We start from the raw sequence: 72,089 nt of genomic DNA on the forward strand, positions 1-72,089 counted from the left end.
CTGGTATGGGATGCCAGTGTTGTAAGCAGTGGCATAACCCTCTTTTCCCCAACACTGACCCCTGGGTAAGGATTTATAAAATTCTACATTTACAATGGGAAGGCTGACATGCAAATATTTTGTTTGGAAAAGACCTGATGACACTTGTCTTTTATGTTATGACTTTTCCATAGTCATCTATTTTTTAAAACAATCACTGTGTGAAACGAGTAGTTTTATCTTGGGAATAATTTGACATCACAAAATGGCAGTACAATTACAGTTTTAGGTTTTTAAATATTTAATCAAGTACATAGATTTTTGGAATTCTGTGTATGAAGCCAGTGCATCGTAAGACAAAGATATGAGACAAGCCATCAATTTTAATTACCTAGTGCTTTCCAACTACCTATGCTTTGACCTAATTTTTTATTAAAAAATCTTATATAAAAACTTCCAGACTCAAGTTAAACAACCTATATATACCATTTTCTTAAACAAAATCACATCCCTTTGCCATATTTTAATAAAATCTTTATTCACATAGCCTTGTTTTTTGCATTGAGAATATAAGATATATTATTAATGAAATCAGAAGTTTCAAGGTGTTCTCACATGATGAAATAGTCAAAGAATACTGTTGATTTCTTTTTAATAGAAGGTATACTTTCTCATGGGAAAATACTTCTACCTGGGAGGTAAATCTCATTTTGTGCACTCTACCTTCTAAATGTTACTTTTCATGCTGCAATGACTTTGAGAGGAAACTCTACCCTTTCCTCTAAATGACTCATGAGGTAATGCCTTTACAGATTAAAAGCACAATTTGACTAATGGGTATCTTTCTCACTGGTGAGGTTTAATGCATTTCATCACATTCACCCTATTGGATAGACCACACTTTATATAACTTGTTCTAAAAATAGAATGTATGAAAAGAGTTGATTCAAAAAGTCTGAGGTCTCATTTTAATCAAGTTCCTAGCTTGGGGTTTACCCATTAATAATACTAAATTAGAATGTCATGTAGAAATTAATATGATGAGTAGAAAATAAAAAATGTAAGTAATTGATATTATTATATGGAATTGTTGAGGTAAACATTGTCTCTATGAACTGTTTAGTAGCTTCCATAAAGTTGTTTGGAAACATTCTAATTATCTGGTATATTACTTTGAATTTTAAATGAAAAGTTTTATTTGTTTTTGATAATAAAGAAATATGTTTAGACAACTGATAGTATCTTTTGAATTAATTGATCCTTTTATGTCTTAAATAATTAAGTAAATAAAAAAGAATAAAAGATAAGCAAATAATGAGGGGAAGTGACAAGAAGACATGATGAAGTTTTATAGGAAAATGATACAATAGGGGCATAATGTGGCTGTAATAAAGATATTTAATGTCGCCGGCACCGTGGCTCAATAGGCTAATCCTCCCCCTGCGGCGCCAGCACACCAGGTTCTAGTCCCGCTCAGGGTGCAGGATTCTGTCCCGGTTGCCCCTCTTCCAGGACAGCTCTCTGCTATGGCCGGGGAGTGCAGTGGAGGATGGCCCAAGGGCTTGGGCCCTGCACCCCATGAGGACAGCTCTCTGCTATGGCCTGGGAGTGCAGTGGAGGATGGCCCAAGTGCTTGCGCCCTGCACTCCATGGGAGACCAGGATAAGTACCTGGCTCCTGCCATCCGATCAGCGCAGTGCGCCGGCCGCAGTGCGCCGGCCGCGGATGCCATTGGAGGGTGAACTAATGGCAAAAGGAAGACCTTTCTCTCTGGCTCTCTCTCTCACTGTCCACTCTGCCTGTCAAAAATTAAAAAAAAATAAAAAAAAAGATATTTAATGTCATTAATGCTTAATCTTAAAGCTACCCATATCTTTAGGAAAAAAAACAAAGATCCAAGCGACCATGTGAAAGATAGTAATTAAAATATTTATATATTTTTTTTAACTTTCATTTAATGAATATAAATTTCCAAAGTACAGAATATAGATTACAATGGCTTCCCCCCCATAACATCCCTCCAACCCGCAACCCTCCCCTTTCCCACTCCCTCTCCCCTTCCATTCACATCAAGATTCATTTTCGATGCTCTTTATATACAGAAGATCAGTTTAGCATACATTAAGTAAGGATTTCAACAGTTTGCTCCCACACAGAAACATAAAGTGAAAAATACTGTTTGAGTACTACTTATAGCATTAAATCACAATGTACAGCACACTAAGGACAAAGATCCTACATGAGGAGTAAGTGCACAGTGACTCCTGTTGTTGACTTAACAAATTGACACTCTTGTTTATGGCCTCAGTAATCACCCTAGGCTCTTGTCATGAGCTGCCAAGGCTATGGAAGCCTTTTGAGTTCACCGACTCTGATCATATTTAGACAAGGCCATGGTCAAAGTGGAAGTTCTCTCCTCCCTTCAGAGAAAGGTACCTCCTTCTTTGATGACCCATTCTTTCCACTGGGATCTCACTTGTGGAGATCTTTCATTTAGGTTTTTTTTTTTTTCCCCCAGATTGTCTTGGATTTCCATGCCTGAAATTGTCTCATGGGCATTTCAGCCAGATCCTCATGCCTTAAGGGCTGATTCTGAGGCCAGAGTGCTGCCATTCTATGGCAGCATCTGCCATTCTATGGGTCTGCTGTGTATCTCAGTTCCCATGTTGGATCATTCTCTCCCTTTTTGATTCTATCAGCTAGTATTTGCAGACACTATTCTTGTTTATGTGATCCCTTTGGTTCTGAGTCCTATCATTATGATCAATTGTGAACAGAAATTGATCACTGGGACTAGTGAGATGGCATTGGTACATGCCACCTTGATGGGAATGAATTGGAATCCCCTGGTATGTTTCTAACTCTACTGTTTGAGGTAAGTCAGCTTGAGCATGTCCCGAATTGCACATCTCTTCCCTCTCTTATTCCCACTCTTATATTTAACAGCGATCACTTTTCAGTTAAGTTTCAGCACTTAAGAAGAATTGTGTATTGATTACAGTATTCAACCAAAAGTATTAAGTAGAACAAACAAAAAAAATACTAAGAGGGATAACATATTAAGCTGCTCATCAACAGTCTAAAATATTTATTTCTATCTCCATCATCATGTGGTTCATTTAGTTTTTCTAAGTGTCCTACTCTATTTTTGCATTTACTTGTGAAACACATTTTTGGTCAGGTATAACATATCACGTATCAGGAATTTCTGGTGCTTGTTCAGTTTGACTTATTTATCAAATAACTGCTTCAGTTTGGGCATATAAGATCTGCATACTTTTGAAACATGTGTGTAAGGATGTTAACTGAAGTTCTGTATGTGACGGAGCCAAGGAAGATGCCTTGGACACAGGTAGTGGAGAAATAAGATAAGCTTGCCCAAACAGTCACAGACACAGTCCTCTAACATCTCCAAGAGCTTTGATAGAAATAGCAATCAGGATTGTGTTAACAGAATTGTAGGATGAAAACTATGGATTTAAGGTTTTGTTTCTCCTGTTTTACCAACCCACAAGAGCTTAGGAGAAACTAAATTTATAACTGTAATGATTTTACTTCTGTACTGACACAGACAATAATGACATGTTTTCTGTTGTCTAAATTCTCTGCCCCTCCTTTCTCTCTCCTCTCTTCTCTACCCCAGCTTACTGAGTATTTTATTTGGTAAATTTGTTTTCTAATTCTTGCTTTTGGCAAAATTCACTAAACTTAAGTTTAACAGTGAAAGAATGAGCATAATATCCAGCTAATAAAATAGGGCACTAATTGTATTTTGTCTCAGAATTTTTTTAGTCCTAGCTAATATTAAGCAGTTGCCATTTATATTGGATGGAAATTTTTGTATCAGAATCACAGGAGATGATGACCTAAATATTCCTGAATTAGAAGAGAACTCAGTAGGGATGTTCTGCTTCCCTATAATACATTTGGAAAATATTTCTATTTACCAGAAAGCACTGGGAAATTTCTGTGAAAAGATCACTTCATATATTAATTGTCAATTAGTAGATTATTTCCCTTTGAAATAATAGTAAACTCCAGGAAATATGATTTATGAAAAGGGGAAAACCCCACCTGTCCCCTCCCTTTTTATAGATCCTTGGGAAGGGTGAGGACAGGAAGAAGAATGACAGGTATTTGCTTGTAGTCATTAGAGTGGAATATAAAATTCAACCCATGTTCACATTTGGGCATGAGTGCCAATGATTCCATTACATGCTGACGCTTAGGGGAAGAGGTGAGATGGCTTCCCAATCAGTACCGGGCTCTAAAGTTCCCACTGAGACTTTTCTGTGCATGCTGAGGCTTATCCCAGGGAAGCAGAGTAGAACAAAATAATACAGAATGCAAAGAAGGCCAAACCAGGAATCTGGCAAGAGAAAGTGGTGCTGAGTAAAAGAAAAAGAATTGTTTTGAAGCCAACAACAACATTCTGAAAATCTCACAATGATCTAACTTCCACCTGTGCCACTTTTGATATTGCTCTGTAAAATATCAATCAACAGCAAATGAACCAACATTGACAAGTGCTCCCCTGATTTGATTAACTTATAATCTAAGGCATTCGTAAAACTAATTCTGTCAACTAAAGAAAATTTGGAATACTTAACTGCCAGGTTGCAGTGTACACCATGCTGAGAATCAAGATTAGTATGTTAGTCAAAGGGCTATCATTTATTAACTTTGGGAAAACTACTTCATCTTTCTTGTCTGATTCTCAAAATCAAAGTGGAGATGATTATTGAAATAATTATTGAGATGATCCCTGAAATAATTAGGAAGGAAGCACTTTGTCAACTCAAAAGTATTAAGTGCTTTTACCAATCTTGGAGACAAAAAAAAAAAAAAAAAAAAGTGGCCCTGGAATCCAGTCTGCTTATTCAGTGAAGGGAAATTGTTATTAAACAGTTACCACAGTTATAAAAGTTCACTTTGTAGCAAATATGTAACTTTCAAAATAGCTTCTCTATACCCAAGATTCACTATGCTAGCATCCTTCCAGCTAAGGAAAATTTTATCTTCCAATTTAAGTTAACTAATCTTCTTGAATTTATATATTTTATATATAAATATAAAACTTAGTATTTAAACTTTGTCAGTTAAAAATTCTGTTTCTCATTTTCCTCCCTGCCTCTTGTGAGTAATTTTGGTCCCAAGTTGAGTTTATGTGTGATGTTGGCTTTCAAGGTATCTGCTTCTGCCATAGATTTAGCAAATCTCTCTAGTGTTTCCAATAGCTTCATTGTTCCAGATGGTACCTATCTATCTAGGACTGCAAAAAAGAAATCTCTTACTGCTATTGATTAGGGGACATTATGGTAAATGAAAAGCCACAATGAAAATAATAATTTTACTTTTTATAGGTCTGCCAGATTTATGAGCCAAGGTCATAGTGAAGCTTGACACTGAGGCCCCAGCAGTTAGTTCTCTCAGGTGGACCTGACTTGCGGAGTGGAGTTCACAGGAGAGGTTCACGGACGGAAAAGAATGATTCTAGCAGTTGCTTTGTTATGCTAGAGTTGGTGGGATGGAGCAGTATGTATGTATGTTATGGTGGCAGAGACAGTAAGGGCTGTAAGAGTACAGGTAGGGGCCGGCGCCGTGGCTCACTAGGCTAATCCTCTGCCTGTGGCACCGGCACACCGGGTTCTAGTCCCAGCTGGGGCGTTGGTTCTGTCCTAGTTGCTCTTCTTCCAGTCCAGCTCTCTGCTGTGGCCCAGGAAGGCAGTGGAGGATGGCCCAAGTGCTTGGGCCCTGCACCCACATGGGAGACCAGGAGGAAGTGCCTGGCTCCTGGCTTTGGATCGGCGCAGCGCGCCGGTCCTAGTGGCCATTAGGGGTGAACCAACGGAAGGAAGACCTTTCTCTCTGTCTCTCTCTCACTGTCTAACTCTGCCTATCAAAAAGAAAAAAAAAGAAAAAAAAAGTACAAGTAGAACTGGATGCCACCAATTGACAGAACCAGTAAAAAGAACTCATTGTTATGGAGAACTAACTAAATCCTATTGACACTGGAACAGTTCCTTAGGGTCCTTTTTTCAATAATCTGAGGGAGCCACTTACAGGAAATCTTAGCAGGTAAGAAATATTTAATGCAATTCAATTGTTATGATGTGGCTCTTCTTTTCAAACAGAGACCATTCTCAACTGAAGCTGATTTTGTCCCTCAAGGAGACATTTGGTAATGATGGGAGATATTTTAGTTGTCGCAGCCAAAGTGAAGTGATATGCTATGAGTATTACCATCCAGTGGGAGGAGGACAGGATACTGTCACAAATCCTACCATGCTCAGGACAGACTGAATAATATAGAATTATCTGACCTGAAATATCAGTAGTGCCAAGGGAGAGAAATCTTGAGTCAGAGGAAGGTATTTTCAAGGGTTACGTTTCTATTGAGCTATCGGTGGGGTGAAAAGGAATTGAAATATGAAGTAGCATTTGTGACCATGGCAGATAGGGAAATACCTATTAAAAAATTCAACACAACTAAAATAATACTGTGTCTACTTAGTGTTTCAGAAACAAGCAAGGAAAAGTAGTAGTCCATGATTACAATGCTCTGTATGTCTTCCAAAACAATCGTAATCACACAGTTCTGAATTTTTTTTTCACATTTTGGCTGCTTGTTAAAATTTTCTGTGTAGACTTAAGAATATGCCTAGAAATTCTGATTCAGTTTTGATTCAGCAGTTTAGGTGTGCACTCCAAATATCTATGTTTCTTAAAAGACCTAGAAAAGATTGCAATGTAAAGTTAGAGTTGAAAATAATTGTTTCTGAAAATATGCTCAGGAACACTAGCCTACAGGGAAATGCAAATAAAAACCCCAATAAGATTTCACCTCACTCCAGTTAGAATGGCTCTCTTACAGAAACCAACAAACAAAATTCTGGCAAGGATGTGGGGAAAAACGTGTCCTAATCCACTGTTGATGGGAATGTAAACTAGTACAGACATTGTAGAAGACAATACAGAGCTACCTCAGAAATCTGAAAATAAATCTACTACATAACCCAGTCATCCCACTCCTGGAAATTTAACCCAAATGAAATGAAATCAGCATAAGAAAGAGTTATATGTACCCCCATGTTTATTGCAGCTCATTTCATAATAGCTACGATATGGTATCAACCCATATGTCCATCAACTGATGACTTGATAAGGAGCATATTGGATACAACTCAGCCTTAAAAAAGGATGAAATCCTGTCTTTTGCAACAAAATGGATATTTACTGTGAAATAAGCAGCCCCCAAAAGGCAAGTACCATGTTATCTCTGATCTGTGGTAACTGATAGAGTCCCTAAAATGTAATGTATTTTGAGATTTGATGATTGTTTACAACTCTTGTCTTTGCTATTGAAGAACAATTTTTTTCTTATTTCTATTCATTGAACTCCTACTTAGTGTAGAGTTAAACTTATGAGTATAAAGGGAATTGAAAATAGATCATTGCAAAAACTAAGAGAGGGAATCAGAGAGGAAGGAGGAGGAAGTGTGTGGGCGCATGGGTGGGAGAGAGGTGGGGTGGGATGTATCACTATGTTCCTAAATTGATTTATATGAAATACATGAAATTTGTTTATCTTAAAAAATTAAAAACAATAAACATTAAAAGAAAAATCATTGTTTCATGGTCACATTAAGAAAACTAACATGGTTTGAATTAGATTCCAACTCCTGCTCCCCTTCTTTGAGGCTCATTGCTTCATGGTTTCAGTAGATGAGAATCTCATGGATATGTGCAACACATGCCATTCATCCTGAATTCTATATCTTCTTTGGAGCCTAAGTTTAAAGAAGAATTACAATGGTTTTGGAGTATATAGATTTATGCACCTGCAAAATCTTTTTTCTTACTTTTGAGGATGACTTCTCTCAGCAAAGCTGTGTGGCCCATTCAGGCTTGATGAGATATTCAGACCATCTCATTAATATTCTTTTTTTAAAAAAGGATCCCTTGTATTTCCCTCTTTGTGCTTTGACCTCCTATTGACCGCTTACCCCATCCCACCCCCAAACACATTTGAATAAAGTTACTGATGAGGAAACAGGGTACAGAGATTAAGTTTTCAAGATTACACAGGAAATCAAGGGCAGATTGCAATCACATTTCCAGCAAACAATCCAGAAATCCCACCTAAGTAGTTTATCCTGAGTTCTATAAGGGCAATCTCGTGCCAAGGCAGGTTTCAGATGAAAGACATTACAAGCTGGTTTGTCCATTCAAAGAAAACACATGCAAGGACATATCCACACACACACACACACATGGAAGGATTTAACTTCCAATTTTAATTTTCTCCACTGCTTATTACCTATTGATTTCAGTAAAATGTTCATGAAATATCCACTAGATTAAAATCAGTAGATGATAAACTATTAAATATAAATTTCTTTTCCTAAATCTGTTCAAAGATGATACTCCTCTTCCCAGCCCCCACTTCTTTTCCTTTTTTTTTTCTGCTTTGAACATAAGATGACTTTTATTCCTCTGTCCCTCTTCAGAAATGGCTGATCCCCTAGTATGCAGAAATTATTGAAGGACCCCCTCAATTCTTTGAAAAACTGCAATATTATTTTCAATTTTGCCATTTACTCCACCACAGCTCAATCATTTCAAGGTCTCCTTATTTGCATGGAAGGAATGGCTGAAAGTAATTAATAAGGACTCTTTGAAAACTTTTGATGACAAGTTTGTTGAGAAATATAAATATGGAAGCTGCTATCATTTATTTTTCTAAAAATCATTGCCATGAAAAGAGTGAAAAACCTCATTTACCCCCAGAAACTTTGCTTTTAGATTGAAAAATGAAAATTGATTACAAGGTAAGTCAACATGAACACAGTGTGTACCAGATGAGGTTTCCACATGACAACAGAAGAGGCAGATTAGGGAGAAATAAGGGACAGACATCAAAGTTTAAACTGCAAAGCCTTTTGGGGTTATCTGAAAACAAGGTCAAATTTTATTTTGTGACTCTGGAAAAATGGTAGCTGATAAATATAATTTACTGTCACTACTTAAGGCAGTTGTGATGATCAAGATGTTTCCTTATTCTTTATTCTGGGACTTATGGGCAAGCAAGATCATCTGCAGGGTAAAGAACTGCACCACGAGTGTTAGGAGACCAGGTTCTACTCCTGTGTATGCCACACTGACGATGTAACTGCAGGAGGACTCCAAACCTCTGAATCTCACCAGCCTTAGAGTAGAAAGGTGTAGGAAGACCACAGCACTAGGAAAACACATGGGTTACTGAAAAAAAAAGTCACCATCTTCTATTGCTTTCCCAGGCCATCAGCAGAGAGCTGGATTGGAAGTGGAGCAACTGGAACTGAAACCAGCACCAGTATGGAATGCCAGCACTGCAGACAGTGGCTTTACCCACTACACCACAGCACCAACCCCTGTATGTATTTCCTTATTACAACTGAGAACTCTAGAAAATGTTAAAAGTGCCATATTTAAATGTACATTAGCACTTTAAGCTTCTTTTATATTCTACCTTCAGGAATAAAAAAAAAAACCCTTCTAACTCAGTTACAAAAACATTCTCTAGAAGGCTGACAACAAGAGTGACAGGTAACCTAACATAGAGATGCCCATAGCTTTGGGGAAACTGAGCTCCCATCCCCATGGCATTGCTCCTGTGGAGACTGTGGTCCTCTCCAGGAACTGCAGTGTCTCAGCTGTAGCTTACCTATGAGGATTGTGCAGCCCAAGAGAGAACTTCGTTAGGCATATGGCATTGTGTACTCAGTCTTCATGGATTAGAAGGAAGGGGAGACACGTACCTTGAAGGTGTCATTTCCTGTGCTTAAGGATGATATGTGTACCCCTCAAATATTGCCACCAAAATGCTGTGTCGGTGATGGCCCTCAAAGTTAGGGGTTTTCCAAAACTCATTGATTTTAAGGATATATGGCTTATCTTGTGGGGTGGCTGATTCAGGCTGTTTGATGGGATAGTACAGCTGGACTTTACTGGGGCAGTCTGTTGCATGCCTTTTTGTGCTAGAGTCCTGGCTAAAGGAGTGGAACCTTACTGTGGTCAGCTCTTCTCACAGTAATGACAGTGGTGCAAGACAGCAAGACCAATTACACAGAAAACTTGGTCACATTCTAGATGCTTCCTTCACTAACATCTTCTTGGTCAAGGCTCACATAGCCAAATCCTTCATCAAGGGACAGAGATAAGAGTCTTCTCATGGAGGTGGGGGATGGAAGAGGACAAGCTTTGAGTTCTATTCCACCCCAACCTAAGTGGCATCAGTTCCTTATTCCTGTTGTGACAAATCACTGCCAATTTAGTGACTTAACATGAATTTATCATCTTATGGTTCAAGAGGTCAAAAGTGCAAAGTCACTCTCACTGGGTTCAAGTTGAGATGCTGGATGGCTGGTTCTTTCTGGAAGTTGTATAGGATGATCTATTTCCTTATTTTTAAGCTTCAGAGACACACACATTTGTTGGCTCATGCATTTTCTCCGTGTTCAGAATCAACACTGTAACATCTTCAGAACTCTGCCCCTTTCTCAATTCTGTTTTCTCATCACATCTGCTAATAATCTGGCCTCCTTTTTGTAAGGATATTTGTGATTGCATGGGATCTACCTGGGTTATATCACTCTACGTTTTAAGATCTTTAATTTAATCACATATGCAAGGAATATTTTGTCTTTTAAAGTAATATAGACACAGCTTCCAGGGATATGGACATCTTTGAGGCAACCATGATTTAGCCTACTTTACTAACATATAGTGATCCATTGGAGACCATTACCCAGTTGAAAACTGAGTCTGGCTTGAACTCAACCAATACTTCTTACAAATAAAGCTCCATTGGTTGGAAATTTGCTGAGTGAGTAGGAAATGGAAGAATGCTTTGCATAGGCCGCCTTCCTTTGATTTTCTCAAAAAAGTTCATAGAAAAATGGAATTTAAAAGATCAGTTTATTTTGTTGTAAACAAAATTGAAATTCATGCATATGAGTATGTATGCCAGAATACATACTCAAGAGACACATAATGACATTTCAGTATATGAAAAATTACATATTTTATAGATTATATTGCCTAGTGATGTTGTAGTCACCTGTTTGTGTAAGCACATTTGTGGTTTGCAAAACACCAAAAGTATCTAACAGTGCATTTTTCAGAACATGTCTCAGTGTTAAAGGATGCACCACTCCATGTAATCATTAAAAAATTGTGTCTTACATGTCTGAAGCCAAGTATCAGATTTTAATCCATAATATTGATAGTCCCACTATTTACATGATGCTATGATCTTCATTACTTATTTAGCAGTAACTGACATATTTTATTAAATAGCTTCCATAAATACCATCTTTGGTTTATATTCACAAGAAAATTGAGATATAAATATTAATTCAAAGGCAAGCTAAAATAGAAGTAAATGACACAGAAATAACACAATTAAAATATATTATACACATGATACAATCCCAATAGTTAATTTTGGCTTTGACTGCCTGTGCCTCTAGGGTCTTTTCCACGAAGTCTTTGCCGGTGCCGATATCTTGCAGGGTTTCTCGAATGTTCTCTAATAATTTGATGGTGTCGGGTCGTAGATTTAGGTCTTTAATCCATGCTGAGTGGATTTTTGTGTAAGGTGTAAGGTAGAGGTCTTGCTTCATACTTCTGCAAATGGAAATCCAGTTTTCCCAGCACCATTTATTGAATAGACTGTCCTTGCTCCAGGAATTGGTTTTAGATCCTTGATCAAATATAAGTTGGCTGTAGATGTTTGGGTTGATTTCTGGTGTTTCTATTCTGTTCCATTGGTCTATCCATCTGTTTCTGTACCAATACCATGCTGTTTTGATTACAACTGCCCTGTACTATGTCCTGGTATTGTGATGCCTCTGGCTTTGTTTTTGTTGTACAAAATTGCTTTAGCTATTTGAGGTCTCCTGCGTCTCCATATGAATTTCAGCATCATTTTTTCTAGATCAGAGAAGAATGTCTTTGGTATCTTGATTGGTATCGCACTGAATCTATAAATTGCTTTTGGGAGAATGGACATTTTGATGATGTTGATTCTTCCAATCCATGAGCATGGAAGATTTTTCCATTTTTGGTATCCTCTTCTATTTCTTTCTTTAAGATTTTGTAATTCTCATCATAGAGATCTTTAACGTCCTTGGAATTGAGAAGTTTCTGTACTGCAAAAGAAACAGTCAGGCAAGTGAAGAGGCAACCGATAGAATTGGAAAAAAATATTTGCAAGCTATGCTACAGATAAAGGATTAATAACAAGAATCTACAAAGAGATCAGGAAACTCCACAACAACAAACAAACAACCCACTTGAGCCATGGGCCAAGGACCTCAATAGACATTTTTCAAAAGAGAAAATCCAAATGGCCAACAGGCACAAATACCATATGTTCTCCCTGATTGGTGACAACTAACCGAGCACCAAAAAGGAAACCTGTTAAAGTGAAATGAACACTATGAGAAACGGTGACTTGATCAGCCCTTGCCCTGACTGTTGATGAACAACTTAATACGTTATCCCTCTTAGTATTTTTTTTTGTTTGTTCTACTTAATACTTTTGGTTGAATACTATAATCAATACACAGCTATTCTCAAGTGTTGAAATAAGAAGGGAATAAGAGAGGGAAGAGATGTACCATTCGGGACATGCTCAAGCTGACTTACCTCAAACAGTAGAGTTAGAAACATACCAGGGGATTCCAATTCAATCCCATCAAGGTGGCATGTACCAATGTCATCTCACTAGTCCCAGTGATCAATTTCTGTTCACAATTGATCATAATGATAGGACTAAGAACCAAAGGGATCACATAAATAAGACTAGTGTCTGCAAATACTAGCTGATAGAATCAAAAAGGGAGAGAATGATCCAACATGGGAAGTGAGATACACAGCAGACCCATAGAATGGCAGATGTCCTAAACAGCACTCTGGCCTCAGAATCAGCCCTTAAGGCACGCGGATCTGGCTGAAAAGCCCATGAGAGTATTACAGGCATGGAAATCCAAAAAACAAACAAACAAACAAACAAACAAAAAACCTAAATGAAAGATCTCTGTGAGTGAGATCCCAGTGGAAAGAATGGGTCATCAAAGAAGGAGGTACCTTTCTCTGAAAGGAGGAGAGAACTTCCACTTTGACTATGACCTTGTCTAAATATGATCGGATTTGGTGAACTCAAAAGGCTTCCATAGAGCCTCGGATGATTACTGATGCCATAAACAAGAGTGTCAATTTGTTAAGTCAACAACAGGAGTCACTGTGCACTTACTCCTCATGTAGGATCTCTGTCAGTAATGTGCTGTACATTGTGATTTAATGCTATAACTATTGAATGATTTAATTAGTACTCAAATAGTATTTTTCACTTTGTGTTTCTATGTGGATGCAAACTGTTGAAATCTTTACTTAATATATACTAAACTGATCTTCTGTATATAAAGAGAATTGAAAATGAATCTTGATGTGAATGGAAGAGGAGAGGGAGCAGGAAAGGAGAGTGTTGCGGGTGGGAGGGAAGTTATGGGGGGGGGGAACCATTATAATCCATAAGCTGTACTTTGGAAATTTATATTCATTAAATGAAAGTTAAAAAACTGTATTGTACACATGAATTTATAAATTCAAAGGCTTGTTAGAATAATCTAAAAAACAAACAAAAGTTAAACCAATATAAATGTTAATTTCTGGTTGAAATATATTTTATGGAAAAAGAAGTGTGCGTAGTATATTTGTGAATATTTTTCCTAAATAAAACCAATGAACTCATAAAATATGACGTCTGTGAACTATTAGAGAAACCATCTCATAGGTTTTTCTGTCTCTTTTTTTTTAGTAAACTGTAAATTTTATTCTTATTTAATAAATAATCTAGTAAGACTACACTATGTTAAGTGACAGACTCGAGATAAATCTTCTATATTTCTCTCTGTCTTGCTTCATAAAAGACCTGGCCCATTCATTAACCAGGGTGTCCCCAACGGATTAACCTTCATGTGCTCTGTGAAATGAATTCTCCAAAATTCATGATAGTTGCTGCACCTACAACTTACACTTTCCCATTTTAAGTATTTCCTTGAGGTCTGTTTTAGGTCTGTAGACTTTGATTAATAGGTTCAGTTTTTGACTTAGACATAGATATAGACCATAAGTAAGAATAAAATAACTTGACTAATAAAACTCAAGATGCCAATATGGCATGGTTTAGAGAATATCATGGTTTTTGTGATTCTTTTCAACTTTAAGTCTTTATGATACTAAAAACAAAAGCTTATTTGTGATTCTTTTTTTCCTGTAGCCCTCTGGAGAAGGAGATATTGGACAAGATGAATAATGACCTGTAAAGCCATCAGAAGAGCCACATCTGATCTCATCCCCAAGACTATGTACTCTGCAATTCATGTATCAGATAGAATTCATAGCCTAGGATTTTGCCAAGAGAGAAAAAGTCAAAGGTAACAAAAATCCTAATAGGATGATTTACCCATTGCAGAATTAAGTCTATAGCTATTTATTTCAAAACTTTTATTATGACTGTAAAGGAAAAGCACATATTCACCATTGTTAAAATATTCATGATATCTGAGGTGTCTGTAGGTATTCAGAATTAGTGATTTAATCTGTAAAGCAATATGGATGTGGGGCCGAGTTTGCATGCTAATCTATAGAGGGATTTGTTTGATACATATTTCTTTTTTGGCATAGAGAATTAGTACAGGTCATTATCAAAGGTTGTTTGAATTAGTTATAACTTAAGAAATTATAGGCCCTTGAAGTCTATTCATAGGGAATAATTTATATAAATGTTTCTATGTACTATGGGAGCTTATGTAGAGTGAAATTTGGTGTGTTATGAAAACTAACACTTAGCTGTGCCTATTGACACGATGATGAAACTGGTACTAGTTATATATATGAACACACATGCACACACACACACAAAAGTAATACAAACTGATTACATGATGGTACTAGGTAGCTCACTGAAGGGAAATCTGGAGAATATGTTTAAAAAACTGGCACTATACAGGAAATGCACAAACAACTGCTTAATTAGTAATTTCATCAGGACACTGTAGCTGAAATAATTGTGCTACTTTCTGAGCTTGCATAGCTCTATAAATTCAAAATCCCAGGAGATATTGATTAAGCCTAATTTATGTATCTATTATTTACCTAGAGAGGGCATCACCATGATTGTTCCTAGAAGTTAGTTCGAGACTGGGCTGTATATGGTTGTGGTGGTGGTTTAGGGGTGCTGGAAGGAAATCACAGCCTATTGATCAAAGTAGGAATAGGCTGTGGTGTGTGATGTCACTAAGATTTATTTATTCTGTAAGTCTATAAGAGGACATAACTTAAATTTTTATTACTTTCCCAGGTAGATTTGAAAATGCAAGAAATGTAGATTACCTAGATCTAGAGGCACTATTTACTTGTTTAATATTATAAAAGTGCTTTAACACTACAGAACTAAGAAAGGCCAACATCACAAGCTGCCCTTAGAGGTATTAGGTAGGGGTATCTCTGAATTATTAACCTAGAGTGGAGAACTCTTGAACCTGGAGATGTTCCTGGAGATAATGTGGCCAAGCAATTAGAAATTTCTCAGAAGAGAGGACGTTTGTAATATCCAGATAGCTGGGGCATATTTCAGAGCTCTGGACAGGATGTTCTACTTTCGAATGTCTTATTATGCAAGGCCTCTGTTCTGACTCATCTTAGCTGTTATATTTGCCAACGCCTGTGCTGAGAGCGCTGCGGCAGCTTTCTGCACATTTGCTCCTCAGTGGGAAGGGAAGAGGTTATCCTGCAGGACAGAGCACCGTAATTCATCTCCAGATAGAGCCTTGGCATTAGAACTCCAGAAACGCAGAGCAGCAGAACCTCGGGCCAGCTACGGAGACTCTGAAGTGCAACTTCAGCTTGGTTAAATTCTTGGTGGAGAATATGGCATAAGAAAAAGGGTTATGGTTGTATAACAATGATTATCTTTGGTTTCAAAACATTTACTTACAAAATGATCTTCAGGGGCATGTAATCACTGTGAAATTACAGAGTGCAACTTTCCAATCAAGCTGTGTATGATCATCAAAGCAAAGGCAGAAGTAAAGTCAGTTCAGTTTATAGCTGGGACCCACACTTGTAGGAAAAGACCAGATTCCAGTAGTAGCTTATCTTCCGATAACTCCAAGTTGACAGTAAAATCACGAAACTTCCATGTGCCCCAGTTTCATTAGCTACAAAACCCACACAACTGTCTGTGATCTAGTTAAGAAAATCTTTGCAGGGAAGTTTTCTTAGTCTTTTTCCTCTGAATAAGTTACCATGAAAAGACTTAATAGTAGTTAGTAGGTGCTCTTGGCCCACAAATTAAGGTATATTATTTTCTTTGATGCTGTGGCATACTTTTTTTTTAATTTGAAAAGGAAGGAAGGAAAGAGGATGAGAGGTAGAGATAGAGAGAGAGAGATCTCCCAAATGCTAGTTCACTCTGCAAAGGCCCACACAAGTCAGGCCTGGCCTAAGCCAAAGCCAGTGGTGTGGAGCTCAATTCAGATTTGTCACATGGGTGGCAGGAACCCACATACTTGAATGGTCACCACTGCTTCTAAGGGTGCATTAGCAGGAACCTGTACTTGGGACCAGAGTGATGACATGATCCTGGGCCTTCCCTTAGGAGATGCAGAACCAATAGGTCAAATCCCCATCCCTGTAATGTAACTTACAGTAAGCACTTTGTAATTGGCTTCTCTCTTTTAATTTTTTTTTAAAGATTTACTTAATTATTTGAAAGACAGAGTTACAGAGAGGCAGAGGCAGAGGCAGAGAGGGAGGGGGAGAGAGAGAGAGAGAGATATTCCATCCACTGGTTTACTTCCCAAATGGTTGCAACTGCCGGAGCTGGAGCTGTGCCGATCCAAAGCCAGGAGCCAGGACCTTCTTCTGAGTTTCCCAGGTGGATGCAGAGGCCCAAAGACTTGGACCATGTTCTAGTACTTTCCCAGGCCATAGCAGAGAGTTGGATCAGAATTAGAGCAGCCGGGACTCAAAATGGTGCCCATATGGAATGCCAAGGCAACGGCTTTATCCACTATGCAACCACTATGCCACAGCACTGGCCTCTGTGTATTTGTTGCTAAATATTTGTTGCCTGTGATGCCTGGTGCATAGAATATTTCTTATTAGTATATTTTAATAATAAAATAATAACAGCAGCCATCATCACTTGTGAGTTTTACTATATTATGTCAGATAATATGATATTTGTGTGAATTATTTTATTTACTCCTGAAAACAATTGCACAACCATTTGCTGAGATGTTATGATCTTCAATCTTAGAGACGGGAAAATTGAGCCTTGGAGATGTATGCAGGTTTCAAACCCACTTCTGTTTGATTCCAGAGTCTTTGCTTTTGGCCACTGTTATGGTCAAGAATCATAAAGCCTGTATTTCTTATGTTGAAATCTCAACCTTCAAGACTTCTGAATGTATCCATATTTGGAGACAAGGCCTTTCAAGGGGAAATTGAGTTAAAATGAAGTCATTAGGGTGGGTCCTAATCCAATGCAACTGTTGGACTTGGGTACAGAGGAAAGACCAAAGTGGCCACCTGCAAACCAAAAGGAAAGTTCTCAGAAGAAACAGCCCTGCCCACCTTTTGATCTTGGCCTGCAGCCTCCAGAATTGTGAGAAAATTAATTTCTGCTATTTAAATCAACCAGCCTGTGGTATCTGTTGTGGTAGTCCTAGGAGACTAATCACCACTGTTATATATTGTCAACTCATCAGAGAACTCTGTGGGCTGGAAATCCTTAGCTGACCTGAGGCAATCATCAGACTAAAGATAAATAATTCCAGTTCTTTTCCCCACCATTAACCATAGAAGCTTCTTATCTTTCCTGTGGTAAATTTCCTCCGTGCTCAGCAAATATTCACTCCCCTCGTCTCCATGGTAGGAATATATCTCCCTGTCCCACTGAAGGGTATTCAGTCATGTGACATATCTTAGCTACCGAAGTATTGGCAGATGGAAGCCAAAGAGAAACATATCTGTACACTAACCTTGCTTTTCTTGCCCTTGAACTTTGGAACTCAGAAGAAACACAGGTAGAACTAAACCAACCACATATTCCTGCCTGAAGCGGGCGTCCATTCTGGCTCAGCAAAGTTTCACTTGACTCCCAGACCTTTGGAATAATGGCTTTTATTTCTAAGTTCCTACTATTTTTGAAGATTTATTTATTTATCTGAAATGTGGAGTTACAAAGAAGGAGAGGGGTGAGGAGGGGAAGGAGGGAGGGAGGTATGGAGGGAGGGAGACACACAGAGAGAGAGAGAGAGAGAGAGAGAAAGAGAGAGAGAGAGATCATACATCCACTGGTTTACTCCCCAGATGGCTGCAGTGGCCAGGACTGGGCCAGGATGAAACTCGGCTTCTGCAGTTCCATCTGGATTTCCCGCATGAGGAGCAGGGGCCAAAGCACTTAAGCCATCTCTTGCTGCATTCCCAGGTGGACTCTCAGGGAGCTGGATCAGAAGTGGAGCAGCCAGAACTTCAACTGGCACTCATAACAGATGCTGATATCTCAAGTGGTGGCTTAACCTGGAATACCATAACACTAGCCCCTATGTTTCTGATATTCAAGGTGGGTATTACTTTGTGGGGGGGGGCATGCTTGTTGTGGCAATCACAGATGCAAATCTATGACCATTTTATTCTGTGATATCTTTTAGCATGTTATGTCTATGTCAGATCAGGTTATGAAAGTCATCATCACTTTACTTTGTTTGACTTGTGAAAACCTCATAACACACCAAGCTTCCTCCAAATATTTGTTGCATATATTGATATTCATTTCACTGAGCTTGAAGGTTTACTGATCTAGAATCTCTTTCTAAAGGGAAGTATGGACAGAGGCAGCATCTAAAGATCAAATCAGAGAATGACTTCTTAATAGCTGATAATCAGTGAACATAGGATCCAGCCTGCTGGAAAAAGACATTGAAGAGGGAGGAAAATATAGAGTCAGGGGACCCAGAACAACACCAAAGACAAACTCTATGTTGTTTTTGTCTGATAGCGACCATGATCTATTTGTAGCATGGCCTTAACCTGAGAACAACTAAATATGCAAAGACAACATCATGAATTGTTAAATTTTATGATTTACATATGTGTGTGTGTGTGTGTGTGTATTTTATAGCACATTCTATGGTTTGAATTGTTTTCCATACCACGTGCAATGAAACTTTAAGTTTTGAACCACATAATGTGATCTTATTTGGATATATGTCACTGGAGATATGATTAGTTAAATTAAAATGAAGTAATATTGGAGTGAAATGGTCCTCTAGTCCAGTATGACTAAAAACCATGCCATTCAAAAAAGAGAGATGTACACAGGGAGAATACCATTTTCTAAATTGCCTGCAATTTAGAAATTACCAGCAACCCTCCAGAAGCTGAAAGGCATGAAACGATTTCTCCTCCATGGCCTTCAGAAGGAATCAAACCCACCAGCACTTTGATCTCAGACTTCTAGATCCTAGAAGTGTCATGAAATAAATTTCTGTTGAGTAAACCCCCCATTACTGGTATTTTGTAACAGCAGCCCTATAAAACTAGAACAGGAAAGAAATGAACTGACTTCTGCTGCATGTAATAACGTGGATTATTTTATTATTCATATTTTTGAGTGGGTGAAGGTAGACACTAAGAACACACTATAAAACATCATTTTCATAAATTTCACGTTGAAATATAATCAGTTTACTGTGCTTTCTTTTAGGGTAGTGGGAGAGTATATGGAATAAGCTATAGGGAGCTTTTTTGGGTACTCTTATATTCTATTTCTGACTGTGCAGTTTTGGTTTTTTTTTTTTTTTTTTTTTTTTTTTTTTTTTTTTTTTTTTTTTTTAACAGGCAGAGTGGACAGTGAGAGAGAGACAGAATGAAAGGTCTTCCTTTGCCATTGGTTAACCCTCCAATGGCTGCCGCGGCCGGCGCGCTGTGGCCGGCACACCGCGCTGATCTGATGGCAGGAGCCAGGTGCTTCTCCTGGTCTCCCATGGGGTGCAGGGCCCAAGCACTTGGGCCATCCTCCACTGCACTCCCTGGCCACAGCAGAGAGCTGTCCTGGAAGAGGGGCAACTGGGACGGAATCCGGCACCCCGACCGGGTCTAGAACCTGGTGTGCCGGTGCCGCTAGGCAGAGGATTAGCCTATTGAGCCGCGGCTCTGGCCCTGACTGTGCAGTTTTTACCTAGGTGTGCTTAGCTTAAGTATTTTATTGAGCTGTGTTTTTTTATCTGTATGTTTATGTATACTCATAGTGATTTTCCAATACTGATGGGGAGATATAATGGGGGAACAGCTTGAAAATAGAGGATTGAAAAACAGCATAGCTGAGAAGTAGAGACAGCTAAGTAGAGGTAAGCATCTCTGAGCATAGGGAAGTATTTGGCTTAGGTAGGAAGAGAGGCACTTCTATATTGCTGGAAAGACACTAGATACAATATATTGGAGTAGAAGTCGCAAAAATCATTCAGCTACCACTTCATTGAAATTCTTTTCTTTCCTTTATCTCAAGTAAAAATGAAGTTGAGTATCTCAAAAGTATTGCTTCTGGCAAGCCTTTTCACGTTTTTAAAAATTTATTTAAAACGTCATCTATTTCTCTGGCAAAGTCAGGGAGCCCTTGTGTCCATATGACATGACTCCTGTTGCTGTGGTAACTGAATATTTACGAGAGAAATATTACCAGTTAATAATAGCCTGGATGGAAAGGATAGCCACTGCTAGGTCCTCAGAGTTACACACCATCAATTTCCAATTTGCTGAAATAGGTGCAATTTGCTTTTTGAGCTTGAATGCATGACTTTTTCCAGGACTCCATGATTCTTCCCCCACACCAGGCACCACAGACCCACACCCACATGCACATATGCTTCTAAAGAATGTTCTACTTTTCCAAAAAAATGATGATAGAGGGAAACTGTTATGTCGGAGCCTCGTCATAATTTCAACAGTAGGAATAATGAATAAATTAATAGGTTGCTATTTATTGGCTTTGGTTAATAGTGAAATCACAGAGAGAATAATCACAGAAAGAAGGTATAATTCATGCCATTTCTTATATTCAGCCTTTTCCAGAATCTCATTCCCAAAGAGCAAACCAACAAGCAGATGTGTTGAATTATCCTGTCAAAAATCAGGCCCCTGCATAACAAAAATGCCTTTCAACGTACTCAGCTCACTCGCTCCCCAAGTCTGAACTATTTATGCATTTACTCATTTACTGATTGATTGCTTCTTCAAGTTATGCATTCATCTGGCAAATATTTATTGAGCCAGTTACTAGTGCAGCTTTGGGGGATACAGACCCTGCCCCTGTAATTTGGTAAAATGGCCCCTCCTCCTAGAATCAGCCTTCTCACTGAATGCCAACAAAAAGTGCCAGTGAAGAGGACCTGCTCATGACTCAGAGTCCATGTCCTCCCAGAGTCATCCACCTTCCCCCACACATTGGAGCCTGTGAGCACAGACTGATGCCTGGGCTTGTGGGAGGGAAAATTCCTCCGCAGACAAAAACAAACAGCACCCCTGGGAGTTCCAGCTTATGCTTCCAAAGAAAACCTGAAGAAACACTCAACTACCATGACAACCAGTTCTATCTCATTTTCTCCAGATCTATGCATGCAGTAAAATCAGTGAGTAGACCAGTTTGACCCTGTTAATGTGGACTAAGGAGTAGAAATGGAGGTTGGATCTTTTCCTCTATGCCCATGGCTCCCAAAGCTTACTATACAAGGGAATTACTGGGGGAGAGTGAGAAAGGTTAAACTCTCATAGGCAGAGAGGTTAATATGCCACTTGAGACATCTGCATCCCATATCACAGGGCTTGGGTTAGAGTCCTGGTTCCACTCCCAATTTTTGCTTCCTGCTAATACACATCTCAGGAGGTAGCAAGTGATTGTTCAAGTGGTTGGGTCCCTGTCCCCCACGTGCAGACCTGAATTGAGTTCTCAGCTCCTGCCTTCAGCTCACATAGACCCAGCCACTCTGGGCATTTGGAGAGTGAACCAGCAGATGGGAGCTCTCTTCTGTCTATCTTTTGGCCTCTGTCTGTTTTTCCGCCTCTTAAGTAGATTTAAAACTTTTTTAAATGAAATGCAGAATTCTAGGTCCCACCCCTAGAAATTGTGATCCAATATTTTCATGAGTATAGCTCATCTGTGTTTTTAAAGATTTATTCATTTATTTGAAAGGCAGAGTGACAGAGAGAAAGAGACAGTGAGAAAGAGAGATCCTGCTTCCGTTGGTTAACTCCTCAAATGCTTGCAACAGCCAGGTTTAGGCCAGGTCAAAGCCAGGAGCCAGGACCTCCATCTGGGTCTCCCACATGGATGGCAGCCACCCAAATACTTGAGCCAGTGTCGGCAACCACCAGATGGCTTCAGCAGAAAGCTGGATAGGAAGTGAAGAAAAGCCAGGACATGAAACAGACAATCCCATAAGGGATGTGGGTGTCCCAAGCTACATCTTAAATTGTTGCACAACAACACCTGCCCAAGAATTTGTTTTCAACCAGCCCCCAGTCTGTCTTGATAATGGTAGTCCCTAGGCCACACACTTGCCAAAGAAGAAATGGCCAGGCATTTTGGATAAAATGTGTTTAAGTGGATGTTAAAGCAGGGGAAACTGGAAGGCAAGAGATTGATTAACAGAACAATGGTCCAAACAACAGACAGATGATGCACTTGGGAGGCATCAGTAAATTTGGGGATGGGAGAATGAACTCTGGAGGGATTTAGGACATAGAATCAATGAATGATTCTACATTTCAAATCAACAAATGATACCATGTTTACTTTTAGCTTAAAAGTAGATGGATACATTGGCTCTGTCATTTTGCAATGAATGTATATCCCTATTTTGGCACTCCTTTCTTTAGAACAGGAATCATTCTGTGGGCCAAGTCTATCCAGACCTACTCCTTTGCACATTGTCTGTGGCTACTTTCTCTTTACAACTACAGAGTTTCATAGTTGATAGAAACTAACCTACAAATCCAAAATGATTTACTATCTGACTTTTTCCAGAAAAAATTTCCCCACATGTACTTTTAAAAAAATATTCTGGAAAGATGACTTCATCAGAAGGTATTTCCTTAATTATTGACATCATTTTGATAATGAGGGTGATTAATGTTTGTAAAATGCTCTCATGTAGGTCACAGATTTGTGATATCCTTAGAAGAGCTTCCGTTTATCTACTCTGAATCTCATTTTTCAGATGAACAAATGGAGGATCGGAAGTAAAGTGATTTGCTAAGCTATCACTTGGGGAAATAGCATGAGCTCCTTACTCTTCTTAGTCTAAAGTCATGTGAGTTCCACCATTCTGGCTCCATCCTAAAGCTGAGAATATCTGCTTAAGGAGAAAGCTCATCTAGTGGGATTTCCAAAGTTCTGAGATGGCCTTTGAGCCCCCAGACATGTCAGCCAAAATCTCAGTGTTAGCCATTCTTTCCTATGGATCAGCAAGTTCTTCTAAGATTAAAATGTCTTGGAGAGGGTGAGCAGATGAACTGCGGCTCTAACTTGTATTTTCAGATAAAGTCTCTTAAGGGACTACCTTTCAGCTATACACTGAAAGATATATGTTGCTCTGTGAGGTGGGAGCTGCAAAGGATGGGCAAAGCTGTGTGTATGAAGGGTAATGTTTCCACAGTTGGTGAGGACATGGGGGTTCAGATCTGGAGCAGGCATCAGGCAATCAGAAGAAATGAAAAGGGCAAGGATTCAGAAGTTACCAAATGTACTCTTCGCTTCCATTATACTAAGAAATTGTTACTACAATTTTACTTTAATTGATGCTATAAGGTGAGAATGGCACTTAGGCAATTAGGTCATGAGTCTGATTTATTTTAGTGATTCTTACATTCTTATCATCTTTTCCTAGCTGCCCTCTGACCAATCTTATGTTTCATCTCACAGCTGCCTTGATACTTGCAGCCTGGGTGATGACAAGGCTTCATGATGATGGAACGTTTGGTTTTGTGAGGACTGAGGAATTATATCCCCAAGGAGGTTTCCCACAACCAGAGAGTGTCACTGAAGCAAATTTGTAGACTCTAAATATGTTCCAGCAGATTGTAAATTTTGGACATGGCACTAGTAAAGATAAGACAGCAGCAAATGTCAGGACCACGTGGTTCCCAGTTGCAATGCATTCAATGTGATATTTTATATGATACACTATGTTCTCTGCTCAAAGTTGTTCTTGAGGGAGAGAAAAAAAAACCTATTTCTTTAATGCCAAGTGATAAATTATTAAGGGAGGGGAGAATGGATTGGAAAATTTGTTTTGGATTTGTGTCTTGTTAGAAAGACACTAGAATTGAGATGCGTTATGTTGAAGGCACTGTTTTAGCAAAGTGGAAGTGACTTGCTTTTTTCTCTTTCACTCTCCCAGAATGACAGGAAATGATGTTCAAATCCAAAACTTACTTGACAATGGAAATTTTCAGTTTTTAAAAAGAAGCTCCTATAAATAATAGTATTGAAATCCATGACCTGAAATTATGGAATGAATTTATCCAGTAACCATTAGATGTCTTTAATGTTGCCTGCAGAATTTCATCCTTTCATGTGAATTTTCCTTCAAATGGTAGAGAATGAATTGAACTGGGGTTGGGGTTGGGGTTGGTGTTCTCTGGGTTTTGTCTCTACTCTTACTCAGGGATGGGTGGCTTTATAATGATCACTGCATTGTTTTTGCTCAATTCCTTATCTTTAAATGCAGAGAATGGAATAAACAATTTCCTTTTTTGGAAAGTTTATTTAATAAATATAAATGTCATAGGTACAGCTTTAAGAATATAGCAGTTCTTCCCCCCATACCTGCCCTCCCACCCCCAATACTTCCCACCTCCTACTCCCTCCCCATCTCATCCTTCATTAAGATACATTTTTAATTATCTTTATATAAAGAAGACCAACTCTATACTAAGTAAAGATTTCAACAGTTTGCACCCACACAGACACACAAAGCGTTTGAAGACAAGTTTTACCATTAATTCTCATATTACAACTCATTCAGGGCAGAAGTCCTACATGGGGAGCAATGTCGCTCCCCGTCTTCATGGAGGAACGAAACAGGACCCTGCGCTGTTCTTTTGTCTGCTCGGCCCTCCCCGGGTTTGCTGCTGGTTCTTCCCAGGTTGGCTGCCGTCCCTTCCACCTCCGTGGAAGGGCGATTCCCCCTGCCACTTTCCCCACTTCCACGGGGGAGCGGCACACCGCCGGCCAGCTCTCTCGGGGGCTGCACAGGTGTTCCTTCAGATAGATGTTCCCTGGTGCATGTTGTCTCTCTCCTCCTTTATAGTCCTCTTCCACCAATCCCAACTCTGCTACCCACACGCCGAGTACGCTGCTCTCCTCCAATCAGGAGTAGGTCCTACAGTTTATTGGTTGAACTGGAGGCAGCTGTGTAGAAGCTGTTTCTCCCTTCTCAGCGCCATATTGTGGGAGAGCAGATGCATAGAATAAGTCTTAATTCCAGTAACTTAGTCTAGTCCGAGTTGCTCCCAGTTGCTCCCCACAGAGCAAGTGCACAGTGACTCCTATTGTTGATTTAACAATCGACAGTCTTATTTTATAACCTCAGTGATCACTCAAGGCTCTTGTCATGAGCTGCCAAGGTTATGGAAGCCATTTGAGTCCACAAACACTGTCAATATTTAGACAGGGACATAAACAAAGTGGAAGTTCTCTCCTCCCTTCAGAGAAATGTACCTCCTTCTTTGATGGCCCTTTTTTCCACTGGAATCTCACTCACAGAGATTCTTCATGTAGGTCTTTTTTGCCACAGTGTCTTGGCTTTGCTCTCATGGACTTTTTAGCAGATCTGAATGACTTAAGAGCTGATTCCAAGGCCAGAGTGATGTTTAGGGCATTTGTCATTCTATGAGTCTGCTGTGTGGCCTGCTTCCCATGTTGGATCATTCTCTCCTTTTTAATTCTATCTATTGTTATTAGCAGACAGTTGGTCTTATTTATGTGATCCCTTTGACACTTGGAATTAGAAAATTTCTAAGTTTTATTTTTTATCTCTTTTTTCTATTTTATCTTCTTTTTTCCCCTTTTTTATAAGTCTGTACTTCATTTTGATCTGGACTCTGATAATTTTTTTATTTCCATCAGATTATATGAGATGCCATTTTTTGTTGACCTGACTCTTTAAATTATTTTACTTTAGTATCTTTGTTCTTTTTTTTAACTTTTATTTAATGAATATAAATTTCCAAAGTACGGCTTATGGATTACATTGCCCCCCCACATAACTTCCCTCCCACCCGCTACCCTCCCCTTTCCCGTTCCCTCTCCCCTTCCATTCACATCAAGATTCATTTTCAGTTCTCTCTATATACAGATCAGTTTAGCATATATTAAGTAAAGGTTTCAACAGTTTGCACTCACATAGAAACACAGAATGAAAAATACTGTTTGAGTACTAGTTATAGCATTAAATCACAATGTACAGCACATTAAGGACAGAGATCCTACATGAAAAGTAAGTGCACAGTGACTCCTGTTGTTGAATTAACAAATTGACACTCTTGTTTTTTGGCATAAACAAGAGTATCTTTGTTCTTATGTCTTTCTTTCCAATCAGTTTGGCATCCTTGTTAGAATCTTGACTCCATGGAATTTGAAGATGCCTAGGTTGGAGTCACCTCTTACTCAGAACACCCTTGAAAGATTGTCATTCAGTTCTACCTTGTTCACCCCAAGGAAGAGAGTGAGAGAGAGAGATCCTGCTAGTGCCAAAGCTCCATATATGTATGCTGGCTTACTTCTCGTTGTGTCAAATATACTAAAATCTTATATGACTCTCTGACACATTAGATTTAGTGAATGGTGTAAGTATTCTATTATTGTTAAACCCACCTATTTGGGTAATGTAATCGGCATATTGCCTCTACAAGAGTGTACTGCACAGCCATTCCAACCAAAGCTTATGAATCATTATGATTTCATCAAGTTTGGAGAGCAGGAATGACTGACTGGTGGTATGAAGCAATGCCAGAGAAATCACAAAACACATAGCTCTGTTTTTAACATTTATGAAAGTGTTACAAGTACAATTTTACATTGGGGGAGAGAAGGAGGAAGGGAAGAGAGGAGAGAGAGAGGTAGGAGGGGAGAGAGAAAAAGAGAGATTGGTTATCAATAGTAGTGCACTTCATGCTCTAAGAAGGAGGATGATATTCCAGGTTACTCTGAAGTGTCTGCTGGAGTGAGAAATTAATTGAAATCCATACCACATGAAGCAAGTACATAAAATAATTTTTCCCTGCTTAATTCCAATTATCTGGAGAGCATAGAAAAAGATGATTTTAAGTCATGTACCCACATTCAGATAGGAATATTTAACCAATGGAGGACTGGCAGCTTGCCAGCTTGCTTCATGATGCATATTAGGTTGAAATCTGCCTTTTTGAGAAGGTTTCTTCAACACTGTGAGTGATTCTGGGTTTCTCTGGGGAGTGAAAACTGTATGGTGGAGAATACACATGAGCAGTGATCAAACTCTTGATAACGAAAGCTTTGAAAAAAAACCAGTGACCATCCTGATGTTGCTTCAGTCCCAGGAGTTGTTAGGAATGGAATTCTTTCATGCATAGGCAGATACCTCTCAAGGTTGGCTGCATGGAGATGGGATGTGGCTAATGCTGATAAACCTTATTGGCAGCAGTCTTTCAGCTTAAAATACATTATTTGATCTTCAACTCTTTCATGTTGTATGATTCTTATTGAAAATACTAACATAAGTGTACAACTGGTTGTCTGTGTTTAATGTCCAATGCCTGGAGGTCTTTATGGTCTTTTCCTTAAAACATAAATGTATGCGCATTAAATGTATGTCAATTAAAGGAAACAATGTTTGGTTCTGAAATTTAAAAATTAAAACAGAGAGAGAAGAGGTCATGGAAGGCTACAAGTTTTTGACTGGGTCTTGAAAAGTGAACAAGCAGAGGGGAAGAAACAGGACATGGATATCTGTAACCTTAACTTCTGATTTATTTCAAATTTGGCTGACTTGGTAGCATGATCCAATTCTTCCTACTCCACATTTGTCCCACAAATGTTTCCTGCGTTAACAAAATAGGAAGCGTCTTGGCTGTATATGTATGGGGGAGGGTTGTGGAAGATGGCATTTCCAGAGGGCTTTCATTTGCTTTCAGTATTTCATAGCCCAGGTCATAGTTATTCAGTGTTGATATACCAATCTCATTTACTCCAGCAGTGGAGTGATTTAGAATGCTCATCTTAACAAGTGAACAGATATTTTCTGGCCACTTCAATTTATTATTACAAAAATAATAATCTCAAATAAACTCATATGCAATCATTATAGACAACCATTTTCAGCAATCACTCTAATCTACAAAACAGATATAGTTTTTTCTGTTACAAATTTTCCACTGGAGTATATTTTAGAATTTCTTATCTGAAGTGAATATTTTAATTGCTATAAAATTGAAAAGCCAAGAATTAAAAATGGATTGATAATTTGACTTTTTCATAGTTTAATAAAGTCTTGCCTATGACTCATTGTCTGGTTCTATTGTTTAAAAGATTTAAAATTAAGAATTTGGAGAGAAAGTTGGAGACTTGGATTATGACCAGAAAGAGTTTTGCTTTTTGTTTTTGTTTTTAGAAAATGTATTGTATTGGTTTTTTGAGTGTGATATCCATAAATGAGAAAACAAGAGAATAAAGAATCTATAGCCCTCAACTTGAACCTGGATGAACAATTTACTATGCTAATTGGCATTTTGTCACAGGGTGGGAGCAGATTTGCTTAGAAGAAAGCAGCTATTAAGGTCCACTGACTCCACCCCTTTTCCCAATGTGCTTTTGGTTCCGGGTATTTAGTCTTTTTCACAGCTCTCTGTGCACTGGGTCTGAGATTCAGACATATTCTCTGTACCTCTTGCCATTTGGAACAGACTATTTACATTTTCACCCTTCATTCCAAATCTCAGCTGGGACCAGTCATTTCTCCCTTATTTCATGGCATTCACCTTCCTGTGTTTGTTGGGAACGTGCCCACAGCTCAGCAAATGATTGGTCTAGTTTGAGTCAACACTTCACAGAGACATCATGCAGCCTGAGCCGTGACCCGGGGCAACTGAGGGAGAGCAATTCATGGTTACGGGCTTTCCCTTGGTAACTGCTTCTAATTCAATGCTTCTGGGAAAAAACTAATTAATCGGACAAATGCTATTACCAGGAATTAATGAATGGGCTTTGATAATCAAGGGCTCTACTCTGTTTCCAACCATCTCCTGAGTCTTCACCCTTCTCCCCCTGGGTCTGCACACAGTACTTTGGCTCCTGACCTCTGGCCAGCACTCACTGCTTGGATTTCCTCCAGTTTTATAATCATTTATGTCCTTCCTTGCAGGCTGTCCTAGGCCCACTATTACAAGGCATCTTAATCTGGGTGATTTAAACCAACAGAAATGTACTGTCTTGTAGATTTAGAGGCTACAAATAAAAAAAAATCAAGGTGTCTAGAGGACCTTGAACCCTGGGAGGTAATCCTTCTGTGCCTTTTCTGAGCTCCTGATGGTTTCCCAGCAGCTTTTTTTTTTTTTTTTTTTTTTGACAGGTAGAGTTATAGACAGTGAGAGAGAGATACAGAGAGAAAGGTCTTCTTTCCGTTGGTTCACTCCCCAAATGGCTGCTACGGCTTGCGCTGTGCTGATCCGAAACCAGCAGCCAGGTGCCGCCTCCTGGTTTCCCATGTAGGTGCAGGCACCCAAGCACCTGGGTCATCCTCCACTGCCCTCCTGGGCCACAGCAGAGAGCTGGACTGGAAGAGGAGCAACCGGGACTAGAATCTGGTGCCTATATGGGATGCCAGCGCCACAGGCAGAGGATTAGCCAAGTTAGCCACGGTGCTGGCCCCTCCCAGCAGTTTTTGATATCCCTTGGCTTGTTGCTGCATCACTCCAGTCACACGGCTATGTGGCTTCACATTGCTTTTCCTCTATGCCTATCCCTTTGTCCAAGTTTTCCTCTTCCACAAGGAAACCAGTGATACTGGATTAGAGCCCATCTTTAGGATCTCACTTATCTCTGCAAGACTTATTTCAAATGAGGTCGCATTCCAAGGTATGGGGGTTAGGATGTCAACATATCTTTTTGGGGGGCTACTATTCAACCTCACAGAAGCATCCTTTCTTTTCTTTCTAGAAAAAAATAAGACTTCCTTTTTTCCTTCTCTGTTTTTTTTTTTGGAATAGTTTTTGCTTTTTTTAATCCCTATTTGAAACAGGAGAAGCTAACGATATTAATTTATAAGGGTAGGAAATATGCAACCATCTGGAATTACCAAGAAAGCTGCAGTAAAATAGGATAATTTTTAAAAAAGAAAGAAAAATATCTTGTTGTTCTGGAGCATAGCAGGAGAAAAAACATTGAATTTTTAGTAAATCTTTCTAAAATTTGACTCAATTTGTCACTTATGAGTTCTGTCATATTGGGAGCAACCTACTTGCCACTGATCAATTTTTTGTTTCCTCATAAGAAAAATGAATATATAATGATAACTAGTAAATAAAAGATAGTTCGAAGGATCAATAATGTTTCCAAATCACCTGACATATCACAGACATTAAGTAGATGTGACCATTATCTTGGTAATGTAAATGCCTTCTGACTATCTAAGCAGAACCATCAGCAGAATCTAGCAGGTTCACTCAGGGGTTTTCCAGGATAGCTGGGTCAGCTTGCAAGCAGCAAGTCTCTGGTTTTCTGCTCCTCCCCTAAACCACAACAATATTAATAAGAATAAAAAGGACAAAGGGACTGCATTTGAATGTGTGATTTACCATCTTGGATCTAAAAGAACGTGTCTTTATTTTAACAGATGTCATTCTGTTCCTTATTGTGTCTGCAGCTGTAAAATAAAATAACCTCTCCTAAGTGATGCCATACAGAAATATTCCCATTTTTGGCTGTTGTTTATATATAAAATGCTTAGTTAGGGGCTAGTGCTACGTTGTGATGCTGGCACCCCATATGGGCTCTGGTTCGAGACCTGGCTGCTCCTCTTCAAATTCACCTCCCTGCCAATGTGCCTGGGACAGCAGCAGAGGATGGCCCAAGTTCTTGGGACCCTGAACATTCGTGTGAGACCTGCCATTACAGCTATTTGGGGAGTGAACGAATAAATGGAAGATCTCCCTCTCTCTGTCTTCATCTCTCTGTAAATCTGTCTTTTAAATCAATAAAAAATAAAAATCTTAAAAAAATCTCCCATATTTGAAATACGCATGTTTCTTTAAAAAAAAAAGATTTATTTATTTATTTGACATTTAGAGTTACACAGAGAAAGAAGAAGAGGCAGAGAGAGAGAAAGAGAGAGGTCTTCCATCCGCTGGTTCACTCCCCAGTTGGCCGCAATGGCTAGAGTTGTGCCAACCTGAAGCCAGGAGCCTTCAGCTTCTTCCAGGTCTCACACGCAGGTGCAGGGACCCAAGGTCTTGGGTCATCTTCTACTGCTTTCCCAGGCCACAGCAGAGAACTGAATCAGAAGTGGAGCAGCTGGGTCTCGAACCGGCTCCCATATGGGATGCTGGCACTGCAGGCAGTGGCTTTACCCTCTATGCCACAGTGCCAGCCCCAAATATACATGTTTCTAAAATGAGTCTAAAAGGCCTTTCCGTAATAGGGGCTGCTCACCTTGTTGTTTGGGTGGAAAATATTTTGTCATGAAGCCAGGATTTGGCCACTCAGTTCTAGCCCATTTATGTTAGAGATGGATCTTCCAAAGAACAGCTTAAATGGAAACGGGGAACAGAAAAGGAGTATATGCCACAGTTGCAAATCCATTTGTTTCCTAGCTCTGTGTGAACTTCAGGCTGCAGAAGTTAAAAAGACACTAATGCTTATGTTTCATTGCAATTCCAAGTTGAATTTGGAACAAGTATTATTTGCTTGTCATGTGCCAACCACACTGGAAGCTTACATACTCAAGTAGTAATGTATGTGATAGTGGAAAATTTGATCTTCACATTTTTGTTAACATTAAGACAGACATCATTCCCAAACTGGTCTATTTTTATAGGCCCATATAAACTGCAGTAGAGTAAGAGCATAATGTAATGTGAGTTGTGTATGCAAACAATACACATGCATACTATATGCCTACTCATATATTTTTGTATTTTGTCAAAGAAAAGGAAGAAGCAAATATGTCATTTATAAGATGATTCACTTTTCCTGCAAAACACCTAGCAAAAGCTAGAGAAATCTGAACTCTTATTCAGAGAAAACAAGCAATCCTAGATGAGGGTTTACTTGAAGTCACATGAAATTCAGTTATTTGACAAGTGAAGGGGGCTGAAAAGAACCAGCAGGGCATTCTGAATGCTTCCATCTGGTTTGATTCAAATGGTTTCACATTCATAGAGTTTCAAATGAAAAGAGAGCCCAGAGCAAAACCAAATTGCTGTTTAAAGCATGTGAATTGGAGCCAGTGACAAAAATGCACTGTCATAACCACAATGTGTGAAGGTCTGCTTGGTCAGTGGTTTTTCATGGATGGCATGCAAAAGTGAACCAGATACACCTGCATGCTTGGGCTAGTTCTTGGGGTTAAATTGGGACAGCCTTTCTCTAGTTTCTCAGTGTACAATTTGCGTACCTTTTCCCTCATCTCCTTCTTGAGTGTCGACAGTCTGAGGTGCTACTGATGCAGTGGTGATGGTACACATGTTGTTTCATGTCCTCAGTGGTGAAGATAAAATGCATACTTTTATGTGGTAGCTTAATTCATTGAGTATTATTGAGACTGAAAAACAAGGGGAAGGAAACATAATTGCTTATATGTTACCTCAGACAAGAGAGCTAGGGACAGATGGTTCTTTCCAGTGAAGAACAGGAATTATCATGGTGAGATTTATTTGTTTGAAAGAATTGGTTCACATGATTGTGGAAGATTGTTAAGTCCAAAATGTGCAGGGTAGACCAGCAGTCTTGAGATCTGGAGAAGAGCTGCAGTGTAGGACCCAGGGCAGTCTGTAGGTAAAATTGGCTCTGCTCTGCTGAGGGCAAGAATTGTTTTATTCAGGCCTTCCACTGATTGGGTGAGAACTGCCCACATTTTGGGTCATAATCTTAGTTTCTCAAAACCCACTGGTGTAAATATTAATCAGTAATCTTTTTCTCAGAAATACCCAGTATAATGTTTGACCACATATCCAGGCAACATTGCCTAGCTGGGTTGCTGTATAAAATTAAAAACCACAGGGGCTAACGTTGTGGCTCAGTAGGCTAATCCTAAACCTGCAATGCTAGCATCCCCTATGAGTACCGGTTCTAATCTCGGCTGCTCCTCTTCCAACACAGCTCTCTGTTGTGGCCTGGGAAAGCAGTAGGAGATGGCCCAAGTCCTTGGGCCCCTTCACCCACATGGGAGACTAGGAAGAAGCTCCTAGCTGCTGGCTTCAGATTGGTACAGCTCTGGCCATTTTGGCCATTTGGAGAGTGAACCAATGGATGGAAAACCTTTCTCTATGTCTCTCCCTCTCACTGTCTGTAACTCTACCTGTCAAATAAATAAATAATAAAATTTAAAAAAAATTAGCAAAGCTTCTTCCAGGTCTCCCATGGAGGTACAGAGGCACAAGGACTTAGGCCATCTTCCACTGTTTTCTCAGGCCATTAGTAGGAAGCTGGATCAGAAGTGGAGCAGCTGAGACTCTAACTGGCACCTATAAGGGGTGTTGATGCAGCAGGCAGAGGTTTACCTTCTAGGCAACAGCACCAGGTCCATGGATGTGTTATTTATGTGAAGATCAGACCCCACATTGTGATAACAGGAAGTCTGACTTAGTTTTGCCGTGGGGGATGAAAAAAGATTAGGACTTACATTTCTTGGAAGATGGCACCCACAAAGGGAACCAGAAAAAGTAACATATAAGTAACATATTGGTGAGGCCCTTTCAGGAAGCTAGAAAAGGATAAGATAGTAGATCTACCTTGTTCCCTCAGTGAGAACCCTCTCCTGGCTCACTAGGCTAATCCTCTGCCTTGCAGCGCCGGCACACCAGGTTCTAGTCCCGGTCGGGGCGCCGGATTCTGTCCTGGTTGCCCCTCTTCCAGGCCAGCTCTCTGCGGTGGCCAGGGAGTGCAGTGGAGGATGGCCCAAGTACTTGGGCCCTGCACCCCATGGGAGACCAAGATAAGTACCTGGTTCCTGCCATCAGATCAGCACGGTGCGCCGACCGCAGCGCACCAGCCGCAGCGGCCATTGGAGGGTGAACCAACGGCAAAAGGAAGACCTTTCTCTCTCTCTCTCTCTCTCTCTCTCACTGTCCACTCTGCCTGTCAAAAAAAAAAAAAAAAAAAAAAAAAAAAAGCTTGCTTCAGAGAGCATAGACTGAGGATGCAAACTGGAACCTGGGTTCCCAACCTGGGCACCAACACCTGGTGATAAAATCACCTTGTCAAACACATGTCTCATCCTCTAGTGGGCAGCACATGGCCTTCACATTTCCTGGTATAAGAAATTGGAGGTAGGGTTTTAGCTCAGTGGTGAAGAGATGAAATCAGGTAGAAGACCTGCTCACCCACCACTTGTTCTGGCTACTTTTAAACCACCAGAGGTTTTTTTTTTTTTTTTTTTTTTTTTCATTTTTATTCTCCATCTCCTACCCTTTGCTAATATGTACTTGCACAAAACTATCAAAGACATATCTGACCTCTGGAGATGAGGTCTTTTTTTGGCTGCTCAATTTAAAGATTCCCCATTTCTCATCTTGCATCTTATCCCCTGACAGATGACAGCCTCAAAAGATTAAAATTTCTCCCTAGAACTTCTCTTTATCTGACATTCGATATATTTCACCAATTTTACCTATATATTCACTTGTTCCATAGTCTGTCCTCATGATCAGTATACAATTCCATGAAGGTGGGGATTTTTGTTTCTATCTTTTATTCTCAGTGTCTAGGAGGTGCCTGGCATAGTCTGCTCAGTAAATATTTATGAAATTAATAATGAAATAACTTTCCTGTTTTGAATGTAGCCATTGAAACTGGAAAGAATTTCTTCAGGGGAAATAGTGACCTTTGAGGAGCAGGAAGTTTACCTGGTACTCAGGCTTATCTACCCAGTGCTTGGAGAAAGCTTGGCAAATTGATCCAGCCAGACTTTGAATGCTGGGGTTACTCTTCTAAAGAACCCGATTCAGGATACAGAATTGGTTTCAACTTGTTCTGGTTGGGCTCTGAATGAGGAATACATTTTCTCTGTGGAAGGGCAATGGCTGTTTAGGTGTACAATAGATCAGGCTGAAAGTGATGTGTCTAATCTGGCTTATTTCTCCTTTTGCCCCTTGGCCTATTTATGCCAAGAGGAGATGTTTATAATGGGTAGGAAATCTGATGCTGCTTTTTTTTAAAAGAAGATTTTATTTATTTATTTGAAAGGTAGAGTTACAAAGAAGGAGAGAGAGAGAGAGAGAGAGAGAAGCTTTCATACACTAGTTCACTCTCCAAATGTGTGCAATGACTAGGACTAGGCCGGGCTGAAACCAGGAGCCAGAAATACAACATAGGTCTTTCACTTGGGCAGGAATGATCCAACTACTTGAGACATCACCAACTTCCACCCGGGGTCTGCATTAGAGAAAGCTGGAGTCATGACTTGCAAATTGAAACCAGGTACTCTGATGTCAGACATGGACTTGTGTCTTAACTGCTGGGCCAGACACCTGCCCCAGTCAGGTCCTATTTTGCAAGTCCGAGTTTATCTCCTGTCCTCTTCTGACTTATCCCAATCAACAGTCGCCTATAGGCCATGGAACCTTAATCTGTCTTCTCTTTGAGTGTTTCTCTTTATCCATCATGCTTCCCAACTTTGTCCAAGGTATTCTGAGTTTCTATACACTAGAACTCCTCTTCTGAGCCCAGTGGTAATTAATACACACAACTTTCAAATTTTCAGAAGCTCATGTTCTATTTCTTTTTTTCCTCTTATCTCTTCTCTTTTTTATGCTTGTTTGATCAACATAACATGACTGAATTAAAAAAAAAATCTCTCCTCTTCTACTTCAACATCAATTTTCATGAGTCCACACAACTGGAGTCCTATAGTAGATGTAGGAATATATACTTAAGTCTTGAAATGGAAGTGAAAGAAGATCCACATTTATTTAAAAATACTTCATATTATTACATTTCCACATTTCATTACTTTTAAAATTTATTTGAGATATAGAGAAAGAGCAGGAAAAAGATCCCACCCTATGATTAATTCCCCAAATGTTCACAATGACTAGGAGCCAGGATCTGGGAACTCAATCCAGATCTATAACGTGGGTGGCAGGAGCCCAATCACTTGAGCCATCATCACCTGCTGTCCCCCAAGATCTGCACTGGCAGGAACCTGGAATCAGGAATTGGACCTGGGATTTGAACCCAGAAAGCTAATGTGGAAAGTGTGTGAACCAAAATGTTAGCCACTAGACCAAGAATGTGTCCCGGTATCCACATTTTAAAACTGCTAAAAAGCACTTTTTAGAGACAATTTAACAAAAACAACAACAATAAAACAATTCTAGGTGATGAAGGGTTCAAGTAAAAGAGAATTTTAATGACCACCTCTGTATTGCAGTCTGTTCATACAACTTAAAGCAGCAATAATGCAATTTTCTTTTAAAATATTGATGGCCTAATATTTATTGAGCACTATTCCTCCGAGTTCTTAAGAACCTGTGGAGAGTCTTTCACCTTATCTTCTATCACTTTTTCTCACAGAATGTTAAATAAACAGCCTTTGCTATTCAGTATGTTTTGGTTAATGTTAGTAAGATAGCTAAAAAGACTTTAACATAAAAAATAAAGAGAATATTCTCTTACTTTTTAACAGTAATAAAACTGATTTTTTCTCTAGATTTGAACACTTTCTATTTTAGGTATTTTGATAAATCTGTAATTCAATATTAGATGAGAAATCTGTAATATTCTATAAGAAAAATAAAATGAATTATTTGGGGCCGGCATTGTGGTGTAATAGGCTAAGCCTCTGCCTATGGCACAGGCATCTTGCATGGTCACTTGTTCAAATCCCGGCTGCTCCTGTTCTGATCCCGCTCTCTGCTTAGGGCCTGGGAACATAGTGGAAGATGGCCCCCCAAGTGCTTGGGCCCCTGCACCTGTTTTGGCTCCTGGCTTCGGATCTGCCCAGATCTGGCTGTTGCATCCATTTGGGGAGTGAACCAGTGGACGGAAGACGTTTCTCTCTGTCTCTTCTTCTCTCTGTCTGTAACTCTAACTCTCAAAGAAATAACTAAAATATTAAAAAAGAAAAGAATGAGTTATTCACCCAAGCACACCACCCATTAATCATGAATACTGGAAAAGCATTCAGGTTCTTTGATGTTTCATCCAATGACTTTTTTTGATTTTTATTAATATCAAGAGATTTTATGCATTCCTTAGGTATAATTCCAAGAAGACAACCACATCCCCTTAACTTCTCTGTTTCCCTAATCCCTTTTCCTATTTACCTCCCCTATTTTTATCAGTTTTTGCAAAAATATATTTTTAATTCGCTCTATATTAATAGACTTAACTTGCCAGTAATCAAAATATTCAACAAATAAAAAGTAGGAAGATCACAGTTCCACAGGAATATAAACAAGGTTTAAAAATGACAACTATATCCCAAAATGTCTATTTCATTCCTATCTATTTTTGTACACTATAATTAATTGCCACATATCAAAGAAAGCATATGATATTTGTGTTTTTAAGATTGACTTATTTCATTAGAAATAATAGTTTCCAGTTGCATACATTTTATTGTAAAGACAGGATTTCATTTTTTTGTAGCTGAATAGCATTATATAGTATATGGCTAAGTAGCATTCCATAGTTAGTATTTTCATAAATATTCCCATTGTTTACTTTGGATTCCAGATTTTCTTTGTCCATTCATTAGTTGATGCACAGCTGGGTTGATTCCAAATTTTAGCTGTTGTGAATTCAGCTGCAATAAACATGGGGGTGCAAATAACTCATATGCTGATTTCATTTTATTTCAGTAGATTCCCAGAGTGAGATGGCTGGGTCATTTGGCAGATCTAATTTCAGATTTCTGAGGTATCTTCATATTGTCTTCCATGATGGTTGTAGTAGTTTACATTCCCACCAACAGTGGATGAGTGTACATTTTTCCCCAATCCTCATCAGCATGTTTTTTGATATTTGGATTTCAACTGTGATGAGGTGAAATGTCATTGTGGTTTAATTTCCATTTCCCTGATTTCAAAGCATTTTTTCATGTGTTAGCTATTTGTATTTCATCCTTTTAAAAATGCCTGTCCCTATCCTTTGCCAATTCCCTAACAGGATTTTTTGTTTTGTTGTTGTTGAGTTTCTTGATCTCTTTATATATCCTAGATATTAATCATTTATGAGTTCCATAGTTGGCAAATATTTTCTCTAATTCTGTCAATTACCTCTTTACTTTGCTGAGTGCTCCCTTTGCAGTGCAGAAGCTTCTTAGCTTGTTTATTTTTGTCTTAATTGCTTATGCTATTGGGGTATTTCCCAAGAAGTCTTAGCTTAAACCAATGTCTTGCAGAATTTCCATGTTTCCCTCTGGTAATTTGATGGCATCAGATTATAGATTTAGATCCTTGATCTATTGTAAGTTGATTTTTGTACAAGGTGTAAAGTAGGGACTTTGTTTAATAATTCTTCATGCAGTGATCCAATTTTCCCAGCACCATTTGCTTAAGAGACTGTCCTTTCTTAAGCAATTGATTTTAGCTTGTTTTCCAAAGATTAGTTGGTTGGAGATGCATGTTTTAATTGCTGGGAATTCTATTCTGTTTCATTGGTCTACATGTATATATTTTGCCAGTAACAGGCTGTTTTAATTATAACTGTCCTGTAGTATGCCTTGAAATCTGGTATTGTGGTGCCTCCAGTTTTGTTTTGATTGTTTAAAATTACCTGTTTGGGGTCTCATGTTTCCATATGAATTTTAGTATCATTATTTTCTAGATCTGAGAATGTCATTGGTATTTTGATTGAGATCACATTGAACCTGTAAATTGTTCTAGGTAGTATGGACATATTGATGATATTAATTCTTCCAATCCATGAATATAAAATATATTCTTTTGAGAATATTTTTCAATTTTCAATGTAGAGATAGTTCATATCTTTGACTAAGTTTATTCCAAGATATTTAATTTTTTATAGCTATTGTGAATGTACTGATTTTACAAGTTCTTCTCAGCCATGGCATTGTTTGTGCAAACAAAGGCTATTGATTTTTGTGTGCTGATTTTATATCCTGCAACTTTTCAAACTCTCTTATGAATTCCAATAATCTCTTAGTATAGTCTTTTGGTTCTCCTATATACAGAGTCATGCCATCAGCAAACAGGGATAATTTGAATTCCCCATTTTAGTTTGTATCCCTTTGATTTCTTTTTCTCAACTAATGGCTCTGGGTAAAACTTCCAGAACCAGGGCCAGCGCTGTGGTATAGTGGGTAAAGCAGCTGCCTGCAGTGCCGGCATCCCATATGGGCACTGGTTCAAGTCCTGGCTGTTTCACTTCTGATTCAGCTCTCTTCTCAAGCCTGGTAAAGCAGTAAAAGATGGCCTGAGTCCTGGGGCCCCTTCACCTACATGGGAGAACCAGAGGTGGAGGCTCCTGGTTCCTGGCTTCAGATCAACCCAGTACCTGCCATTGCGGCCATCTTGGGACTGAACCAGCAGAAGGAAGACCTCTCTCTCTCTTTCTCTCTCTCTCTCTTCTCTGTAACTCTGCCTTTCAAATAAATAAATAAATCTTAAAAAAAAAGACCTTAAAAAAAGATAAAAATACCTTCCAGAACTATATTGAATAGCAATTGGGTGACAGGACATTCTTATATCATTCTGGATATTATGAGAATGCCTCCAACTTTTCCCCATTAAATATGATGCTGACTGTGGATTTGTCATATATTACCTTTATTGTGTTGAGAAATATTGTTTCTATATCCAATTTGCTTAAGGTGTTTGTCATGAAAGGATTTTTTTAAATAAGGATTTATCTCTTTATTTATTTATTTGAGATGCAGAGCAACAGATAGAGAAGTCTTCCATCTGCTGGTCCGCTCCCCAATGGCTACAATGTCTGGAGCTGAAGCTGGGAGCCTAAGTCTTCCTTTGGGTCTCCCATGAGGGAACCGGGGCCCGAGCAATTGGTCATCCTCCACTGCTTCCCCAGTCCTTCAGCAGTAAGCTGTTTGGAAGTGGAGCAGGTATTTAGATGTGATACCTATGTCACAGGTAGAAGCTTAACCTACTACACTGTAGCACCAGCCCAGTGATGTTGTATTTTTATCAAATGCTTTCTTTGCATTTGTTGAAATAATTATGGGCTTGTTATTCAACAGTTTGTTAATATTATGTACAACATTTAGTGATTTGCAAATTTTGAACCATTGCTGCATATCAGGGATAAATCCTGCTTTGGGTGAATGATCATTGGTTTTGATTATCCAGTATTTTGTTGATTAATTTTCCAACTATGTTCATCAGAGAGATTGGTATATAATTCCCTTTCTTTGTTGTATCTTTTTTGGTTTGGATAAAGGTGATGCTGGCTTCATAGAAGGTAGTTGTGAGGGTTATCCCCATTTAAATTATCTCCATTTAGATCCATTAACATTGTTTTAAATAGCCGGTTATCTTGGCATTGGATGCATATACATTTACTGCAGTCACATCTTCCCATTGAATTTATCCCATAATCAATATATAATGCTCTTCTTTGTCTCATTTAAAAGTTTTTGGTGTTACATTCTATTTTATATGATATTAGGATGGATATGCCTACTCATTTCTGAATGTTTTAGCAAGCAATAACATTTGCTATCCTTTCACTTTCATTCTGTTGTATCTTTGTTGGTGAGATGTTTCTTTGTGGGCAGCAAATATATAAGTCTTTTTTAAAATTCATTATGCCAGTCTTTTAATTGGAGAATTTAGGCCATTTATCTTCAAATTTATTATTGATAAGTAACAATCTGGCCCTGCCATTTTTCAATAAATATTCCCATTGTTTACTTTGGACTTCCTATCTACTTTTATTTGATACTTTCTGCCTTCACATTTTTTCATAATGATGACTATAATTTTCTATTTCTGTGTATATCACATTCTTAAGAATCATTTGTAAGGCTGGACAAGTGATGAAAAGCTCTTTCAATTTGGTTTTGTTTTGGAAGGTCATTATTTAGCCTTAATTTACAAGTGAGAATTTTTTAGGAAAGATTATTCTGGGTTTACAGTTTTGCTCTTTTACAACTTTGACTATGTCTTTCCATTCTCTCCTAGTGTATAGGGTTTCTGATGAGTTATCATCTATTAGTCTATTTTATTTATTTTTCTATTTTTTGACAGGCAGAGTGGACAGTGAGAGAGAGAGAGACAGAGAGAAAGGTCTTCCTTTACTGTTGGTTCACCCTCCAATGGCAGCTGCGGCTGGCACACTGCGGCCGGCGCACCACGCTGATCCGAAGCCGGAAGCCAGGTGCTTCTCCTGGTCTCCCATGCAGGTGTAGGGCCCAAGCACTTGGGCCATCCTCCACTGCACTCCCGGGCCACAGCAGAGAGATGGACTGGAAGAGGGGCCACCGGAATAGAATCCGGCGCCCTGACAGGGACTAGAACCCGGTGTGCCGGTACCGTAAGGTGGAGGATTAACCTATTGAGCCACGGCACCGGCCACCTATTAGTCTAATAAGGCTCCTCTGAGGATAGTTTGGTATTTCTTTTGTGTATTTTAGTATCTTTTATTTATGTTTTATTGTTTAAAGTTTGACTACGTGTCATGGTGAAGACCATTTCTGATCATTTCTATTGGGAATCTATACACTTCCTGTAATTGGATATACATTTATTTCTCCAAATTAGGAAAGTTCCCTGCTATTATTTCTTTGAATGCGCCTTATAATCTATTCTCTCTTTGTACACCTTCAAGAACTCCTAAGACACATGTATTTGGTTGTTTAATAGTATCACATAAATCTTGAATACTATTTTCAGTTTTTATATGCTTTTCTGTTTTTTTTCTGATTGAGGTTTTCCTAGGATTTTTCTTCTAACTCAGATATTCTTTCTTCTGCCTCACCAAATATGTTTTCAAGGCTTTCTACTGTATTTTTAATTGACATATTTAATTCTTCCTTTCTAATTTTTCAGTTTGATTTTTCTTCAATATCTCTATCTCTTGGCAAAATTTTTCATCCATACATTAAATGGACTGCTTTATATTGTGGATTTGTTTGTGTTTTTGAGTAACCTTATAATTCTTTAGAAATTGTTTTCAGGCACTTCATCATCTCTTCATCATTATACTCTAATATTGAAGTATTGTTGTGTTCCTTTTGGGAAGTCATATTGTCTTCCTTTTTCTTGTTTTCTGTATTCCTGCATGTATTTATTTATTTTTAAATATTCATTTATTTATTTGAAAGTCAGAGTTACACAGAGAGGAGAGGCAGTGAGAAAGAGAGGTCTTCCATCCAATGGTTCACTCCCCAATTGGCCGCAATGCTGAGCCGATACGAAGCCAAGAGCCAGGAGCTTCTTCCAGGTCTTCCACATGGGTGCAGGAGCCCAAGAACTTGGGCCATCCTCCACTGCTCTCCCTGGCCACAGCAGAGAACTGGACTGAAAGAGGAGCAACTGGACTAGAACCCAGCACCCACATGGGATGCCAGTGCCGCAGTTGGAGAACCAACCCAGTGCGCCACAGCACCAGCCCCTCCTGCATTTATTTTTAAGGATTTGTGGAGCCACTTGTTGGTTTTCTCCTCTGATAACTTTTCTATTTGAACCATGCCTTTGTGGCTTAGTGAACACATGCTCCTTCAGTGAATTTCCAGAGGCATGTGTCAGGTGAGGCAGGGAACTCCGGTCAGTGCTCAAATGTAAGAGTCCAGAGTGACACAGAAGTTGGGCGTGGTATATCTCCTCTATTGTCATCGGTGTGAGGATATGGGCTTGTCTGCTGGTGTAAACAGAGCTCTACCTTCTCACTTTGAAAGTGGTCAATGTCTGGGTTTAGTCTTCAGTGGTTGCATCTCCCACCCGTGCAGGTGCATGAGCACACGAAGGATCCATGCAGTTCTCTGCAATAGAATCTGAGCAGAATCATTTGTAATGGTCCACCCCACGCAATCAGGGAACTCTGAGCCTCTGAAGCCAGACTGAGTGATTGCCCAGAGACCCACCCCAAGCCTTATTATGCAGTCACAAAATTCCAACATCATAGCATGCAAGGCTCCCAGAGTAACAGGGTGCAAGAGATCCACTCAGCTCCAGGAACCCATCCTTTGTGTGGAGAGAGCAGAAACATTCCCAGAGTCAGCTGCCTGTGAGTGCTCCACCTTAGCAGTTTGAGCTCTGGAACCTGTGCAAAGGTAGTAAGTGGGAGTGCCTCGCAGTCTTAAGTGGGTTTCCAGTCCCCAATCAACCCTCCTGTCCAGACTCAAAGTCAGTGAGGAATGCAGACTCATCCCTTTGTTAGAATCACCTAGTCACTTGCCTGAGTGAGCTGCCATAGCCTTTATTTGCATTCCCATATCATGTTCTCTGTACTGGTTGTCAGGTGCTCTTGCTCTCAGAAAATGTCATCACCTCCAGCGCCCAGTTTTGGGGGTCATGGTGTCCCTGCTTACTGCTGCATGTTTGTATTGTTCACACTGTTCAATGGCATCTCTCTTCTTCTGTAGAATTTCCACTCCAAACTTCTCTCCAACTCTCCCCTGGGAATGCACTTTCTTTTTTTTTTTTTTCCTTTTTCCTTTTTTTTTTTTCTCTCTTTCTGATATCTTCAAAATCATCATGTCTTTTCTCCTGTTTTGCCATCTTGGAATCCTTCATCCAATGTTTTATCCTTCATCACAGTCTCCATTCTTGCTGTGATCTCTCATTTTATGGTTGTCATGCTGGAAATACAGACATGGGTTGGAGAATGCCTGATTCATTTGCTTCATGGAGGATGTAAGATAATAAAATCCTGCACATTGCTAACTATTTTGCTTGTGTCTGCACATCACTGTATTCCTTGAGAAAATAATTCTTCTTTGTGCTGTAATATCATAAGTGTTTTAATCACAGTAATTTCTTATTCGAATCAAAATTACTCCAATTGAGATATTTCTAAAACTTTAGTGTGCATATGAATGCCCTTGGTATTTTGTTCAAATGCAGATTCTAATTCTGTAAATATGGGGTTAGGCCCTAGACTTTGCATTTCTAATAAATTTCAAGTGATGATAGTGCTACCATGCTGTAATCACATTTTGAGTAGCAAGAATCCAGAATGTATTCCTATCATGTAATGTAAATGGATTTCTGAAAGAGGAAACAAAGCAAAGGCTCTGAATAATTCGAAGAACAGAAAAACAGTAGAAAGAATGAGAATATTACCAAATCTTGGAATCAGATTTTATGTAAGTCAATGGTAATAAGTTTTCTGGATACTTTCATGGGATGTTTGTCCCAGTTCTATCTAAAACTTAAATTTGGTAAGCTCAGGCTGACCCAGTTCCTAGGCCAATTTCCATCAATTCTGGAAAAATTAAGAGCATTAGATCCATGTAGAAAGAGAAACTGGTGTGAAAGTTGCATCCCTAAAAAAAAAATATCTGTGTTTATGGGGATCCTGCTTTTGCCTTGAGTTATAAAATTTTCTTCTGCCTACCCTTTATAGGTAGTATATCTCCATGTACACCGTTGCTAGGGGTATAGTTCGAATGAATGAGTCTAAGCCTCAGAAACTCATTGTTTTCTTGTTCTTTCCCTTTAGATTTTGGTGGTTGTCTGATTTCTAGCCCACCTTTCTGAGGTCATTACATAACTCTTCTAGTCCTCTTCTCTTGAGAATGGGTCATAAATTCTGCATTATTATCCCTGGTCCATATGTGTACCATCAGGAAAGAGCCCCTTCACTCCAAGTGGAATCATTCTCTATACTCATTAAATCCAGGGAGTGTATAAATTCCTATTGCATCATCAGAAAAAGTTACCCTGAATATTGAAGCCAAGAAAATTTAATTCCAATTCCACTGGAACTGAATACATAAATGATGGATGAGCTGTGAAACTTAATGGAATGAGGAGCTAAGCAAGATATTTGCTATTCCAGAAAACTACTGGACTGGAAGAGGTAGTTTTGCATGGTTCCAGGGATGGAGTGGACCAGCTGAAACCAGTGACTCCAGTCCAAAGGGGGCTGGATGATATATCTCCTACAGGATACTCTGCTTAACTAGAGGAACAACGAAATTACCCAGAGTCCTCCATTCCATTCAACATAACATCTCCTAAAGTTGCTTTCTGTTGTCTGAACTCAACAGGAAGCTAGGCACCTGGAGAATAGATACCCAAACTACAAGGTGGACCCTATAAATTGCTACAGAGATGATGCGAGTCTTTCCCAAGTTTTGTAAGTGGAGATGATGTATTTCAATTTCATGATATGTGGCAGTTTAATTTTTCATATTTGAATGTCATGTCCTTAGAATTAAGATATCATATTGGCTAACATTAGCACAACACATATGATGGTAGTCTAAATCACTGAAAACAGTAGTCATGCTAGGAAGACTTACAAAAGCAAAGACATCACAATAAGAACGCATTTTGGAAGGTAGAAATTCAAAATGTCAGTTTTCTTGCATCATATCTCTTCTTAACTTCCAATAGATGTTCCATTTCTAAAACATATATAGGGTTCTTCCATCAAATGGCAAAGCATTTCTTTAGAATCTTCTCTTGCAGTGCTAGAGTTGTCGCTCCCCCTCTTCATGGAGGAGCAACACTGAACCCTGCCTAGGTTTCCTATCTGAGTCACGGCACCATTATGTCGCTCCCCCTCTTCGCAGAGGAACGACACAGGACCCTGTGCTGTTCTTTTGTCTGCTCGGCCCTCCCCGGGTTTGCTGCTGGTTCTTCCCGGGTTGGCTACCGACCCTTCCACCTCCGTGGAAGGGCGGTCCCCCCTGCCACTTTCCCCACTTCCGCGGGGGAGCGGCACACCGCTGGCCAGCTCTCTAGGGGGCTGCTCAGGTGTTCCTTCAGGTGTTCCTGGTGCATGTTGTCTCTCTCCTCCTTTATAGTCCTCTTCTGCCAATCCCAACTCTGCTACCCACATGCTGAGTACGCTGCTCTCCTGCAATCAGGAGCAGGTCCTGCTGTTTATTGGTTGAACTGGAGGCAGCTGTGTAGAAGCTGTTTCTCCCTTCTCAGCGCCATATTGTGGGAGAGCAGATGCATAGAATAAGTCTTAATTCCAGTAACTTAGTCTAGTCCGAGTTGCTCCCCAAAAGAGTGACTTTGAGGAAGCCAGGTGAGTAAAGGTCAGACAGAGAGGTGGTCACAGCACATCTTGTTTATCTTCTACATTGTAAAGCTATTATTATTATTATTATTATTAGAGAAAATCTGTGAGTATTGAAGTGCTCTGTGATACTAAGGCTATAGCATAGAAAACTGACCATGTCAATTGAAATGATTCAATATTCACACATCAATATTATTTGCAATAAGATTAACAAATCAGTCAGTCTCCCAATTATACATATTGGAAAAATTATTTTTCAGAAGATGAGACTGAAAAGGATCAGATGATTGGTGCCCTACATTGCTGACCTAGTTTGTCTTTTTCTGTTTAGGTTCCTTGTAATTATGAACTATTAGAGCTGCTTGTGACTTCAAAAACAATGTTCATGAGTCTGTAAAATGGAATTTTAAGCTTCATGTGAGTATGGAGTCATAAAATCGTATTTTTTATGAAAAAATATTTATTTTTGTGGAAAGTTTCATATTGCCCGCTTCTATTGATAACTTTAAGTTCTTCATTTAAAAAATAGTATATCAAAAATAGTTTTATTTTGTGAAATATTGTGGAGATTTTTCATGGTCTCTTAGATTTGTTTACTGACACTTCTCTTCTTCTTTTATATGCCCAGCTATATAGACTTTCCAGGCAGAATCCAGGAACTGAATAGATGATTTGCTCTGTCAGTGTTGATTTTGTACATGTCATTTCCCTGGTGGAAATGCTCACCCATCACCCTCCCTCATTCTTTTTTTTTTTTTTTTTTTGACAGGCAGAGTGGACAGTGAGAGAGAGAGACAGAGAGAAAGATCTTCCTTTGCCATTGGTTCACCCTCCAATGGCCGCTGCCGCCGGCGCACCGCACTGATCCGATGGCAGGAGCCAGGTGCTTCTCCTGGTCTACCATGGGGTACAGGGCCCAAGTACTTGGGCCATCCTCCACTGCACTCCCTGGCCACAGCAGAGAGCTGGCCTGGAAGAGGGGCAACCGGGACAGAATCTGGCGCCCCGACTGGGACTAGAACCCAGTGTGCCAGCGCCTCAAGGCGGAGGATTAGCCTAGTGAGCCGCGGCGCCGGCCCCTCCCTCATTCTTTAAGACTAAGCTTAAATATTAAGACCTCCAAGTCTTTGTGTAAAAGCTTATTTCTATATTATGACGACACATCCTGCTCTAAAATATTTGTCTCTGTGTTTGTTTACCGAGGGTGAATTTATGTGAGGTCTAATATAGTACTATGTTATTATTTTTTGTGGGTTAGGCTCATGTAAACAACTAATCAATCTTCATTGAAAAAAGAGTACTAAATCTAAATTAAAATCCCAAAGGCCAACATTTCTTTCAACATAATGTACCCAGTTTTTCACATTATTATTATTATTTAACAAAACATATTCTATGAAAAACAAAAGTGTATTTGTATCAACGTAGTGATCTATGATATCTTATCCTTGATACTGTATTATTTTTAAAGATCATAAAATTTTAGCTAACTACTATATACTCTTGACAGAATATACTTATGGATTTTTCTAGACATACTAATTGAATTTCTCATGTCATTAGAGGCCTTTGGCGTAGGTGAAATGAGTAATGGCAACAGTACATATATTGATTCAAGTTTTAGCTGACATTATACCAGAGGGTCTTTGGGTAATGAGTAGATGAATGGGCAACATTTGACTTTTTGCCATGGGACTTTCTCTTTGGGCTTTTAGTGCCCCACCATATAGAAGAAAAAGAAGGAACTGACTTTTCTCAGCATGAAGCAAGAATTTATCATCTTTGGTCCTATGATGTAAGAGCCAACTTTAAGTCAAAGAATTCTCTTTGGAAATTATCACCACAGTATTTGGTAACAATAGACATTAGTATGCTATTCAGAGAGAGAGACAGAATTCTCAATGATCATAATTAGTGTTAACTCAAGAGGAATTTCACCATTGTGTGAAAATGACTCAGATCAAGAAATAAACATGGGACAATAAAGACTTTTTTGAATGAAAATGTTCTGAAGTTACATAAAATATATTTCCACTCATGAAATAAATACTGTCTGTTTACTATTATATTTATTTAATACCATTGTGCATAGGACTTGGCTCACCAATTTATTAATTCTGGATTCTACTCAAATACAACCCATAGCCAGATTTCTTTAACTTTGAATTCTTCAGGATCACTAATATTTCTCTTACGCTCTCCAATCTTTCAGGTAATCATGCATATCCACCACCCAGGCTAGCAAATCTATTAAGTCCCTACAGACTTCTAACTGTGGTTGCTACTATGAGAACATTCAGTTCCTAGAAGTTAAAAGCGTATCTTTAAACAGCTCATAAATCCTGGCTCAGATTTTAAACTGATGTCAGATGCCAGAGTCAATAACCCCCTAAATTGGTGTGATCTCAATTCCATATGGCCCATTTAATCCACTTGATCGGGAAGCACAAAAATGCCATATATAAAATTATCTGAGCAGGAACCACTATTCAAGAAAGCAAAGGATCTTCAGTTCAGATACACAAGAGGACTCCTGACTTTATAATTAGAAAGTTTTTCTTTTTAAAATACTTAGAAATATTAATATGTGGATATTAATATTGAGTGCATAATAACAGCTTGGGGCTTTTAAAATGATATTCAGAATCCCCACCCACAAGGTAATGTGATTTATTTCATTGAGCTATGTACACAAATGTTGGCCATTATGATGCAGATGACTCGATCACAGGTTTGATCACTGTTGAGTTTGGCAGTCAGCTGCAGAACTGCAGGGAATGGTGAAAAGATTCTCGGGGAAGAACTTTCAGGGCGAGTCTATGAAGATTGCGGACAAGGTTACTGAATAAGAAGACAGAAACCCTAAAATAATTGTACTCTTTAAAATATTACCACAGTATTCATTCACGTTCTGATAAAAAATGACCGCTGGAATAATTATTAGAATTGACTCTGTGTCAATGGTAAGTGGGTGACTTTTCTCTTTGGTGACAACAAAGTCAACAAAAGACAACAAAGAGAATCTGTCTACTCATTGCCCCAGCAAAGTTTGCATCCCTGGATATGACGTTTTATACTCTTCTCTCAGTGTACCATGCAGAGGTAGTCAATGGAAGGCAGAGTACAGAAAGTATGAAGACCATACTTGGTTTCTAATTCCATAATGGCCAACGTCATGAAGCAGTGGAATTCCTCTTGTTAGGAAGGAAGATAAGCATTGAACTCTACTTCTTGGGCTCAGCTAGAAACCTAGTGGGGACTCTGAATGATCAAGGTCAGTCCGGAGAATAGCCACTAATGTAATGGTTATTTTTTTTTTTTTGACAGTCAGAGTGGACAGTGAGAGAGAGAGAGACCGAGAGAAAGGTCTTCCTTTTTGCCATTGGTTCACCCTTCAATGGCTGCCGCCGCTGCACCGCGCTGATCCGAAGGCAGGAGCCAGGTGCTTCTCCTGGCCTCCCATGGGGTGCAGGGCCCAAGCACTTGGACCATCCTCCACTGCACTCCCTGGCCACAGCAGAGAGCTGGCCTGGAAGAGGAGCAACCGGGACAGAATCCGTTGCCCCGACCGGGACTAGAACCCAGTGTGCCGGCGCCGCAAGGCGGAGGATTAGCCTGTTGAGCCACGGCGCTGGCCTAACGTAATGGTTATTACACTCCAGAAGGAGGGCTGCCAACACGTATGAGCCAAATCCATCTTGAGACTGGGGAGTAGATGACAGAAATGAGAAAGTCATATGAAAGCTCAGAGGTGTTACTGTGTATATGTGTGTGCATGTGAATGAGACTCAACTAGCTGATACCTTCTATTCTTTTGTTTACTCAAGAGTTTATGTATCCATTAATTCTCTCATTTGTTGGTTGTATTTACACTCAGTGAGGGTTTACTTTTTTGTGAGGTTCTGTACTAAATGATAAAAGTAAACAATCATTTCAATGAAACAACAATTCCTAGTAAGAGAAATAGATGAGGTCAGGTAATTAGAATGCTGGATGGGCCATGCTCTGACAGGGAATATAGGAATATGGGTGCCTTTGGAGCATGAAGAAAGGGAATCTTGCTCAGGTTTGACAGATCCAGGAAGGTTTCTCAGTGAAGAAGAATCTGAGCCCTAAAGGCTAAGCATTATTAGTCAAAGAGTTGGAGTAATAGAACTGCAGATAGAGGAATAACTTGTGATAGTTGTGAATCAAGAGATAGCAGCAATAAAATAAAATTCACTCACGTGCCTGGAACTCTTTGAAATCTGGGAATATGTATAGCATGGGATGAGCTGTGAAGGCAAACATGGATAAAATGGAAAATCATTGAATCTAGAAAATTAAGAGGTGAACAAGGCAGACTACTGTCTTCAATAAGTTCATATTTGGGATTTGTCTTTACTTCCATTTTAAAGAATAAATTTATGGACAAATTGGAGCAAAATTTGTCTATATACATCAGATTTTATCTGTCCTTTTAGATCTCAATAGACATAAATGAGATCACAAGTTTTATCAAAAGTAGGTCTCTGTAATTAACCGTAAGCTGTTAATAATGATGAAATTTAAATAAAGGAAGAGTTAATATTTATAGACTATGACTATGTTGGATATGCTTCTAAAGAGCTGGGAAATGTTAATATGTTCAGTCTTTTTCAAGTATGTTTTGCAGTGGATATGATCACATTTTCCTATCATAGATGAGGAAACAGAAGCATCAAGAGGTTAACAAGCTCAAGTTGCATCTGAAGAACTCACGACAGAAGTCTCATTCCACATGCTGCCCTCTCTGCCTTGTACTGTCTTTCTTATTTAAGAAGTGGCTGCCGTGAAGAATCCGAGTGACAGCATTTGTCTAATGAGTGAAAAGTATGGTTTAGGATTAAAGGTGTCTGGCATCTGATTTAGAGAAATAAAGAAGCTGGAGCTACTATCTTTACCAACAGAAGACACGTGCGGAGGAGCCACATTTCACATAACTCTTGGATGCTACTAGGGATGCTCAAATTCCATCCCACCCCACCCCCCACCCCGCTTCCCCCTTTACTGAAAGCGCTCTTTTAGAGCACAGAGCTTGCACTGTCTGTGTTGGTGTGGACTGAATGTTTATGCCTGCCGACTCCTCAATCCTTCATGAATTCATATACAGAAGACGACTAGAACATGAAAGCAGAGCCACCCAATGGAATTGGTGCCCTTAAAAAGAGAACTCGGCCAGCTGCTTTGTCATCCTTCTTTTGCAGACACAATGAGAAGGCATGTATATGAATAAGGAAGCAGGCTTCACTAGATATCAAATCTTCCAGGGTCTTGATCTTGGACTTCCCAGCCTCAGAACTATAAGAAACAAATTTCTGTTGTGTATAAGCCATCTAGTATACTGTATTTTTTTACAGTTACAAATTTCATACGCTTTATAATTGCAACTTTAGGAACATGGTGATTCTTCCCACTGTGCCTGCCCTCCCACCTATACTCCCACCCCTCTTTCTCCTCCTTCTCCTATTCTCACTCTTATTTTTAACTGAGATCTATTTTCAATTGACTTTACCACATATATGTTTAGCTCTATGTTAGATAAAGAGTTCAACAAATAGTATGAAGAAAAAAAAAAGAAACCGTACCTCAACAGTCAAGACAAGGGCTGTTCAAGTCATTGCTTTTTTAATAGCACAGATAGACCAAGATATGTATGTCAATAAGACTTCACCACATGGAGATTTTTTCCTTTTTTGCCACAGGGATTATCAGCTTTCTCTGTGAGAATCCACTTGACTCTCACTCACGTGCAACCTGGAAATGCAGGAGAGTTAACACCATGCCATCAATGACAGGACAAGAGCCCGTAGACTTATACTTTCTCCCAATACTAAGATGCATTTCATAAGGTTCATCAGATGGCTCTATTGGTGTGGGCATAGTCATTTGCAGGAGTTAACCATCTTGATAATGCAACAGGCAAAGTGCTAGGTCATCCAGGCAGGGTAGCTGACTGTGATCATGACTGGGAGTGAAAGTGAAAGAAGGAGTCTGCTGCTCACAATTCCCTTGCTATTGGAGTCTGTTTCAGCTTGGCTCTGCCAATTCTGTGAAGCTAATGAGCTGTGCTCTCGTTCTGACTCAGTGTAGTTTAGGATGAGGGTGATGAGAGAGAGTTACAAGTAATCACCTGTTTTGTCTTCTTGCAAATTAAGACAAGCTGGACGATGCCCTCTTTGTATTCAATTCTGGACAATTTCAAATTCAAGTGTATTTTTCCCATCATGAAGAACAGGCATGAAATCCAGATACCTGACTGAATTTATTTGTGCATTAGATTTTCTTTCACTATGGCAATGTGGTGAAGTGGCCAGCCGCCCAGTACTGCTCATTTCTTCCCTGTTTCCAGGAAGTAGCACAATGATGGTTAACAGACCTGATTGTACAAAGCTTTTCTTTTTAAAATTCCTGTGACTGTATTGAATTAAATGCCAAATATATACATACATACAACTAAAAATGTGAGAAGCATGTATTTTTCCAATCACTTTTAATTGCATCAACATGGAAGTCATATTGGCTTTTGTGGTAACAGCTAATGAGCCATGTGTGGAAGAAGCCAGATGTTTGGATTATAAACTCTTCCAATCCATTATACAAATGTCCATTTCTGTCTTGCATTGTGTGGAAAGGAAAACAGCTACATCACCAATAGAGAAATAAAATTGGAGACTAATTACAATGTTGCTATTTGCAAATGGGAATTTTCCTACTGAAAATGCTATTTTCAATATGAAATCGTAGAGTTAGAGAAAGGCTATGAGGCTTCTACTTTCATGGACTGCTTCTGCTTACCATTACTTACATGATCAAGTGTCTGTTTCAATGGCTCCAGTCACTGTCACAGCTACACACACACACACACACGCACGCACGCACACACCACATACCATTGAAACATGGATAGATGCTTTAACAGAAATATGAATTGCTAAGGGCAAAATGATTGACAATTAATTACCTTTGAGAATTACAGGGACGCCTTCTTAAAGGGTTACTGTGGCTATATGTTGAACAACGGAGTTTTGACAGTTACAGATTGTATAGACAGTAATTATAAGTGGACAGAATTTGTGAATCAGAGATGGTGAGAAAAGATAAAGTGTTTCACAGATTTTTTTATTCCTCTGAATATCTTATTCTTTTCAAAAAATCTCATTTGGAAGGCAGAATTACAGAAAGAGAAGAAGAGATTGAGAAATAGAGATAGAAGTCAAACTAGAGAGGGGGAGGGAGTGGGATAGAGAGGGAGAAAGAGAGAATATTTTATTCTTTTATTCATATTCCAATTGAAAACAACAGCCATGGCTTTTCTGGGGTGAAGTCAGGAACCTCGAACTCCCATGTGGGTGGCAGGGGTGCAAGCACTTGGGCTTCTTCCACTGCACATTAGCAGGAAGGTGTATTGGAAATGGAGTAGCTGGGACTATAACCAGGGTTCCCATATGGGTTGCCAATGTCCAAAGTACTGGCTTAACCTGCCAGACCACAAACCCTACCCCAATATCTCAATGTTCCTGTCAAAGCAGGGATGAGGCATTTCAATTACTTAGAATGAACTCATTTCATGGTACCAAACTGTAGGGCCGAGTGTTCCTTAGGCACACAGCACTATTACACCAAACCCTGCTCCTCAAGTACCAACTTAAGTTGATGTTTAGTCTGAAATATGAACCATTATATTTCTTTTGACAGGCAGAGTGGACAGTGAGAGAGAGAGAGAGAGAGAGAGAGAAAGGTCTTCCTTTTGCCGTTGGTTCACCCTCCAATGGCCGCCGCGGCCAGCGTGCTGCGGCCGGTGCACCGCGCTGATCGGATGGCAGGAGCCAGGTACTTGTCCTGGTCTCCCATGCGGTGCAGGGCCCAAGGACTTGGGCCATCCTCCACTGCACTCCCAGGCCACAGCAGAGAGCTGGCCTGGAAGAGGGGCAACCGGGACAGAATGCGGCGCCCCGACTGGGACTAGAACCCGGTGTGCTGGTGCCACAAGGCAGAGGATTAGCCTAGTGAGTCGTGGCGCCAGCCTGAAGCCTTGGTCTTACACTTAACACCTCTTTCTTTAAGAATTGAGTATGTACAGGTAGTTTGCTTTCAGGTCTACCATGAAATGGCCCATTTCTATTTAAATCATTGATGGTAAAATCAGAACTGCACAGTGAGGACTGCAGTTCTTCCCAGTCTGCCGCAATCATTTCTTAGAGGGCTCCTCTGAACTTGCTTACTCATTCCTTGTACCCGAACATTTCCTAAAACACAACTGGTTATGATGATGAAGATGATAACAGTAGCTAAATATGGGGAGGGGACTGTAGCTTCCTACTTAGTTTGGTTGCCATGAAAATTAATCAGTATTATGCTGGTAAATCCATAGAATAGTGCCTGAAATACAATATATCCTGGCCAAATACTGGCTTTTATGTCTGCCTCTAGAAACATTGTGTGTACATTTACCAGTTTCCAAATTCTCTGGCTCTCCTCATCTGGAGCTTCTCACACCCATCCCCTTTGCTGGAACTCTCATATTATCTCCTGTATCCTTTCTACCATCAGTAGAGTACTTCCTATTCCTCCTCTAATATCAGCTAAAAAATATCTATCTTCATCAGTTTTCCATGAGTGTCTAGATCTGTTTTTTGTTTTGTTTTGTTTTTTTTTGTTTGTTTGTTTTTAAAAAAAAAAAACTTTGCTGTGTGTTCCTGTAGTACTTTTGGTTTTCAGTTTGGAAGCTACTGTGGAGTAGAGGAGAAAGTCATCACACCAACATTAACAGACAAATAATAAGGAGTTTATCTGTTTTCTTTAACTAAAAGAATCTTCCTCAATGGTTCTTCTTAAATGAGAAATTCTCATATTTTTTTTTAAATTTTCAATTATCTTTGTATACAAAAGATCAATTTAGTATATATTAAGTAAAGATTTCATCAGTTTGCACCCACACAGAAACACAAAGTGTAAAATACTGTTTGAGTACTAGTTATAGCATTAATTCACATTGGACAACACATTAAGGACAGAGATCCCACATAAGGAGTAAGTACACAGTGACTCCTATTGTTGACTTAACAATTTGACACTCTTGTTTATGGCGTCAGAAATCTCCCTAGGCTCTTGTCATGAGTTTCCAAGGCTATGGAAGCCTCTTGAGTTCACTGACTTTGATCTTATTTAGACAAGGTCATAGTCTAAGTGGAAGTTCTCTCCTCCCTTCAGAGAAAGGTACCTCTTTGATGGCCCTGTTCTTTCTACTGGGATCTCACTCGCAGAGACCTTTCATTTAGGTCCTTTTTTTTTTTTTTTTTTTTTTTTTTTCCCCAGAGTGACTTGGCTTTCCATGCCTAAAATACTCCCATGGATTCTTCAGCCAGATCCGAGTGCCTTAAGGGCTGATTCTGAGGCCAAAGTGCTGTTTAGGACATCTGCCATTCTATGAGTCTGCTGTGTATCCCACTTCCCATGTTGGATCGTTTTCTCCCTTTTTTATTCTACCAGTTAGTATTCGCAGACACTAGTCTTGTTTGTGTGATCCCTTTGACTCTTAGACCTATCAGTGTGATTAATTGTGAATTGAAATTGATCACTTGGACTAGTGAGATGGCATTGGTACATGCAATCTTGATGGGATTCATATTATTTTAAAGTTATTTCATTTTCTTTTATATTTCATGTAATTAGATGTATTTTTATTAATATCTTTCAAAGGCCTCAGAACCACAACAGTCATAAAATGGCCTTGATCCTTTTCCTTCAATAAATAAATGCATTACAAAAGTGAGATCATTCTGCCCAATCCACTTTTTATTTTTAATATTTTGGATTAAAATGAAATACACATACATTTTATGGAGTACAGTACAATATCTTTTAAGAGATTCATTTATTTATTTGAAAGCCAGAGTTACAGAGAGGAAGAGGCAGAGAGAGAGAGAGAGAGAGAGAGAAATCTTCCATCTGCTTGTTCACTTCCCAAATGACCATAATAGCCAGAGCCAAGCTGATCCTAAGCCAGGAACCAGGAGTTTCTTCCAGGTCTCCCACGTGGGTGCAGGGCCCCAAAGACTTGGACCATCTTCCGCTGCTTTCCCAGGTGCATTAGCAGGGAGCTGGATTGGAAGTGGAGCAGCCAGGACTCAAACCAGCACCCATATGAGATGGTGGCACTGCAGGCAATGGCAGCTTGACCAGCTACGCCATGGCACTGGCCCCACAGTATTTCAGTAAATGTACACAGCATAAGCCGATCACATCAGGCAATTAGTCCTTCCATTTACTTTAGATTTTTTTTTTTTAGTTTTATGTCCAATCTTTCCGTTATTCTCTTTTTTCCCTATTGTTCAATGTGAGAATACCCACAAGGACACTTTTGTGGTGATTTGATACCTCTTTGATTGTTATGGGCACCATAACTCAGATTCTGAGTTCCAGGTACATGCTAAGGTATTTCATAGATAGGCATCAGAACAAAGAAGAATCTTGCAGCAAATATCAATCGTGCTGAGGCTGAGCAACAGTGTTCTAGATAATAGTCCTTGAGGAAAGGATTGTGTCTTATTTCTTCATCTCCAATCTTTTATATATTATATTTTATATAAAATAGATTTGATAATATTTCTTGAATAAGTAATGTGTGAATAAATAAATTGTACATAAACAATACGAATAGCAGGAATTTCACTTTTAAAATACTCTAAAAACTCAATTGATTTTGGTTGTTTTGATTAGAATAAAGTTGAATTTGATAGTTGTATAGAATAAAATATCATATTTGGTCTCTTTAGGGCTTCACACACTGGTAACAATCTTATAATTCATATATATTTTGAAGGAGAGGAGGAATTCAACATGTCAAAATAGTAGGAGTTAACATCAATACCAGACTCCCTGTCCTCAAGTCTCCTAAAAGTGGAGGATCTCACAGCACTTGAAATACTTCCTATAGTTGTATTATAAGAGAAAAAATTTGCTACTCGATACTTCCATCTGATAACTGAAAAGTGTCTCTAGCAATTGTCCCCTTGGTATGGAGCAATGGCTTCAGTCATGGGAAATGGTGGTGAAACTGTGGTCCACGTGGACATGTGGCATGTGACTGGGTGATTGGATTCCTTGCAGAAAATCTCATGAACTCAGTACTGAAGCAGAGAAAGAGAGAATGATGGTGACTGTGTCAGTGTCAGAGTTCTGTTAATGTGTAAGCATGAGACATAGTGACTCTGGGTTTGAACCATTCTCAGATGAAGTTATATTGTAGAATAGAAGGAAGAACTACTTAGTGAAAGGTTATATCAGATCAATGACAGTTAGGATAAAGGAGGTGAGAAAGAGAGAGGGATTCCCAACTTCAGTGTAAGATCATCATCTGCTCATTACGCCACGCTATTTCATCCTAAAACAATCTCAGAAGAGTCTCTGGTCTCTAGGAGAAGGTCAGAAAATAAAGAGCATGGAATGATTCACTTGCCCCAAACCACACAAATGTCACCTTGTGAATTTGAGTGTGAATTTCCACTTATGGGACAATTCTGTTTATCCTTCTACTGCTTACTCAGGGACAAATGCAAGTCTAATATCTCTCAACCCTGTCTTTATATTGTAAGCACTTGAGGAGCTTTTTAAAGGAATCTGATGTCCTTGTGTAGCCCCAAGAATGTTTGATAACTGATCTGAGAATGAAGTCCCAGAGATCCATTATTTTTCATGCTTCTTGGGTGACTCTAAATTGATACACATGTTGAGAACCCTTGCTTAGGTTCTGATGTTCCTGCAGTTTGTTTTATCGTTTGCATCTGAGCAAGTCTATTTTTTTTGGACTTCCTCATGGAGTTTTTACAAAAAAAAATCATAAAGTATTAAATTGCCATAATTTGAATGGCATATAACAACTTCATTACTATTTGCACAATAAGGCAGATAATAATATTTCTTGTTAACCCAGTTTATTTAGTGGGGGCTATAATTTAAGATAATAAAGGTTAATCATGAGTAAGAAAACTAAAGGTTAACAGTGTGAAGGGTAAGAACCTTTCAATCTGCTACAACATACCCTTGGAATTAGTTACCAATGGTCTACATCATCACTGGGAAATTTTTGAGACAACAACAAAACCACACAGAGTTGACCATCGCCAGTCCTGGCTCTAAGCCATGTGACCTGTAATGTAGAAGCAACTGAGGCTTATTGCACTCAATTAAAAATATATATTGTATTGCCTTTGTGCTGTCTTGTCTAGGTTAAAGTGTTTGGAAGCTACACTGTGATATTTTATATTATATTATTACACATTTTTTTAAGATTTATTTATTTATTTGAAAGTCAGAGTTACACAGAGAGAAGAGGGGCAGAGAGAGTCAGTTTCATCTGAGGGTTGACTCCCTAGATGGCCGCAATGGCTGGAGCTGAGCCGATCCGAAGCCAGGAGCCAGGAGCTTCCCCCAAGTCTCCCATGTGAGTGCAGGGGCCCAATTACTTGGGCCATCTTCTACTGCTTCCACAGGCCACAGCAGAAAGCTGGATTGGGAGTAGAGTATCCGGGTCTCAAACTGGCACCCATATGGGATGCCAGCACTGCAGGTGGTGACTTTACCTGATATGCATTAACGCTGGCCCCTGTTACACATTTTAATTATTTATTTTTATGTACTTGAAAGCAGTAGATGGGAAGGAGGTGAGAGAGAGAGAGAGGGTGAGAGAGAGAGAGAGTTATTTTTTTCTAAGAAGAATGGCCCCTGACTATGCCTTGTTGTTTATGGTTTGGGATGTCCTTTGAATATCTATCCTTCACATGATTTCTTCCTATATTTCTCATTATATGTTCTTTGTTGCCTTTTTTTATTTTTTACCTTTTCCATTATCATTTTCCTTTTATTTCAAACTCTATTTTAGGTCTTCCAGAGGTTTTGTAATGTGATTCATCCTCTTCATGGTCTAAAAGACTAAAGATGTCAATTGTTTCTGTACTCAGACATCAAATTCTTTTTTGATGTATAGTTAAGAATAGTTTTGCATCTGACAGGAGACACATCTGAGAGATTTTTTTAGAGATGACCTTGTGCAACTGAAATTTAATGAAAGGTCAAATTATTTCTCAAAATTATTTGTTGTAAAATAATCTTTTAAATAGTTAGTTGAATGTGTCTGTTGTTTAAAGTGGAATCCTAAATAAAATGTGTATACCAAAGCATTAAAAAATTATGGTATTACAAGGATATGTATAATAAAATGAAATCAAAGATGCAGAAGCCCATGAATTTATTGACAATAGTAATGTTAAAATTTCCAAGAGCTTTATTTTTGTAATAAAAATGGTTCACCTCTTTTCTATGAAAGCGCATGTTACAATCAGAGGATGAATTACAAATTTCTTAATGTACATCATCACACTTAATATTTACAGTTGATTTTATTATCTTTATTTTGCCTCATAATCTTTGAGATTTTGCAAAAGACAGAAGAGTTGTACCCTCACTACAAAGAAAATGCAGCTATATTTTTAAAATCCTTTCCCAAAAGAAGAGAGAGCTAGGCATGGTTTTTATGTCTTCCCACTCTATTGAGCCCTCTAAAGATCTTTAAGTGTGTTGACTGAAGACAAGCCTGATTCTGGGGTGTGGGCGCTGTTTTCTTACAATCATGCATCTGCTCATTGCTCCTTCTGGCTATCTTCCTTGTTTCTCTGCATGTACATCTATCATGGCCTCCACTTATCTGCCTCATCATCATTTATTTTGTGCACACTCCATTTACGGTTTTTCAAATACATTTTTATCTTTAAAGACATATGAAAAGCTTGTTGCACTATCTGATTAAGTTTTATATCACACAGAAACTTTATTCTTCATCATTGTTGCTATTATTGTTTCTTTAAAAACCCAGATCAATAGTGCTGACATTAGCTTTGACCACTAGTTGTGAAGTTGCTCCTGAAAAGACATTATTGAAATGCAATCTTGGCATATAGCATATGCTCCAAGTAAGGTTCTAATGTACCACTGAAAAGATTGTACTCACATACCTTTGTGGTGGTATTTAGAGTTTTTGAATGTAATTATTTTCTGATGGCATCTTTCTGAAATTGCTTATTCTTTACTGAAGAATTCACTGATTCACTGCTACATAGCATCCATAAATTCTATATTGCTGTTAAAATACTTTGGAAATTAATTACAAATGAGAAGTTCATTTTGACTGCATTGACTGTGTTTAAGTTAGCATTGAGGTAGGGGTAATGGATGAGAAGATAATTACACCCTTCCCTTGTAGAATCCATAAGAAGATGTTAAATGATTTTGTTCCTTTGAAATGTGTGGTCTCTGTATATATGGTCTACAGGGAAGAAGGCTAGAATATCTCACAATATGAACATAGCTGGTATTAGGAAATTGTGTGCACTGAAATGCCTTCTGATGGTAGAGATTTGTATTGAAATGGCATTAAGTCTGGCAATTGTAGTTTTGATTTTCATAGCTAGGAGCAAGGTGGGAGAGAATACTGAAAGTAGCAGAATAGAATGTTGACAAAATCAGAAATGTAGAAAGGCTTTGAAAATTATCTTGTAGTGTGAGATTCATTCATTTGGAACATGGGATGCATATGAGCAGGTTGCTTTGAAAGATGGTGTTGGAAATGTAGCTGTTTATAATAACTCAGTGCCCATGTGTTGCTGGATATATTATGCTGTTTTTCTGCTAGTGAAGTTTTAGGAGATGATTTTAGTTGTGAAATCAAAAGCTTGAAAGAGATCATCTGGGATTCACAGATCATCTGGTCCAACTTCCTCTCATCAATGATGGAAGCAGCATTGTGTACTGATTAAGAACAGGGGGTTGGAAAAAGGGGGAAAAAAACAGACTCCTGACATTTACACCATGATTTACCAGCTCTGTGAAATTGGATGGATTACCTAAGTTTCCTAAGCTTCATTTCCCATATCTGCAAAACCGAAATGAAAGGTTTGCTGTGTGAATAAACAATGTACATAGTGCTTAGCTTATTGGCTGCAATATAGTCAATTCTCGAAAAGCTTTCACCATTATTGTTACTGGTGTTATTTGGTATCATTCATGACTTCTCTCACATTTCTTTTCTCTGCTCTTACACAGATTGTATTGCCTAGAATCAGCAGTAAATTTTCCTGCACTCAGGACAATTTAGAGAATACAAAGTCCAAAGTATAAAACCTCACCAAGAAGTCAGCAGTCAGCATGCTGTAAGATTTGGCCTCTATGCCAGTTTCTGCACCTGGCTACACCACTCTGGCTTCCAGTAAGAGGAAGATACAAGAAAGAAAAATGTGGGAATATTTCATCCCCACACCCTCTTTATGTTCCCTTGTGAATGTTGCTACCATCTGTATTTTCTAAAAATCCTAAACAACTTTTAACCTAAAAGAATAAGGAAACACCCACATCTTCTGTTCTTTCCAACCATTAAAGTACTTTAATTAAGTGACCAGATGAACACTTTCTAAAGGAAAAATAGTCTATGTGTGGTTTGGATGCTAAGTATTGACTCAGCATTAGGCCTATTAAAGAGAAGGCCAAGCTGTGCCTGCTGACACACAAGTAATAATCATGGAAAAAATAAACATTTTCCCCAATTTGTTAAATGAAGCCATACTTCAGGAAAAGCATAACATGCCAAACTCTTATATTCTGCCCTTCCCCCAATATTGCTGGGATTATTCTCTCTTGCTCACCAGCATCAGGTTCCCTCAACCTCTCCCCGACATCTAACAAATAAAATTTCCCAGGTTTCACTGTTGTTATAGGCGTCTCCCATGTGTTCTATATTTTTGTACAATACTTGTCATAGTTAGGTACGATTGAGCAATACTTAAGAAAGTCATTTGAAATGACTTTGTAAGCTAAGAATTTCAAAGGGGCTATATGTAGTTTTTCTTCTTTAGGGATTAATTACTTTTATAATACGAACAATGACTGTAATATAAGCTTTGAAAGGCTGACTCATGAAGGAAACAAGACAGGTTTGGAAAACGGATCCCTTGCCATTGACGTGCATGGGAGGACTCTTTAAAAATGGTAATCTGAGTAATTTAATTGCTGTGTAACAGTCCACATAAAATGGACTATCATAAAATACATAAAATACATAAAATACATAAAATACATAAAATACTATCAGCAAGTGGACCATAATTAAATATTCTGTTACTATATGACTGTTTCAAAAGGCCTGCATTTCACAACCAGGTGCTTCGGTTTCTTGAAATGAAGAAAATAAACTTTCAGCTATTTGCTGTTGTTGATTCCCTGAAAGTCATTATGCAGATCTGTGAAATGAATTTAGGAGGAGGCGATGAGTGCAGGAGATAATGAAAAAGTGAGGAAGAAATGCCTACGTGCTTTGTACCACCTTTGTGATACTGTGTGTCTTCATCTTTTTGTGTCTCATTCATTTCTATTTCTGACATGGGAGGGGCTTTTCTAGACAAGTGGACTTGAAGGAATTACCCAGAATTCGTTTAGGAGCCATAACTGATAGAGGTTATCCTAAATGGACTTAGCTCAGACTAAATTGTATTTTATGTTTGATTTAGATAGATTTTTATTGAACTGACTACTCTTTAGAAAAAAATATTTCTTTTTTTAAATTTTTTTATTTTTATTTTTTAAGGAAAACAAATTTCATAAGTTTAGGAATATAGTTATTCTTCCCATGATACCAGCCCTCCCACCCATATTCCAGCACCTCCCCCTTTCTCTACCCCTTGCCAGTCCCATTTTCCATGAAGATTCATTTTCAATTAACTTAGTACACTGACGACCAACTCTATACTAAGTAAAGATTTCAACAATTTGCACACATTCACACACAGTTTGAGAACTAGTTTTACAGTTAACTCTCAACATAACTCATTGAGGACAGAGGTCCTGCATGGGGAGTTAGTGCACAGTGACTCATGTTGTTAACTTAACACTCTTGTATATAATGTCAGTGACAACCCGAAGCCCTTGAAATGAAATGAGCTGCCTAGACTATGGAAGCCTTTTGAGTCCACACATTCAACACAGTATTTAGACAAGGCCATAAGCAAAGTGGAAGTTCTCTCCTCCCTTCAGAGAAAAGTACATTCTTCTCTGATGGCCGCTTCTTTCCACTGAATTCTCAATCAAAGAGATCCTTCATGTAGAATATTTTTGCCACAGTGTCTTGGCTTTCCATGCCTGAAATTCCCTCATGAGCCTTTTAGCCAGACGAGGAAACCTTAAGGGCTGATTCTGGGGTCAGAGTGTTACTTAAATTGTCATTCTATGAGTCTGCTGTGTGGACTGTTTCCCATGTTGGAATTCTCTCCTTTTTAATTCTATCTATTATCATTGTTGGACACTTGATCCTATTTATATGATCTTTTTAGCACTTAGTTGTATCTATATATGTTCACTTTAACACTTAATATGATCATTTCAACAATTAAGATGGCATTTTTGGACAATTTTAATTAGAATTTGGAGTCCCATGGCAAGTTTTTAAACTGTACCCTTAAAAATAAGTCAGTAGGAAAGTATGCATAACTATATGGCTTTAGAGTTACAAACTTCCTCCTCCCTCTCTTATTCCCACTCTTATTTTTTGCTAACAGCTATTTCAGTTGACTTTATACCCATATGATTAATTCTATGTTCTATGTTAAGTAAAGAGCTCAACACATAGTATGAAGAAAAAACAAAGTAAAAAAAAAGAAAATGAAACTATTCGTTGACAGTCAAGACAATGGCAGCTCAAGTCATCCCTTCTCAAAGTGGCAATTTCACTTCTACAGATTGCCTTTTAGGTGCTCTATTAGTTCTCACAGATCAGAGAGAACATATGGTATTTGTCCCTTTGGGACTAGCTTATTTCCATAAATGCGATGTTTTCCTGATTCATCAATTTTGTTGCAAATGACAAGATTTTATTTTTTACTGCTGTGTAGTATTCCATAGTGTACATATCCCATAATTTCTTTATCCAGTCTTCGATTGATGGGCATTTAGGTTGATTTCATGTCTTAGCTATTGCGAATTGAGCTGCAATAAACATAGAAGTGCAGATAGCTCTTTTGTTTACTGATGTCATTTCCCTTGAGTAAATTCCCAGGAGTGGGATGGCTAGTTCGTATGGTAGGCCAGTATGCAGATTTTTAGGGATCTCCATACCGTCTTCCATAATGGCTTTACCAGTTTGCATTCCAACCAGCAGTGCATTAGGGTACCTTTTTGCCCACATTTTTGCCAGCATTGGTTCTTTGTTGATTTCTGTATGAAAGGCATTGCGGTTTTGATTTGCATTTCCCTGATGGCTAGTGATCCTGAGCATTTTTTCGTATGTCTGTTGACCATTTAGATTTCCTCTTTTGAAAAATGTCTGTTTCATTCATTGGCCCATCTATGAATTGGGTTGTTTTGTTGTTGTGAAGTTTCTTGATCTCTTTGTAGATTTTGGTTATTAATCCTTTATCAGTTGCATAGTTTATAAAAATTTCTCTCATTCTGTCAGTTGCCTCTTCATTTTCTTGACTGTTTCTTTTGCTGTACAGAAACTTCTCAATTTGAAGTAATCCCATTTGTTAATTTTGGCTTTGACTGCCTGTGCCTCTAGGATCTTTTCCAGGAACTCTGCTTGTGCCAATGTCTTGCAGGGTTTCCCCAGTGTTCTCTAACAATTTGATGGTGTCAGGTCATAGATTTGGATCTTTAATCCATGTTGAGTGGATTTTTTGAGGTCTAAGGTAGGGATGTTACTTAATGCTTCTTCATATGGAAATCCCGTTTTACCAGTACCATTTGTTAAAGCTATTGCCCTTGCTCCAGGGATTGTTTTTAGCTCCTTGGTCAAATATAAGTTAGTTGTAGATGTTTGGATTGATTTCTGGAGTTTCTATTCTGTTCCATTGGTCTGTCCATCTATTTTTGTACCACTACCAGGCTGTTTTGATTATAACTGCCCTGTAGTATGTCTTGAAAACTGTTATTGTGATGCCTCCAGTTTTGTTTTTCTTCTACAACATTGCTTTAGCTATTTGAGGTCCCCTGTATCTCCATATGCATTTAATCATCATTTTTTCCTAGATCTGAGACGAATGTCTTTGGTATTGCTTTGAATCTGTACATTGCTTTTGGACTAATGGACATTCTGATGATATTCATTCTTACAATTCATAACATGGAAGATTTTTCTATTTTTTGTAACTTCCCCATTCAATAAATGCTGGCCATGGGTTTGTCATAAATTGCCTTGATTGTGTTGAAGATTGTTCCTTCTATACCCAAGTTGCTTAGAGTTTTCATCCTGAAAAGGGTTGTATTTTATCAAGTGCTTTCTCTGCATCTATTGAGATAACCATATGGTTTTTGTTCAGCAGTTTTAATGTTATGTATCACATTGATTGATTTGCGAATGTTGAACCATCCCTGCATACCAGGGGTAAATCTCACTTGGTCTGGTTGTATAATCTTTCTGATGTGTTGTTGGATTCCATCGGGTAGAATTTCATTGAAGATTTTTGCATCTGTGTTCATCAGGAAAATTAAGAAATATTTCTAGATGAATAGATTGCTACATTGATGTCTAGGTCCTTTGCCACATTGACATCCTTTGAATCAATGCCTTAAATGACTATTTAGGAGTAACTAAGAGAGAATAAATGAAGATCAAAATGAGAATTGCAATGCATGACAGCATCCCTTATAATCAGTGAAATACTTTAAAATGAAAAACTTGGGACAGCCATTGTGGCAGTGGTTAGGTTGGTGCTCGGGAAGCTTCCCAAGCACCAACTTCCAATATTTCAGGGCCTGGTTTGAGTCCGAGGTCCTCTGCTTTCCATTCAGTTTTCTGCTAATGTGCACTCTGGGAAGCAGTAGGTAGTGGCTCAAGTGCTTGGATAAATTCTGCTTTTATGGAAGACTATGATTGAGCTCATGATTCCTGGCTATGACCTCTCCTCCTCCCCTTTCAGTTGTTGTAGTCATTTGAAGAGTGAACCAAAGGATGACAGACTTCTCTGTGTCTGTATGTCTCTTTATCTACCTGTCTCTGCCATTCAAATAAAATGAAAATAAGTAAACAAATAAATAAATAAAACCTTCTTAAAAATGATCAGGCTTGGATTTTGTTATTCAGAAATTTCAGTCTAGAATCTTCTTTATTTCTTAACTTCTGTTTTCCTCTTGGATAATGTAAAGTATCCGTATTCTATGGCTTACCTTGACTGCAGCTGTGAGTGTTTAAGATATGTTATAACTTCAGAAAGCTATACTGTGTTCTTACATAGTACAGTAAATGCTAGATGAAGCTAAATCTCATATAAAATATAATTGATTCAGTTAGAATCCGTAAAGAAGACCCTCTTTCATTCTTTTTTTTCTTTCAAATATTTTTATACTTATTCATTTATGTCTTGAATGAAAAATACACAAATTTTGAAAAGCTAAAAGGAAGGTCTCTCATGTTTCTTTTGGTAGCTCTTTGTTTTTAATATCAATTTATTGAGGAGAATACCCATTCTTTTATTTCTCCATTCATTCTAATTACTTTGGAAAACCAAGCAACAAATCTGACTTGAAACTCCTTTTACTGTGTCAACATGAGAATCATTCTATCAGTCAACAGGACACAATGAAAATTAATCATGTATAAATGTAAAAAGAATATAGTCTCACCCAACTTGCTTGCTAGTTTCATCACCTGGTAATGGTTGATAGTCCACAGATACATATGCAATTGTGTATGTGTGTTGGGGTGTGTGTGTGTGTGTGTGTGTGATAGGAAAAATGTAGAGAAATTGGGAGGCAATTTATTATGCTGGAAAATCATAGAATTCCATGACTTATGTTGCACAGATTTTGTTGTAGGTGTGATATTATTGTGGAATTCTACGTAGTTAGTTTTCCTTCTGTGAGTTTGATATTACTCTTCCTTTTGAGTTACACGGGCATGGCAGTGTATCCTTCACAATCTTGTCTACAAGAAAACCGACAGATTACAGGGAGGAAAACTAAATCTACTCACCTAATATAACGTGCAGAAAGCTTCTCAATGGAGTCTCTACCAACAGAATTTGTCTCGTACTTTAGATACCAAAGGAGAACTTGACAATTGTCGAGTCTTTGACAACTGTCTTAGTTGAATTTGATCACTATAAAAAATACCATATATTGGATAGCCAAAAAATTGAAATTTATTGACTCACAGTTTCAGAAGATGGAAAGATTGAGGGGCTTTCTCATAGAAGTGGAAGGACAAGTGGGCAATGGAAGTCAAACTCAACCATTTATAATGAGATCAATCCTACTCAAAAGGGTATAAGCCCTTATGAGCACATCACCTATTATAGGTCCTACCTCTTAACAATGACAATTCAATTTCAATTTCAATGCAAGTTTTGGAGATGGTACACGTTCAAACTATAGCACCGACTGTCTATCAAAATTTGAAAGAAAAAAAAGACTCTTGTCTACACCACCATTTTGTTTTTTTTGTTTTCTTTGTATAAGAATTCCAAGTAACAAAACAAAAAGTGCAATGGAAATAGAAACATCAATGTCAGACACTACAGAAATAATTGCTGCAAGCAAGATTCCCAATGAATAGTAAAACTAGTGGGTAAAATTTTAAGGAGAGATATAATATTGCATAGCTTCAGTGTATCTCCTTCTGTTATCAGAGATGGCTGACTGGAAGTTCATATCTTTGTTCAATAAAGAGTTCAGATGTGAGTTGGAGAGTAACAATATATACAGTAACCAAATTTGATGAAAAGAATATACCTGACAGACCAGGTGAGCATTTCAGGAAAGAACTGAGAACCCAGTCTGCATTCGGACTGCGGTTTTTGTGGATAGATTTGTGGGTCTACCATTTCTACTCCTGCCTCCTTTTTCTGAGATATTGCTAGGTGGAGGGCTTCCTGGATGTATAATTCCTGAAACTTCTCCCAGAACTTCATCAGCACAGTGCTATTGGATCTGATAGCCCCTGTGTCACAGGATGAGGAAGAGTCCCCCTAGGCTGACCTCAGGGAAGATCTGGGACTAACCTTACAAAGTTATCAAACAGAGGCAAGACATTTGATGTGAAAAAGCTGGTCTACTTCCAAATATTACTTTTACATTTTTTTCATCATTCAACTGCATGAAAACTCCCACTTTTGTTCTACAACCCCTCACATCCACCTAGGCTAATGTCTACCGTACCACCTAACATTCCTGACTCAAGAAAAGTAACCCATAGTCTTTCGGAAGTAGAATGGGTGAAAGTCTATCTTCTGTATCATATTCAAGTAGGCATACAGGGGTAGGGCTGGCTAGGGGTATTCTCTTGCTATCTGTCCCATGGTGTTTGAGATGGCCTGAGAAGAGATTGTCCTGTGTGGTGCAAGGGATGGTCTCGTTGTCCAAATAAACAGGCTAGAAGTCCTGTCTCAAGACCATCTGGAGCTTGACAGCCTGTATTATGTTAGAAACAAAATGAATGAGCACATTAAAGACAGATGGTCCAAAGACAATCAATGAGAAACTAGGATTTCCATGATCCAGTGCTGGGACAGAAATTTCAACCCTGAACAGCCTGCTCCTAGAGTTGTCTGGTTTCACCAAAGAAATAGTGATTATGGTTTTGTACCAGTGCACATTGCTCCCAAAAATAACATTCTACATGGAGCATAGCACAGTTGCTCCCTTGGACAGCAGTTAACATGTCTAAGATCTGCCTGTTTTGAAGGACTGGGTTTGGCAATGCTAGAATGGGGTCCCTAGTCATGCCAGCTTTTCACTGTGAGAAGATTGTGTTCTGCGTTTTGTAAATTATGGCTTGTCTGCTTATTAAAGAAGAGACACTAAACATGTAAGCATATTGTAAGACTTGAAGTTTCTGTGTTAATTAATAACATTAACTTAATTACTATTACTATTACTATTACTATTAAAAGAGTAAGATACTCATTTTATTTTCTTTCAATAACCTGAGTAAGAATTTTAAAAATAAGTTACTTTGGTACAAATTTTGGTCACTTAGAAACAGAGAGGGAGAAAAGCTACTTCAAAGACTGCAGTATTTGAAGGCCATGGAACCAATGGGAGGTTTTTAGAGACAATATCAACATGGTGTTGATTGATTTCATGTGCTTTTGAGCCTTTCTGGCACTGGGAAGATCACTACTGTATATCATTCACATATTATTCGTGTATAATACCAGCTTCCTTCTTTCTTTATTCTCTGTATACTTTATATTTTGATTCAGGAGTGAGATCTAAATGCTTCACAAATAAGGACAACTCATTTCTACTGTACATCAAGCAATGCAGGTAGTTATAAAAACTCTTTCTTTTACTGTTAAGGAGGCCGAAGTAGATTATTTTCTAGGTTGAAGAATTCAGACTCTTTGTTGGTTATGTTGTATTCCCACACATGTAAAATCCCTTACCCTTAATGCATATGTTCTCAATAAAAGATGAGATTTCTATTATACTTCCAGGAAGCCTATACATATTTAAATGATGGCATTAAAAACAAGCAAACAAAAAGCATGCACAGAAACTTCCCAATAGTAAAAAACAGTAAGCAGTAACAAAAAATTATTATTTTTAAGACAGCAGTACCTAAGCTTTCTTTGGCCTCTTACCAGTTACTGGAAACAATTCAAACTCCCTAGTTTTACTTTCTAAACTCGCCTCTTGCAATTTTCTTATGAGCATCTGTAAGTGGAAAACTAAGAGGGACTTAGAGAATTTAGCTAAAAATAATAGAGTAGTCCTTGCTCAACACCTGGGAATTTATTTCTGATATCTTTATATGATAGTTTTATAATCCAATGAGGAAAAATAGTGCTGAGTAAATGAGATCATAAGGTAACCTATCAGAATTCTGACGTGTATGGTTTCTGTTTATGAAAGATGAACCATGAAAACATCCTCTCCAAATAATGAGAATATCAGTACCTCACCTTTTCTTTCAGTTAATAATTCATAGTATAGAGAGGAAATATATTCATTTTCCATCCTTTGATCACCAGAAACTTTTCAGTACCTCCTTTCTCTGTATTTTAAATATCAGTGATCTTCAAAATGTGTATAGAAAAGGTACTCTCAAAAACTATGCATGGGTTTTGAATTTTTTGCATGGAAATCAATTTAAATTTTAATTCTATTTTCTAATCTCATTTAACATTCATAAATTTCGTTTATTTGATTCTATTTATATAACATTGCAGAAGTTTTCCCATGTCTGGGTGTCACTTCTGATTTTATGGCTTGAGTTTACATTTCATCAGTGTGGTTTCACCCTCTTTCTGCAGACATTCATGTGGATGCCTGAGTTCAAAAACAACCTTGTGGTACTCTGTTTCTCCACCTCTATTCCTCAGTACATGCCTCAGTGGTGCTAATTCTGAACATAATATCACTGCAAAACAAAGCCCTTCCCTTCATATAACCCCAGGGTGATTTCCACTCATAAGCCAAAAAGCTCAGTTGCAAGGCTTCGGATAATCCTCTCTGAGCTCCTTTTTGCTCCCTTACAGTTTCATTGCATTGCCTGTCTTTTTTCTTTACCTCATGATTTATTGCTGTTTCCTTTTCCCAACTTCTAGGTTCCTTTTCCTCTAATTATCTGCAGCAGGAAGGAGCATAAATTCACATGCATGGAAACCAAAATTTCCCTGAGGATATAATGCAGAGTAAATCCATCTGTACTGGAATTTTAGAACTTGAGTTTGGGCATGAGTGAGTATTCTACACATTTTCAGTAAGGTTTCTGTGCTTTCACAAGTGCTCTTACCTCTTCCCAGAACTGTTTTTTCTTCTTCACCATATATGAAATGTGTATTCCTCTCAAAACCCAATGCTATTTCCTTTGTGGAAACATTTCCAGCTTCATCTGGCCAAATGAGGAGTTGGTCAACTCCTATTTGGCAATTGGATTCTTTGAACTCACTTTTGTTAAAGCAAGAATAGTTTTCTTCACACCCACTATGTGCGTGGCATTATATCAGTATGTGTTTACATTAGTGCACTGTATTACTACATGTGTACATGTTTGTCTTATGTGATTGACTTTGAAAATTTTCAGGGTTCTGATATTTTCAGTTCTTTATACCAAATTCAGGGTTTAACAAAATAGTATCTGATATAACCGGGAATGATAAGAATAAATGTTTATTGAATGAATCACGAATGTTAAATGAACAGGTTCAAGCTAATTTTCTGAATATATTTTTATCTCTTACTTTTGATTAGCTAAGGTCACAAACTGTGAAAACAGGAAATGTGTCACTCGTTCTCATCATTGTACACTCAATACCAGGTACATGGAAACCAGTAGGCATTTATTGAGTATTTGTAAAACAAATAAAAAGACAATGTAGGAGGGAAATTATTCAATCTTGAACCTTGTTTTTGCTTGTTTGTTTAATAGAGATGAGTATATTCAATCTGATTGATTTTTCTCATCCCAACCTACATTTTAACTCTGCATTGCTTTTCCAAGAGACTAGACACAGAAAAGACGGAAGGATCACTGAGGGTGGAGAATAGCCTGTTTGTAGTTAATCAGAAGACTTTCTTCTGGAAAATTCCTCTCCATACACAGTTGTTTAAAACAAAGATGAGT

The 72,089-nt window shown here is 38.6% G+C and overlaps 1 long non-coding RNA gene across 1 annotated transcript; it reads left to right on the forward strand.

Moving 5' to 3' along the window:
- The first annotated feature begins 8,285 nt into the window (after positions 1–8,285).
- On the forward strand, positions 8,286–19,124 carry LOC127494005 (uncharacterized). Its single transcript, XR_007924772.2, has 3 exons — positions 8,286–9,394; positions 14,306–14,462; positions 18,524–19,124. It is a non-coding gene; the product is annotated as an uncharacterized lncRNA (long non-coding RNA).
- Positions 19,125–72,089: the final 52,965 nt, after the last annotated feature.

Source organism: Oryctolagus cuniculus, chromosome 4 (assembly GCF_964237555.1).
Source record: "Oryctolagus cuniculus chromosome 4, mOryCun1.1, whole genome shotgun sequence".
In the NCBI taxonomy this organism is placed as follows: Eukaryota; Metazoa; Chordata; class Mammalia; order Lagomorpha; family Leporidae; genus Oryctolagus; species Oryctolagus cuniculus.